Here is a 72,089-nt window from a genome sequence, read left to right as displayed (position 1 = left end):
TCTAGAAGAATGGGTAAAGTACTGAGTATAAAACCTCTACTGCTCGTGCCCACTCTATATCACATGCTGTCTGTTGTTAATGTGCAACATTTTCCTGTCTGTGGTCAGACTTATTGGGTATTGTTCTTCTCGATGCTCCATTTATTTCTCAGGCAGTACACAGTCGAGCAGACTACAAAGCGAAAGCATTATGTTCTGATGTGCTACAAGATATAATACACACAGTGTCAGCCATGCAGGAAGATGGGACTCTCGTACTACTGAACAATTTCTCCCTATTGCTTGAAGGAGATGCTATTAAATCAATTGCTTCTAAATCATCCTCCGAAGCACAATGTAGCCAGAATCCTAAAGGGTTTCATTGGCAAGCCAATCAATGGGATTTTGTAATAGAGAGGCTGGGTAAGTTTTATTACTGGTTTACACAGACTCCAAGTAATGTGAAAAGATAATGGTGTCAAAAGATCCATAACACAAAGGCAGCTGCCATCTGTTGAGATGGCGACTGGAATCCCTGCATTGCAGTTTAGCAGAGGACGAAAGTAGGGCTAATGGCTTGGATGAGCTCTATAGGATAAATATTTATAATTGCTATATACTCTTTATCGTGTAGTTCGTTTACGTTAAACTTTGTTTATTTCTTAACATTTTTTTAAAGAAAAAATTTTGGTCCATTCTGTACATTTACGTCACCAGGCACCCGAGCGGAACGCACAAGAGTAGTAAGCTGACAAACACGTTCCTGCTCGATTCTTTTAGGTTCCGCTAAACCTTTTCTTTAATGGCTTGAATGAGATGGTAAGCATTTGATCTAGTTCTGTAAGAGCAATTAGAGCCTATTACCACGAACACCGCAAGTACACATTTAATCAAGATGTAAGGTTCATAGTTCCGCAGGAAAAAATAAAAAAAAGTACACATCACAGATGGTTAGAGGGAACAGCCGTGTTCTCTCTCCAGGAGCGCAGAGAGGGTGAGGTCAGAGAGGCTCACATCATTTGCTGCTCAGTATGGAGCTTTTATTAAATTAATGCTAAACATCAAATATTCCCCATTGATCTAGTAGCATGGAAATGAATGTAGTTACGTACAGACTCCGAAAACCTTGACAGAATTAAACGTTCCAGGAACTGTTGAGACATCTGAGCGCGAGCCACCTATTATACCGTAAGAACAGCGTGTAGTATTCTCTGAAACGTCAAATGGAAAGAGCGAGGGAGAAGAATAGAAAGATGAGTGAACCGGGTTTGGGTTCGAGTCGATTCGAACGCGAACGTTCGGCATTTGATTAGCGGGGGCTGCTGAACTTGGATAAAGCTCTAAGGTTGTCTGGAAAACATGGATACAGCCAATGACTACATCCATATTTTCCACATAGCCTTAGGGCTTTATCCAACTTCAGCAGCCACCGCTAATCAAATGCCGAAAGTTCGGGTTCGGATCGACTCGAGCATGCTCCAGGTTCGCTCATCTCTAATAATAATAAAAGAGACGAGTGCACCAGTCTCCAATTTGGGAAGAAAGGTGCATTATTCCCATTTTTTTTTACCTCTAGCAACAATAAAGCAGGAAGACCCTTTTCCTATGCAAATGGGATGAAAGCCATAGTCAGAGGGACAAGGGCCACAAGAAAAATATACACAAGCGCCATCAGATCAGTTGAAATCAGTTCATTGAAATGGAGCCTGATATTCAGATCAACAGTTGCACGGGTCGATTATTGGCCAGGAGTTATGTTAGAAATATGTCGGTCCTGATCTTTCCCCTGATTAATCTCAGATTGTCTCTCCTTGTTCTTGAGTTCAGTTCTTTATTTAAAAAAAAAAAAAAAAAGAAAACCTCTTCTCTCCTGAACGTTAATTAGTCCTTTAACATATTTAAAGGTTTCAAACTTTTCTCTTCTTTCCTCCAGACTATACAGATTCAAATCCTTGAGTCTTTCCTGATATGTTTTATGCCTGACACCCTCTCTATCACCTGCTTGCACTGGTGACTCATTTTAAGGCTGTAAGAAATCACTCACCCTAAATCCTTCTCTTCTGAAGTCTTTGCCAACTAAGAACTGCCGATATATTACTCGGGGAGAGGATTCCTCCTCCCCAAGTGCATTATTTTACATTTGGAAACATTGAACTGCATTTTCCATTGCTGGGACCACATATCTAGTAAAGCTAAATCACTTGCCATATTACTGACACCTCCAGGAATATCAAACATATTGCACACTTTTGTGTCATCAGCAAATACACAAACCTTACCTACCAACCCTGTATTGTCTTCAGTATACTACAAACCCTTCTCCTATGTCACTATCCTTACCTACCAAACCTTCTCCTATGTCACTAACCTTACCTACCAACCCTTCTCCTATATCACTATCCTTACCTACCAACCCTTCTCCTATATCACTATCCTTACCTACCAAACCTTCTCCTATGTCACTTTCCTTACCTACCAACCCTTCTCCTATGTCACTATCCTTACCTACCAAACCTTCTCCTATGTCACTATCCTTACCTACCAAACCTTCTCCTATGTCACTATCCTTACCTACCAAACCTTCTCCTATGTCACTAACCTTACCTACTAATCCTTCTCCTTTGTCACTAACCTTACCTACCAACCCTTCTCCTATGTCACTATCCTTATCTACCAAACCTTCTCCTATGTCACTATCCTTACCTACCAATCCTTCTCCTATGTCACTATCCCTACCTACCAAACCTTCTCCTATATCACTATCCTTACCCACCAACCCTTCTCCTATGTCACTATCCTTACCCACCAACCCTTCTCCTATGTCACTAACCTTACCTACCAACCGTTCTCCTATGTCACTATCCTTACCTACCAAACCTTCTCCTATGTCACTATCCTTACCTACCAACCCTTCTCCTATGTCACTATCCTTACCTACCAACCCTTCTCCTATGTCACTATCCTTACCTACCAAACCTTCTCCTATGTCACTATCCTTACCTACCAAACCTTCTCCTATGTCACTATCCTTACCTACTAACCCTTCTCCTATATCACTATCCTTACCTACCAACCCTTCTCCTATGTCACTATCCTTACCTATCAAACCTTCTCCTATATCACTATCCTTACCTACCAATCCTTCTCCTATGTCACTATCCTTACCTACCAACCCTTCTCCTATGTCACTATCCTTACCTACCAAACTTTCTCCTATGTCACTATCCTTACCTACCAAACCTTCGCCTATATCACTATCCAGGGGCGTAACTAGAAATGGCTGGGCCCCACAGCAAACTTTTGATTGGGCCCCCCCCCCTCCTCGACCAACCACTATGCCATCAACACACCCAGCTCTACACAGGTTCTATACACCATATAAATTACACTGCAGTTATATTAAGTGACTCACAGGGGACGCCTTCTCTCATTAGAGTTGTTTCCTTTTCATTTTCTTCTCCATCTGTCCTGGGCCATTATAAGAACTCCGAGCCACGAATCCACAGAATCTGCCAGACAGACAAATTAGGCTCTGTGTAGACAGTTTATAGATTGCCCCTTGTTCAGTCCTCCATATAGATGGCCCCATGTGCATCTACTATAGTAGAGATCCCCCTCTGTGTAATCCATTTATAGTAGATGACACCCTCTGTGCATCACCTATATCAGAGGTAGGGAATCTCTGCTCTCCAGCTTCTGCAAAACTACAACTCCCATCATGTATGGACAGTCAAAAATAAAGCTGTAGTTTTGCAATAGCTGGAGAGCCAAGGTTGCCTATCCCTGCCCTACAGTATATGGTCCCCTCTGTGTAGTCCTCTTAGATGACCCCTCTGTGTCAACCCCCCCAGTGTAGTTCCCCTTATAGATGCCCCCTAGTCCCCTTCATAAATGGCCCCTCTGTGTAGTTCCCCTTTTAGATGGCCCACATTCCCCATAAAAGTAGCCCCCAGTGTTGTCCATCCCCGTCCCGCATATAGGTAGCCCCCAGTGTTGTCCATCCCCGTCCCGCATATAGGTAGCCCCCAGTGTTGTCCATCCCCCATATAGGTAGCCCCCAGTGTTGTGCATTCCCATCCCCCATATAGCCCCCAGTATTGTGCATCCCCCCCATATAGCCCCCAGTATTGTGCATCCCCCATATAGCCCCCAGTATGGTGCATCCCCCATATAGCCCCCAGTATTGTGCATCCCCCATGTAGCCCCCAGTGTTGTCCATCCTTAGCCCCCAGTGTTGTCTATCCTTAGCCCCCAGTATTGTGCATCCCCTTCCCCACATAGCCCCCAGTATTGTGCATCCCCTTCCCCACATAGCCCCCAGTATTGTGCATCCCCTTCCCCACATAGCCCCCAGTATTGTGCATCCCCTCCCCCACATAGCCCCCAGTATTGTGCATCCCCTTCCCCACATAGCCCCCAGTATTGTGCATCCCCTTCCCCACATAGCCCCCAGTATTGTGCATCCCCTTCCCCACATAGCCCCCAGTATTGTGCATCCCCTTCCCCACATAGCCCCCAGTATTGTGCATCCCCTTCCCCACATAGCCCCCAGTATTGTGCATCCCCTTCCCCACATAGCCCCCAGTATTGTGCATCCCCTTCCCCACATAGCCCCCAGTATTGTGCATCCTTAGCCCCCAGTATTGTGCATCCCCTTCCCCACATAGCCCCCAGTATTGTGCATCCCCTTCCCCACATAGCCCGCAGTGTTGTGCATCCCCTTCCCCACATAGCCCCCAGTATTGTGCATCCCCTTCCCCACATAGCCCGCAGTGTTGTGCATCCCCTTCCCCACATAGCCCGCAGTGTTGTGCATCCCCTTCCCCACATAGCCCGCAGTATTGTGCATCCCCTTCCCCACATAGCCCGCAGTGTTGCCCCTCTGATTAAAAAAACAAACAAACACATAACTCACCTAACCCCACGCTCCCTCGTCGGTCGCCGGTCTCCTCTTCTCTCTGCCTCCGCCCGATGAGCAGCCCTCTGGTGAAGTCCTGGTAGCGTCATCGCTGAGCGCTCAGTGTGCGCCGCGGCGGCTGGGACTTCCGGTTTGTGTTCTTAGTACCGGAAGTCCCAGCCGCGGCGGCGCACACTGAGCGCTCAGCGATGACGCTACCAGGACTTCACCAAAGAGCTGCTCATTGGGTGGGACACTCTTGTGATCGCAAGCAGAATGCTTGCTTGCGGTCACAAGAATGATTGACAGGGCGGGAAGCCTATGGCTTCTCGCGCTGTCAGTCAGAACACTGAACACCCGGGAGGCCCGCTCGGCCGCCGGGTGTTGCAAGCGGTCATCTTCGGGGGGCCAAGGCCACGGGCCCCCTGATGTTAGGGGCCCCGTAGCAGCAGTAGTTCCGCCCCTGTCACTATCCTTACCTACCAACCCTTCTCCTATGTCACTATCCTTACCTACCAACCCTTCTCCTATGTCACTATCCTTACCTACCAAACCTTCCCCTATGTCACTATCCTTACCTACCAACCCTTCTCCTATATCACTATCCTTAACCACCAAACCTTCGCCTATATCACTATCCTTACCTACCAAACATACTAAAAAGAATAGGACCCAGAACAAACCCCTGTGGCACACCATTTTTTATAACCAACTAGGCCCAGAATATTTTTAAGGCAAAGAGTGCCCCTTAGTGGTCGTACTAAGAATTATTTATGTAATTCAATGTTTTCTCCAAAGCTGCTTATATTTGGTTTATGGGTACTAAGACCCCCCTCCCCCCCCCTCCCCCCCACGCTGCCATACCAAGCATAGAATGGTAGACACTAATCATTTGAACATTCTGCTCCTCTGCAACCCACTGCCAAGGGTATCCGCTTCCTTGGCAAAAAGGGAAAAAATAACTTGCAAATCAGCAAAAATTTCTTATATATTATTGAGATTTGGAGGCTTAAAAGCACAACCTCAATCTGAAGGACTTGAAGGACTTTCTTTGAGACACGGGCGATATCTTTCCCAGAGGAAATATAAATTCTTCTACGATTTACACTCTTGCATTGACAGAGCTAAAGTGAAGGATTCTAAAAATCCTGGTAAAGTAGCAATTTAGCTGGTTTTATTCTAAATCTATAGCAGACACTAGTGTAGGCAGAAGTGTCCTTGAGGTTTTTCTATTAATACGATACTTGGCAGGAAGGGAAGGCAATGGATATGGTTAAAAATTCATGACGTTGGTGTTGCATATCTGTTATTCATCTCCATCAAACAGTATGGAACGTATAAGCTACATAACGGCAACGTAGTATATAGTATAATCCTTATATAAATGTATACCGTCTCCCAGATAGGGCACAGTGTGAGTAATCCTCAGTACCCAGGATCCGCAGGCGTAATAGGCGCTAAATTGGATTGAGAGTATTATAGTGGATGAAACTAGCCACAGACAATTTGAGCAGTGCAAAATAAGCTGCTTCCACTTGTAAAGCCATTTATGAAAGTACCAATTTTGGCCCAATCCATGAACTGTTCCAACAGATAGGTTTGGGAGCAATTCATATTGCTGTAGTGTGGAACAGTTTTCAGCAGAAATAGTGACAGATTGTTCCCCCCCCCCCCTTTACCCGCTCTGCACCGTAAGAATCTCCGAGCAGATGCAGGGGAACAATTCCATTAAAGAGAATGAATTTATTGTCCACAGAGGACTATGGAGCAGCGATTGCAGTAACAATACGCCAATGCATCTCATTGAGTGCCGGGTCTTGACTTTCTGTTCAGGCAACGATACAATCTAATACAAACAAGTGATACAGCTAGTGCACAGGAGACATCCCCGGTGATCGCTGCTGCGGCTGATGCTGTGTTTGCTTAGCAGAAACCTTTAAATGTAAAGGAATACCTGTAAATACACTCCAGAATCTGGAAACTCTATAGCAGGGGTGAGGAACCTTGGCTCTCCAGCTGTTGCAAAACTACAACTCCCATCATGCCTGGACAGCCAAAGCTTTAGCTTTGGCTGTCTAGGCATGATGGGAGTTGTAGTTTTGCAACAGCTGGAGAGCCAAGGTTCCCTATCTCTACTCTATAGAAAGTCGTGTATAAAGACACTAAATATCATGGAATCCCATAGAAAAATTAACATATAACATTTACATTCAGTGTATGGGATAAGCAAAACTGCACATCTCTTATCCCTTTAAAGGGGTACTCCAACAAAAAAAAATTTCAACTGGTGACAGGGATTTGTAATTTACTTCTATTAAAAAATCTTCAGTCTTCAGCCCTCTTCACACGTCCGTGTCAGTTTTTACCGTCAGGAAATCCTGATCAGGAGGCCTCAAATGTCATCAGGAAAGCATCAGGACTTCCTGACAGTAATCAGTTGTTACCTTCAGGAAATCATCAGGAAATGCTTTTGGGATTTCCTGATCAGGCAAAAAAAAAAAAAAAAGAAGTGTTTTCAATATGGCCACCATACATTCTATATACATCACATGTGACCACATCGCTCCTAGTGTACTGTGCCACCGTATCCCCCTTGTGTACCATGCCACCGTATCCCCCTTGTGTACCATGCCATCGTCTCCCCCATGCATCCTATCACCATATTCCCCTTGTGTACCATGCCACTGTCTCTTCTTCGTGTACCGTGTCCCTGTCTTCCCCTTGTGTACCATGCCACCGTCTCCCCCATGTATCCTGTCACCATATTCCCCTTGTGTACCATACCACCGTCTCTCCTTTGTGTACCGTGCCCCTGTCTTCCCCTTGTGTACCATGCCACTGTCTCCCCATGTATTCTGTCACCATATTCCCCTTGTGTACCATGCCACTGTCTTCCTCTCGTGTACCGTGTCACCGTCTTTCCCTCGTGTATCGCTTCACTGTCTCCTAGTCATGTACTCTGTCACTGTTTCCCCTTTGTGTACAATGAAACCATCTCACCCATGTATCGTGTCACCGTCTCCTTCTCGTGTACCATGTGCCCGTCTCCCCCTCGTGTATCGTGTCACCGCCTCCCCCTTGAGTACGTTCCACCATTTTCCCCTTGTGTACCATGCCCTCATCTCCCCCCATGTATTGTGTCACCGTCTTCCACTTGTGTACCGTGTCACTGTCTCCCCCTCATGTACCGTGCCCCCATCTCTCTCTTGTGTATCGCGTCACCGTCTCTCCCTTGTGTACCGTATCACCGTCTCCCCCTCGTTTATCGTGTCACTGCCTCCTGCTCATATACTGTCACATCTCTCCTTTGTGTACCGTGTTGCCGTCTCCCCCTCGTGTACCCTGTCACCATCTCCCCTCATGTACCATGTCAGCGTCCCCCAGTCATGTACTGTGTCACTGTGTCCACCTTGAGTCCTGTGTCACCCAGGCAGCACCACTGAGGTCCAGGGTTAGGGACGATTATCACCGCTGATGGCAGGGGTGCTCTCAACCAATCCGTAATTCCGGATGATTTCCAGACGTGCATCAGGAAAGCGTCAGGAATTCCGGCAGTCCCATCAAAAGATCAAAAAAATCCTGACCTATATTCAGGAACGGACACCCTTCAGGATAAATACAAATAATCCTATATTAACAGTTTTTTTCTGAACAGTAAAATTTGATTGTAGAAACAATATTCTAATCTGCAATCTATGGCTGATATATAGCTTACATATGGCTGTATGGCTGGAGTGGGCACTTGACACACACGAGAGAAGTTTAAATGGCTCTTTTCTCAGAAAAACCCACCTTGTTCTGTACTTTATATTTTTACTGGATTCACTTTCTACCTTCCTTGACAGTTCTGGGTCAGTATGGTAACTTGGTTATGACTTGTATGCACATTCAGTTCACTGTACACAAATCATTCTGACTTGCACTTTTTGTGTTATATTTAAATCCATGTGGTTTAACCACTTTATGTTTCCTACATTTCCCCCCTCTTTATCTGACATTCATTCATCTAATCTAATTAATTAGAGAACAGATATCTGATTGCTGTATTCATTGGATGTACTGCACAATAATGAATGTGTTGGATTACAGCTAGGTAAATTTAAGGAGAACTCTGTGCTGAGTTTTGGTAGAGTGCTTCGGAGGGAGAGGATGAAAGTAGTAATGTGCTCTCACCTCCCCCACTCCAGCACCGGTGCCGGTATCCTGCAGCTCCAGTCTCCCGGTCCCAGACACTTCTGGGTCTGAGTGGGGACCTGGGATCTGACGTGTTAGGCCCACTCAGCCAGTCAGCGGCCATAGTGGGGTCCCACCCTGGACTAGAGCTGCAGGATACCGGCACCAGTGCTGGAGCGGGGGAGGTGAGAGCACGTTACTACTTTCATCCTCCCCAGCACCCTGCCAAAAATCACCTAGCCCGGAGTTCTCCTTTATAGAGGAACTGTCACAATTTCATAGTTGCCAACATTTAAAAAAAATTTCCAGGGATACTTAAGCATTTACAACAAGGGGTGTGGATTATTACACACGCCAGTATTACGTCCCCAGTAAATGACACAACCCATTATCAGGTTCCCAGTATCTTACACACCCCAGTGTCAGGTCCCCAGTATACTACACACCCCACCTCAGAGCAGCATACAGGCTATGGCCCAGAGATAGTATTCTACTGACTGGTATATACTGGTTGTTTGTGCCCATATGATGCAGCTGCAACCCACATCATCATACTACCCCTTTATCCTCCTGCCCCTCCATCATCATAGTACTACCCTCTTCATCCTCCTGCCCCTCCATCATCATATTACTAGCCCTTTCATCCTCCTGCTCCTCCATCATCATACTACTTCCCCCTATATTATCATACTACTACCCCCTTCATCCTCCTGCCCCTCCATCACCATACTACTACCCCCTTCATCTTCCTGCTCCTTCATCATCACACTACTAAACCCTTTATTCTCCTGCCCCCCCATCATAATACTACCCCTGCATCCTTCTGCTCCTCCATCATCATCATCATACTACTACCCCCTTCATCATCCTCCTGCCCCTTCATCATCATACCACTACCCCCTTCTTCTGTATTTAAAACAAAAAAAGCTATGTGTACTCCTCTCCCTGCTCTGCATGAGTGACATCACTCGCACCAGTTGCTGAGAGGAGAGAGAGAGAGACCCTTGTGGCCGGAGGCAAATACCGCCTGCAGCCACAAGAGATCCTGTTACAAGAGAACCTGTCACACTGTCGAAGCTTATGGTTCTCTGCTGTGTCAGGACACTGTTAGCTATAAATATTCATTATCGCGCTCTCAGCCAATCCGGGATTCCGGATGCTTTCCTGACGTACATCAGGAAAGCATCCGGTTTTCCAGCGCTTCCATACGGTTCTATAGGGGGGTCTATGCCGGAGTTCCGGACAAAAACTAGGACAGGATCTAAAAAATTCTGATCTCTTTTCCGGAACAGACACCCTTCAGTTAAAATCCAAAAGGGTGTCCATCACTAATGTATCCCTACGGGTCCGAAAATCCATCCGTATTTCCTGATAAGAAATCCAGGTGGATTTTCTGGACGTGTGAGGGGGGTCTTATTGTTTTAAATGGTAATTTGCTTTACTGAGGCAGAATTAGATCATGAAGTAACTAATATACAATAAAATAATATGGGCGTGATAATCTGTACCACGTGTGCTGCAATTACTATGGAGCTTTCCTTACTGCCCTTACTTGGCAGGCTGTGGGGGCAGATGACATCACTTCCTGTACAATCTGCAAGACACATGACAATTTAAGGTAAAAAATGCAGTATTCAGTATTTTGCAACAAAAACCATTGAAAACACAGCAAGGCTCTGTTCACACACTGGTGAAATTTAGTGGGTGGCCGCCATATAATGGCAAATAATAGCAGTTTTTTCAAAACAACCACCGTTACTTTAATATAACGGCTGTTATTTGCCATTAAATGGCGGCCACCCACTCAATTTCAACAGTGTGTGAACATAGCCTTTCTGTGTTTTCAATCGGCTCCTGGTTTTTGTTGCAAAATACTGACCAAAAATACTGAGCAAAATACTGTGTGGGAACATGGCCTTAGGGCAAGTTCAAACTGAGCACAAATGGCGGAATTCCGCAGCTGAGCCTGCCATGCTCAGTTCCCTGCAGTGTCTGAATGGGAGGGTGCGCGCCTCCGCTCCCGCCATTCTCCGCTCAAAGAATTGACATGTACTTCCGCCATTTTTGTTCAGTGTTTACTGGCCCTTACGTTCGAAAATGTGGTGTTATTTTTACCTCAAAATGATGGCCATATTTTGATCATTTTTTTTACTGTGTGTGTAAAGATATAATCCATATCATCATAGCCATAATCTACTTTCACACAAAGTAAAATAAAAGCAAAATGCAACAGTAAAAATACAACTTTAGGCTATGTTCACACTACGTAAGTTTCCGTCCGTAGGGCGTTCCGTGAATAAGCGGCCGGAGACTTACGTAGTTTGCGTATAATGGAAAGTATACGAAGTACGGCTGCACAGTTCACACTACGTACGAACTTACGCCCGGATCGCACGCGGCGGCGTAAAAAATGAACCAGACCATTGTTTGCGGACGAAAATGCTGTAACTTACGCCCGTAGCGTTACATGCGGTCCCGTACGGAGTGGTGATTTCTTCATTTTTGCAGCTTTTTGTGCCGATCCAAAAGGTTCTGTGGGGTGTCCGGGGCTAGGCGAAGATTTCCAAGTAAAAGACAGCTGTCAGATCGCTACGTAGGGCGCTCGGGAAGCGTAAGTAGACTTCGGGCGTAAGTTCGCGGTCCGTACGTAGCCGGCCGCAAGTAGAGTAAATCTCCGGCCGGAGTTTACCGCGTATATGTCAGGCCGCGAAAATATGCGGCCGGACATATACGCAGTGTGAACATAGCCTAAAAGGGTATTCCCCCCAAGAGTTAAAAAATGTAATGCCCCCCAACCTAGCTGCTCTTACTCACCAAGTCCCCCTGAGTATTTGGTGCCGTTTCCTGCCCTTCTAGCTGCAGCCATTACTGAGAAAAAGATTTTCTAAAAGCCATCTATATCCAATATGGCGCCGGTCAGGAAACTACATTTCCCAGCATGCAGTGCTTCTTGCTGCTTGCTGTGACCTGTAGTTCAACAGAAGCTCTGCGACCTGATATGTTGTGTAGAACTACAGGTTACAGCAAGCTTCTATCCATCCACATCACAATATATCAGGTCACAGTTGTGAATGGATAGCAGGATACGCTAGGAAGCCGAGAGGAGGATGACATGGGGGTTGGGGATGGTCTTGGTACGGTGTGGTGGGAACTAATGTAAGCATGCGGGCTGCGTGTTCAATCATCACCACCCGCCCGCCGCTTCTACAATCATTTGCACCGATCAGCGATGCAAACCCCCCCCCCCCCTGCCCGCCGTCCACCACCGCTGCTCTCCAGCACTGACGGCACAATCATCCTCCCCGCCCGCTGCCACTGCTTTACCTGCACCAGCCCCCTGGCCCAGCAACGACAGACGGGGGAGGAAGGGTTGATGATCGTCCTGTTGGTGTCGTGCCGGGGGACTGTTGGGGGAGAGCAGCGGCGGGGGGCGGGGAGGATGGGGATGATTGTGCCGCAGAGCAGCAGCAGAGGTGGCCAGCTGGCTGGGGCTTAGGATGATAATGCCGGGGGGGGGACTTATGCGGGAGAGCAGCAGAGGTGGCCGGCGGATGATTGTACAAGCAGCTGGGCCGAGGGGTTTCGGTTACGATGGTGGCGATTGTGCTGGGCCGTGAAGGCCAGTGACGGCGCGGGGGGGGGGGGGGTGTCATGGGGATGATTGTGCCGGGCAGGGGAGACCGGGACGGGTGCGGGAGAGCGTGGGTGGGGGAAGGGAGATGGGTGGTGACGATTGTACTGGGTCGGGTGCGGGAGAGCGTGGGTGGGGGAAGGGAGATGGGGTGATTGTGCTGCTTTGTGCCTCTCTCCAGGGGTAGACTGTCATCCCTCTCTTCAGTGGGCAGGGTTATTATCGTTCACCCTGCCCATTGAAGAGACGTAGGACTCGTGATCCCGACACGGAGGGTGGGGGCCAGGAGCAGGGAGTGGTGTCGGACAGGAATGATATTTGATAATTTTATGCAACCAGAGGGAGTGAGTGCACCCAGAAAACAGCAAAACTGTGCAGAATCCTTAATAAATGTATATTGGAAAGATCAAAAGCTATGGGTGGGCAATGTATTAAAGCAAAAATGATTTTGGGGGGAATACCCCTTTAAGGCTATGGTCACACAACGTATCTTTTCGTAAAAGTATGGACGTACTTTTTACGGATAGATACGTTGCCCAGCCTTCTATGGGATACCGGCCGGAGCGTATACACATAGTATACGCTCCGGCCGGGATCCCTCGCGGCGCCGCAAAGAACTGACATGTTAGTTTTTAGAAAGCCCTGTCAGTGCACACTGTAAAGCGAGCGGCTGCAGCCGCAAGCTTCATAGTGTGTTGTGGAGAGTTCTGATGCAGGTGCACACAGATGCGCCTGCATCAAAACTCTGCGGCGTGAAAGATCATCCGGCTGATACTGCAGTATCGCTGTGAGGCTGTGAGTGCGTGTAATACCTGCACCAGTGATTGGCTGATACAGAACATAGAACAAACAGCAGTTAACTCTTTTACCTTCAGCTTTGCATAGAGGGAGAGGGAGACACCAAGTGGTGATAGTGCAGAATGGCAGCCATCATCCCAGAGTGTGACACCTGACAGAGTTCCCTTCGGACAGGTGACATAAAATTTTGTGGAACACCCAAAACTTCATTCAACCTGACTAACTTTTTTAATTCAGTTGCACAAGAATACTGGCACAGTTATATTGATACATATTCCCGATACATGGGGAATAGTATGGTAGAATAAATCATAGTTCTGCGTTCTTGCTGATTTGCTTTGTATATAATACAGGTATCCCTAAAGTAATGTATTCATATAGATGGCATATACCTCGCCACATTCCTAATCTCCTTTCTTCCTCGTTCACACATCATGTGATGCTTATCCTTAACCTTTTAACTAAAGCCGTCCCCATACACATATGGAGGAATCTGCCAAAGAGCCGAGCTACAAACACTCAGGAGGAAAGTCATTCAGCCCTGTTGAATTCTTGGAGCCAATTCTGTTGTTTTTCCAAGAAGATCAGTAGCGCCAAGTGTCTGGCAGCTTCTCACCTATCCCACCGCTGCAGTAATTAACAGCCATTTTTGGCCAAGCTACATGCATGTTAATGGGGAAATTAAATGCTACTCCCGGCGTACAACAACAGCCTGATAATCAGATTATCAATAATCTCCTTTAGCAGACAATATATGTTATGTGGCTACGATATCGATAGATTTCTGTTGCATTTTGGATTTCAACTGCCTGATCCTCTTGTTCTCTGGGAGATAAGCTGCTACCAGAGGAGTCTGGCAGCTTCTTTCTGCCCTCTCCCATTTATAGACCCCCAAAACATAGACCTTGTTTGTATGGACAGCTTTAAAGGAGAACTCCCCAGCCCTATCACCCTAGCCCGGAGTTCTCCTTTAATTTAAAGAGAGAGATGAGTGATCCAAATGTTCAGAACCGAGATCTGTTCGGAATAGAAATAAGCCAATCTACAGTAGGAATTAAGTAAATCGCTTAATTCTTATCTACATTCTGCCCATCAGGCTGCTGGCTTTAAAGTCTGCTCCGCTCCATGCCGCTCCTCTCCGGATGTTGGGAAAAGCTGGAACCAGTCCTGGGAAACTGGTAGAATTTACCCAGGACTGGATCCATCTTTTCCCAGCACCCGGGGAGGAGCGTGACAGAGCAGAGCAGACGCAAAGCCCGCAGCCTGATGGGCAGAATGTATGTTCACCTGTCTGAGCTTCCCCATGTCTCCAGTGTCTTGCCACTTACAGCCTGCTCAGCCAATCACTGACTGAGATGGGAAAGTGCCTTGGCCTGTGATTGGCTGAGCGGGCTGTCACTTTTGTCTCAAGAGCTGCGCTGTCCTGTCAGTGATTGGCTGAGCAGGATTTTAGTGGCCATGGTGGAAACCGGAGACCGGAGAGCAAAAATAAATGCAGCTGATAATAATAGATAGCCTCTACCCATACCGACATAGATAGCCTCTCATCATACTGACATAGATAGCCTCTCCCCATACTGACATAGATAGCCTCTGCCCATAGCGACATAGATCTCCTCTCCTCATACTGACATAGATCTCCTCTCCTCATACTGACATAGATCTCCTCTCCTCATACTGACATAGATCTCCTCTCCTCATACTGACATAGATCTCCTCTCCTCATACTGACATAGATAGCCTCTCCCCATACTGACATAGATAGCCTCTCCCCATACTGACATAGATAGCCTCTCCTCATACTGACATAGATAGCCTCTCCCCATACTGACATAGATAGCCTCAGGGCCGGCCTTAGGGGTGTGCGAGCAGTGCGGCCGCACAGGGCGCTGTGCACTCCCGGCAGGAAGGGGGCGCCACCTGCATCCCCCTGAGGCCATATATCCGTCCCCTGCCTCAGCACAGCAGCCGAGGAAGCTCTTCTCCCCCGACATGTGACTGCAGCCTGGCCCCCATCCCCCGCCCCCCACAGCGTCTCCCAGCTCACAGAGGCCCATAACCCCGCCCCCTCCCCCGACGGAGACATCATCAGTGTGATCCTCCGCTCTACCTGCTTCTCCTCATGGGCAGAGACATCCTCCACTACTGCAGTGTGAATGTGAGTATATAACGAGGCTGAAGTTGGTTTCTTATTCGGCCAGTTTCTTATTCGGGGCTGAAGTTGGTTTCTTATTCGGCAGTTTCTTATTCAGAGGATTTTTCTTTTTCCTGTTTTAGCTATTATTCTTACAGAAAATGTATAATATTCATACCCTACCGTAAGTGAGGGGCCCTGAGGAGACTGGTGATAAAAATGGCAAAAAAGACCCCACGGTTGGCATAAAAATGGGCATGAAAGTAAAACCACAAAATTATTATTTAAAAATAAAATTGACTTTGGGCCACTGATCTCACACTGATAATACACAGAGAGGGATCCCCCACATCACATCCAAGAGAGTCCAGCCTGGCCCAAAGTGGTTCTGGGTATAAAAACTGGCATCTAAGTGGGCAGATTGGCATTTTTCCCAATTTGAATAAGTAACAGGTATTTTCAAAGGGTTAAATGAGTTTGGGCCACTGATCTCACACTGATAATACACAGAGAGGGATGCCCCGCATCACATCCAAGAGAGTCCAGCCTGGCCCAAAGTGGTTCTGGGTATAAAAACTGGCATCAAAGTGGGCAGATTGGCATTTTTTCCTAATTTGAATAAGTAACAGCTGTTTTCAAAGGGTTAAATGAGTTTGGGCCACTGATCTCACACTGATAATACACAGAGAGGGATGCCCCGCATCACATCCAAGAGGGTCCAGCCTGGCCCAAAGTGGTTCTGGGTATAAAAACTGGCATCAAAGTGGGCACATAGCCATTTTTTTCCAAATTTGAATAAGTAACAGCTATTTTCAAAGGGTTAAATGAGTTCGGGCCACTGATCTCACACTGATAATACACAGAGAGGGATCCCCCGCATCACACTGATAATACACAGAGAGGGATGCCCCGCATCACACTGATAATACACAGAGAGGGATCCCCCGCATCACACTGATAATACACAGAGAGGGATCCCCCGCATCACACTGATAATACACAGAGAGGGATGCCCCGCATCACACTGATAATACACAGAGAGGGATGCCCTGTGGGTCCTTACCAGACTTTGGAGCAAATGCCAAACTTTACTGAAACGGTAATGAGGATTAAGGTAAAACACACCTTTATCCATGGCGTTTTTGGTGCAATAGGGAGCTATCAGCAGTTTAGATTAATCTAACTGGCTGACAGTTCCCCTTTAATAATGGTCATTATTTGCCCTTATTTTTACTTTGTTTAAACATAGCCTAAAGGGTTATCCTGGAAAAATTGAAAAAAAAAAAAAGAACCAAAATTAACCCTTAACTAAAGAACTTATATATTCCTTGTTGGCTTTACTCGGAGATTGCTGGTCCAGTCACATGATGCAACCTTTCTTACAGTGATGTCCTACTTCCTTTCATCTTCTTGGGTATGGTGACGTCAGCACTTGGGGGCAAAGCCATCTCTCGTACCCAGAACGGCCTTCGTACACGTGCGCAGTGCGATCATTAGTATTGCAGCATGCATCTGCTAATCCCACTGGGTACAGGGACATCAATGCTCCCCTAATCAGGTTCTGCTGGCTACAAGGGCGGTCTTACTGGCTACAAAGGGGTCCTATATGGCTACAAGGGGACCCTGACATTGCAGGCAACACATAGGACAAATATATTTCAATGGCCCTGTTCACACATCCGTACAAGTGTTCAGGTCCACGTCCCGCGCTACAAAAAAATAAAGGATAGATTATAGTGCGGACTTGGATTTGCGGCACGAATCATTGTCTTCTACATAGTGCTCCGTAAACTGCGTAGCACTGTTACTGCACATTCATAGTGCGGTCCACCATTACAGGTCCGTATTCACTGGCTGAACTATGGATGTGTGAATGAGGCCTAACATAGCCTAAAGCAGACCTGTCAGCAGAAAACATTGCTGCAGGTATTGTTACTATAGAAATGTACTCAGGGTTAGCCGAGAAATGTTTAATAAGACGAGATGGGACAGCTAATTCTGGGATCCTGTTATGCTGACAAATGCCTCCTGAGTACTTTAGCCCTGTTTGCTTAAAGGGGTAGTGCGGCGCTAAACATTTATTCACAAAATACCCAGAACCACTTTGGGCCAGGCTGGACTCTCTTGGATGTGTTGCGGGGCATCCCTCTCTGTGTATTATCAGTGTGAGATCAGTGGCCCAAACTCATTTAACCCTTTGAAAACAGCTGTTACTTATTCAAATTAGGAAAAAATGCCAATCTGCCCACTTTGATGCCAGTTTTTATACCCAGAACCACTTTGGGCCAGGCTGGACTCTGTTGGATGTGAAGCGGGGCATCCCTCTCTGTGTATTATCAGTGTGAGATCAGTGACCCAAAGTCAATTTTATTTTTAAATAATAATTTTGTGGTTTTACTTTCATGCCCATTTTTATGCCAACCGTGGGGTCTTTTTTGCCATTTGTATCACCAGTCCCCTCATATATGAATATTATACATTTTCTGTAAGAATAATAGCTAAAACAGGAAAAAGAAAAATCCTCTGAATAAGAAACTGCCGAATAAGAAACCAACTTCAGCCCCGAATAAGAAACTGGCCGAATAAGAAACCAACTTCAGCCTTGTGAGTATATATATCTATCTCTGTCTGTGTGTGTTAGTGGAGTTTGTGTGTGCTCTGTGTGTGTTAGTGCTCTGTGTGGTAGGACAACATCTCCCAGCATGTCCCTGTGTGGTAGGACAACAACTCCCAGCATACTCCTATGTGGCTCTGTGTGGTAGGACAACAACTCCCAGTATACTCCTATGTGGCTCTGTGTGGTAGGACAACAACTCCCAGTATACTCCTATGTGGCTCTGTGTGGTAGGACAACAACTCCCAGCATACTCCTATGTGGCTCTGTGTGGTAGGACAATAACTCCCAGCATACTCCTATGTGGCTCTGTGTGGTAGGACAACAACTCCCAGCATACTCCTATGTGGCTCTGTGTGGTGGGACAACAACTCCCAGCATACTCCTATGTGGCTCTGTGTGGTGGGACAACAACTCCCAGCATACTCCTGTGTGGCTCTGTGTGGTAGGACAACAACTCCCAGCATACTCCTATGTGGCTCTGTGTGGTAGGACAACAACTCCCAGTATACTCCTATGTGGCTCTGTGTGGTAGGACAACAACTCCCAGTATACTCCTATGTGGCTCTGTGTGGTAGGACAACAACTCCCAGTATACTCCTATGTGGCTCTGTGTGGTAGGACAACAACTCCCAGCATACTCCTATGTGGCTCTGTGTGGTAGGACAATAACTCCCAGCATACTCCTATGTGGCTCTGTGTGGTAGGACAACAACTCCCAGCATACTCCTATGTGGCTCTGTGTGGTGGGACAATAACTCCCAGCATACTCCTATGTGGCTCTGTGTGGTAGGACAATAACTCCCAGCATACTCCTATGTGGCTCTGTGTGGTAGGACAATAACTCCCAGCATACTCCTATGTGGCTCTGTGTGGTGGGACAACAACTCCCAGCATACTCCTATGTGGCTCTGTGTGGTGGGACAACAACTCCCAGCATACTCCTGTGTGGCTCTGTGTGGTAGGACAACAACTCCCAGCATACTCCTATGTGGCTCTGTGTGGTAGGACAACAACTCCCAGCATACTCCTGTGTGGTAGGACATCTCCCAGCATGCCCCTGTGTGGTAGGACAACAACTCCCAGCATGCTCCTGTGTGGCTCTGTGTCGTAGGACAACAACTCCCAGCATGCTCCTGTGTGGCTCTGTGTGGTAGGACAACAACTCCCAGCATGCTCCTGTGTGGCTGTGTGGTAGGACAACAACTCCCAGCATGATCCTGTGTGGCTCTGTGTGGTAGGACAACAACTCCCAGCATGATCCTGTGTGGCTCTGTGTGGTAGGACAACAACTCCCAGCATGCTCCTGTGCGGCTCTGGTGGGACAACAACAACTCCCAGTGGTGGGTATGTGTAGTGTGTATCTGTATATGTGACTGTATGTGTGTCTGTGTTTGCAGGATATATATACTGTGCGTCTGTGTAAGCAGTATATACACTGTGGGAGAGGTTCATCAAACATGGTGTAAAGTGAAACTGGCTCAGTTGCCCCTAGCAACCAAAGAGTCTGTGAGGAATGAAAGGTTGAATCTGATTGGTTGCTAGGGGAAACTGAGCCAGTTTCACTTTACACCATGTTTGATGAACCTCCCCCTTGTGTCTGTATGTGTATATGTGACTGTATCTATCTGTGTAAGCAGTATATACAGTGTGTGTCTCCAAGAGATAGGCTTGGGATGGGCTACAATCAGCCGGGGGGGGGGGCGCCGAAAGAATATTCTGCACAGGGCGCCATCTACCCTAAGGCCGGCCCTGGATAGCCTCTCCGCATACCGACATAGATAGCCTCTCCCCATACTGACATACATAGCCTCCACCCATACTGACATAGATAGCCTCTCCCCATACTGACATAGATAGCCTCTCCCCATACCGACATAGATAGCCTCCACCCATACTGACATAGATAGCCTCTCCCCATACTGACATAGATAGCCTCTCCCCATACCGACATAGATAGCCTCTCCCCATACCGACATAGATAGCCTCTCCCCATACCGACATAGATAGCCTCTCCCCATACCGACATAGATAGCCTCTCCCCATACCGACATAGATAGCCTCCACCCATACTGACATAGATAGCCTCCACCCATACTGACATAGATAGCCTCTCCCCATACTGACATAGATAGCCTCTCCCCATACCGACATAGATAGCCCCTCCTCATACCGACATAGATAGCCTCTCCGCATACTGACATAGATAGCCTCTCCGCATACCGACATAGATAGCCTCTCCCCATACTGACATAGATAGCCTCTCCCCATACTGACATAGATAGCCTCTCCCCATACTGACATAGATAGCCTCTCCCCATACTGACATAGATTGCCTCTCCCCATACCGACATAGTAGGACAGTGGCACCAGAGGATTTCCATTCCTGCTGTAAATGTGAATGTGCAGAGAGGTATCCCGTTATGTACTCACACAGACCCTAAAAAGAGAGAGAGGATAGATAGATAGATAGATAGATAGATAGATAGATAGATAGATAGATAGATAATAGATAGAGAGAGAGAGAGAGAGAGAGATAGATAGATAGATAGGAGATAGATAGATAGATAGATAGATAGATAGATAGATAGGAGATAGATAGATAGGAGATAGATAGATAGATAGATAGATAGATAGATAGATAGATAGATAGATAGATAGGAGATAGATAGATAGATAGATAGATAGATAGATAGATAGATAGATAGGAGATAGATAGATAGATAGATAGATAGATAGGAGATAGATAGATAGATAGATGATAGATAGGAGATAGATAGATAGATAGATAGATAGATAGATAGATAGATAGATAGATAGATAGATAGATAGATAGATAGGAGATAGATAGATAGATAGATAGATAGATAGATAGATAGATAGGAGATAGATAGATAGATAGATGATAGATAGGAGATAGATAGATAGGAGATAGATAATAGATAGATAGATAGATAGATAGATAGATAGATAGATAGATAGATAGGAGATAGATAGATAGATAGATAGATAGATGATAGATAGAAGATAGATAGATAGGAGATAGATAGATAGATAGGAGATAGATAGATAGATAGATAGATAGATAGATAGATTTTTATAGATGTATATTCATCCAATAATATTTAGAAAGCAATAGCTATTATATAAGATGAAGTAGACACAATTGTGCTAAAATGTTGTACACAAAAAAGGCTCCTGTTATCAGAGATAAAACTTATCCAATATCGCCACCCAGTGTTTTGTTCAGGTATCACAATTCTAAAAAAAAAAAAAAAAGTATAAGAAAGAATAGATAAGATAAATCATAGACTCCTGTATCCTACACCAGTGCACAACCTGACGTTCCCCTTTCATCTACCCAGGACTGTTTCCAATTGTAGATTCTTGTGTTTTTATGGTTCGGTAAAGCTGGATGTATTCGTGAATTACATTGCAGATTGTATCGCGGTTAGTAAAATCTGTGACAAAAGGTTTGTGATTTTGCTTGACGCAGCACAAGCTGACAAATCCACAGCTCGTGAGCACATTGTCCCCTACTTGACCGTGGCGTTATATTCCAGCCACATCTATCACTATAAATATTCATTCCCAATGACACCAAAAGTAGCTAAATAGTCTTAAACCACCTAAAGGCATAAAAATATATGAAACTCATTTTGCTTTAATCTCAAGGTGTCCACTATGTGGTTACATTTTAAAATCAGTATTACATCAGTAATACCCTGCACAGTTCTACTTAATGGGATTGGGAGATACATGCTCACTAATCCCCCATGCGCCTGCATTGTTTTGATAACCTCTTACCCTCGGTTACCATCTGACTCTGGGCGTCCATGCAAAGTTCAGCTGAAATCTCCCCATGTGTCTCATTTGTATTGGCAGTTTGTCTCCACTGCACATGCAGGCAAGAGGGATTGTGGGAAAGTGAGGAAACAAGGATGTGATCAGATCCATGGGGGAGAAGAACAGTACAGGGATGTAAGTTATCTTATTAAATAGCTCTGAAATCCTTGACTGCAATAATGTCGCTGGGCAGTGACAACAAACCGCTGGCCTCTACAGTCACCTCCTGTGACCGCTATGGCCAGCGACTGGCTGCAGCATGCCTGGTTTAGTGAATAGGGCAGAACAAAAAAGGAAAGTTTTTTTTTATTTGTCCTCCTTTTCTTTTTTTCTGTTTGAGGCTATGTTCACACAACGTATATTTGCAATCGGCAACAACGGACGTACTTTTTCCGAAAATATATGTTGCCCTGCCTTCTATGGAATCCCAGCCGGAGTGTATACACACAGTATACGCTCCGGACAGGAGCGCCCGCGGCGCCGTATAAAACTGTCAGTTTTTTGCGGCGGCTATTCATTGAATAATGGCCACAGAAAACCCTGTGAGTGCACACTATGCTCGCTCCATAGTGTGCAGTGGGGAGTTCTGATGCTGGCGCGCACAGATGCGACCGCATCAGAACTCTGCGGCCCTAAAGATCATCCGGCCGCAGATCATGCGATCTTTTCTGAGACCGGCCGGGCTCTTACATTGTGTGAACATAGCCTGAGGCTATATTCACACCTTCCGTAGTTTTGTCCGCAAATACGAACACATTTAGGGCGCACTGATCTCACTTGGGTCTGTTCACACTGTCCGTAGTTTAACGGATCCGTAATCCGCAAAAATTACCGACAAGCCCAAGTATGGATCATCATTGCAGCACAGATTCTCCCATAGAATTTAATGGGAGCATCCGTAATTTTTGCTGATCCGGAATTTGTATGGAAAAATGTCTGTAACATCTGCAAATCCGTGAAAAAATTATACATTTTTTGCGGATTGCGGACGATGGCAGACGTCATATACAATCCTGAAAAGCTACTGAACGTGTGGACGTTGCCTAATTTTGTGAAGAGCCTGATAAACCTCTCTACTCAGACTTTGCATGGTGATGTAAGTTCATAAGAACCTCATGGGCTATTTTACCTGTAATACGGAGCCTAAAATGAGGCCTTATTACTGTACATTAGCCTATACTGAAGCCTTAGCCTACAGTCACAGCAGGAATTTTTTTTCCTGCTATGATAGAGAAGCAGAACAGCAAGAAAGGGACATGCTGGATCCGAGGACCAATGATGCCTAACAGACCCTGTTAACTTTTTAGGGTCTGTTGGGTTTCCATTATGGTGCTCCCCTACTTTTCTGGCAATTTAGTCCAGCATTTTATACCTCCCAACTTTTGCTGAGACATTTGTGCCCCCATAACCATGCCCTCCTTACTATACCAGTATTTTCCCATATACTGAGCTATACAGAGGTAGAGACCAATGGTACCCAGGCTCTGCACACCAAATAAGTGATTACAGTGCAGTTACATCCAGTGACTCACAGTAGACGTCTTTTCTCAACAGAGTCACTCACTTTTCCTTTTGTTCTCCATCTGGCATGGACATCATCTACTGATCCACCATGTTACAGGATGTTCCACCAGTTGGAGACACCATACCCAGAATCACCTGTACCCGGTACCTTGGTATAATATGCACAAAGCTAAAGGGGCAAAAAAGTGAGAACTGAATCTGTTCACCTGCTGTACTACATATACCTTTACAGTATCCTACAGTTGCCTTCTTTTGATTTCCTTTCCTCCAGCACCATCCTCATTTGTATTGCTCCACTATGTAGCAGTGCCCTCTTTGTGCTCCCATGTGGTATTTAGGGATCGCTCCATGACGGCTACTAGCGACAACCCCAGCTACTGATAGCAGCCTAATATACTGAGGCACCATGATGCAACTAGAAGGAATTAAAGAAGTGGGACAGGTGCGGGGCCATCCCAGGAAGGCGGGACATCAACCCAATATCATCCCGCAAAATCTGGGGCCGTTGGGAGATATGTTTTAGCAGAGTTGGCAACAGAGGGTCCTAAAAGAACCTTCAGAACAGATGTGCACATTTAAAGCGACTCTTTACTGGCACTTTGCCACCCCAAACCACTGGCACTCCGTTGTAGAGCTCCACAAGCCATACCCAGGGGTCAGCCTGTCTCCCAGTGTCGGTATGTAGAAGAAAAACGACTTTTATCAATGCAACGCAGCGGGGCGGGCAGTCAAACTCAGCATTAGTGCCCTAGGCCTGCGGCGCCTCTCTCCCTGCCTCCCTTTACTTTCAGAGGAGGAGGCGGGGGGAAGAGGCACTGCAGACCTAGGCCATGCTAGTTTGACTGCCCGCCCCCTGCATTGCATTGATAAAAGTTGTTTTTCTTCTAAATACCAGCACCGGGAGACAAGCCGACCCCCTAACCGGGCACAGCGTATGGAGCTCTACAACTCAGTGCCAGCAATTTGGTGACGGCAAAGTGCCGAAACAGAGTTGCTTTAAGCCTAAGGGTGCGTGCACACTACGGAATATGCGCGTAAAGGCCGCTTCGGATTCCGTCGCTGGCCCCTGCTCGCAGCAGCACGCATCTCCGCCCGTGCAATGAACACCATTTTATGGCCGGTCCGATTCCACCGTCCGCCGAAATAATTGACATAAAGGACAGCGGAATCCGTCTGTGCCTAGAATAGAGTCTATGGCACAGGTGGAGAAGCACGCGCGAGCAAGGGCCAGGGCCGGAATCCGCAGTGGCCTTCATGCGTGTATTCCGTAGTGTGCATGCAACTTTATACAGAAACTTATTGAGTCATTTGAGTTATTCTTTCACCATGTTTGTGTTTTCTCCCTCCCTATCATCACGTTAAATCTTTAATTCATTTTACGATGGTAACATCGCGACAGATTTGTTTAACAATTTAGTCAGAGCAGTCGATAAAGTAAATGTAGTCGTAGAAAAAAAAAAATATATATATACATATGCTTTTCACTTTGCCAAGAAAATTGAAATGGAGCTTGGGGTCGGCTGTTCATTTGTCAGTTCCTGCAGCGCGGGCTGAGGTCTTTGATTATGGAAATGACTGGTTTATTCTCGATTCTAGAGAGTGTCACGCACAGTCATATCTCATATCTGACACCGCTAAATGACAATATGATGGGATCAATTCAATTTAGTCTCCGGCTGCTGATGGTAAAACATTCGTGTTTCCAATGTCTGAGGCAGTGGAACAATTACTGATTCCAATTCATTACACAGAAGTCATTATGGGAGGTTTGGAAACGAGCAGCCATACTCACTTACAAGGATCTCCGTGCACAGAGACTCTGGCATAGTAATCATATTAGGGATATTTTACCGCTCTATTAAGCTTATATCCATATGGTTGCAGAACTGCAAATCAGACCATTAAACCTGAACTAATTTAAACACAATCAGTTAATGGATGTGTTAGGGAACAAAGGCAGATGCATGGGATGTCTGCTTATGGAGATAACACACATGCCCACTAGTTTATACCACTGGGCTTATTCTAGATAAACGGAGCACTCGAGCGTTCCGCGACATGACTGCAATGCAGAGTATGATCCCCACTTATTCATATGTAACAGTACCTGGCACAGTCCCCGCATTTGGCTAAATGTGCTGAGCTTCTAAACATAGACACTCCGTCCGTAATAATATTTATGGGTCTTATGTTTATACATGTAATAGCTGGTTGTTAAAGGGAATCTGTCGGCTGCAATTCACGTTCCAAACTGCTGACACTTTTGGATGATAGACACATGGTACCTTTTATATATCTGTCTGTGCTTCCGTAACATTGAAAAATGCTTTTATTCTCCTGTGCAAAGTATCAGAGATGTTTTCCCCATTGTTATATTGCCTGGGCTGTTTTTAACAGCATTTAGTGAGATGCTTTACAGCAAGACTCATGGACATAGAAGACAATAGACAGAGTTTGTCCCCTTGAGATGAATATGAAACATTACTGTGCGTGCTCTGTCACCTGCGAAGAGGTCATTCCACAGGGAGCTGCTATTGTCTCTTCTATTTACTGGTGTCACATGATGCTGCAATTCTATACAGATCACTTTACAGCAGCCTCCTCTTATCACCGCAGACATAAAAGGAAGTCTCAGCTTAGTTTTGGCCCCAGTGGTGAAAAGGATTATTTTATAATAGATAAAAAAGGCACCAAAAATTCTTTAAAAATATGTTTACATTTTTTACCTAAAAACATAATTTAAATAATCAGTCATTCCCTGGTTCCACATTTCCTTTAAGTGCTTCCCGTAATAGGTGTGGCCTAAATTTTGCTTTTCTTCCTAATACAGAGGCACAGTAAGCTTGGCTGTTACAGCTCTGCTAAAAGACACTGAAGCTTGCCAGTTGCAGATCACTATAGGTGGCCCTATTGCTCTGGGACATCTTTGGAAAGTCTTTAGAATTTAACTGCAATAATAGGGGACAAATATAAGATTGCTGGTGGGGGTCTGACCTCCGCGCCCCCTGGAATCGGTGCCCTGACTCTTTTGTTTTGAATAGTTTTGTGAGTCTGCAGGTAACACAATTTCCAGTGCATACATCCAGAAACTCTCCTTGTCAGATTCAAACTCCTGTTTAGTCAACTAAACCTCAAGATTAAACCAACTAGGCCATAGCAATGACTTGCCTTACATTATACATTACTTACAAGCCCTTTAAAGGAGAAGTCCAGCAAAAAATTTTATTAAAGTATTGTATTGCCCCCCAAAAGTTATACAAATCACCAATATACACTTATTACAGGAAATGCATATAAAGTGCTTTTCCGTGCACTTACTACTGCATCAAGGCTTCACTTCCTGGATAACATGGTGATGTCACTTCCTGGATAACATGGTGATGTCACTTCCTGGATAACACGGTGATGTCACTAACTGGATAACATGGGGATGTCACTACCTGGATAACATGGTGATGTCATTTCCTGCATAACATGGTGATGTCACGACTCGACTCCCAGAGCTGTGTGGGCTGTGGCTGCTGGAGAGGATGATGGCAGGGGGACACTGAGGGACACAGAGCACTGGAGGGACACTGAGCATCCCTCTGCCATCATCCTCTCCAGCAGCCACAGTCCGCACAGCTCTGGGAGTCGGGTTCTGACATCACCATGTTATTCAGGAAGTGACCTCACCATGTTATCCAGGAAGTGACATCACCATGTTATCCAGGAAGTGAAGCCTTGATGCAGTAGTAAGTGCAGCTAAAAAAGCGCTTTATAAGCATTTCCCGTAATACGTGTATATTGGTGATTTGTTTAACTGTTGGGGGACAATACAATACTTTAACAAAAAAAATTTGCCAGACTTCTCCTTTAAGGCTGATGTTTCACACAATCCCACAATTCTCAGCTGTAGCCTCCCCCAGGTTTACGTCTAGCACGACTCATTCTGCCTTGGATCTCTCCTGGTCTGTCGTGTCTAACCAACTTAGTAAATTAAATTCTTTGAGAACTAATTTCACTGCTGCCTGATCAACGGCCCATACACAGCTCTGCAAGCTGCTCCCTTACATGGCTAAGCTTATCTACCATACTGCACTAAGGCAACAACAATCTTCCCAGGTCAGTTCACCATTTATTTGTGATTCTGTAGGCATCACTCTGCAACATCCACCAACACTCCATAAGTAAAGAACCCATTCAGGCCTAAAGTTCACTTTTTTTGGAGGGGAGGCAGAGGCCTGCCCTTAAAGGGGTTATCCAGCATTAGGAAAACATGGCCACTTTCTTCCATGGCACTGCTCTTGTGTCCAGTTTGGGTGCAGGTTTTCGAACTTGATTGCATTGAATTGAATGGAGCTTAATAGTAAATCACACCTGAACTGGAGACAAGAGCGGTGCTGTCCCTGGAAGAAAGTGGCCATGTTTCTCTAACGACCAAGTGCCAAAACATAAATAGAAAACGTAATCCTCTGCCGTCCCTTGAAACAGCACTGTACAATGCATATGTCTGTATGATATACAGTATATGGTGATTCCCGTGAGTAGATAACCAATTGGATGGTAAGCTGCCAAATGAGCTACAGTGCAATTAAAGGAGGAGTCCGGTGAAAAATTTTATTAAAGTATTGTATTGCCCCCCATACAAATCACCAATATACACTTATTACGGGAAATGCATATAAAGTGCTTTTTTCCTGCACCTACTACTGCATCAAGGCTTCACTTCCTGGATAACCTGGTGATGTCACTTCCTGGATAACATGGTGATGTCACTTCCTGGATAACATGGTGATGTCACTTCCTGGATAACATGGTGATGTCACTTCCTGGATAACCTGGTGATGTAACTTCCTGGATAACATGGTGATGTCACTTCCTGGATAACATGGGGATGTCACTTCCTGGATAACGTGGGGATGTCACTTCCTGGATAACGTGGGGATGTCACTTCCTGGATAACATGGTGATGTCACTTCCTGGATAACATGGGGATGTCACTTCCTGGATAACATGGGGATGTCACTTCCTGGATAACGTGGGGATGTCACTTCCTGGATAACATGGTGATGTCACTTCCTGGATAACATGGTGATGTCACTTCCTAGATAAAATGGTGATGTCACAATCCGACTCCCAGAGCTGTGCAGCTGTGGCTGCTGGAGAGGATGATGGCAGAGGGATGCTCAGTGTCCTTCCAGTACCCTGTGTCCCTCAGTGTCCCCCTGCCATCATCCTCTCCAGCAGCCACAGCCCGCACAGCACTGGGAGTCGGGTTGTGACATCACCATGTTATCCAGGAAGTGACATCACCATGTTATCCAGGAAGTGACATCACCATGTTATCCAGGAAGTGACATCACCATGTTATCCAGGAAGTGAAGCCTTGATGCAGAAGTAAGTGCAAGGAAAAAAGCACTTTATAAGCATTTCCTGTAATAAGTGTATATTGGGGATTTGTATAACTTTTGGGGGGCAATACAATACTTTAAAAAAAATAATTGCCTTTAAGATCATTGTTCTATTGTAATGAGGTAGACAGAGATATATGTAGCCGTATATTGGTGGTAAATTGTATCATTTCACTGAAAAGCTGTGAAGAAGATGCTCACAACTTCCAACTAGAGAAAAAAAATATCTTCTATATAGTAGCTGAGATCCTTTACCAAAAATCCTTAATGTTTACTGCAGTGCCACCACATATACTAATAGGTTACGGCTTCTGCTAATCATCCCCCAAAAAGTAGTTATTTCTTTATTTTGCTTTAAAGGGGTCCTCTAGCAAAAATCTTTTTCTCTTAAATCAACTGGTTTCAGAAATTTATATAGATTTGTAATTTACTTCTATTTAAAAATCTTCAGTCTTTCAGCTCTCTGCTGCCACCTCTGTCCATGTTGGGAACTGTCCAGAGCAGCAGCAAATTCCCATTAAAAACCATTCCTGCTCTGGACAGTTCCTGACACAGACAGAGGTGGCAGCAGAGAGCACTGTGTCAGACTGGAAGAAATACACCACTTCCTGCAGGACATGCAGCAGCTGATAAGTACAGGAGAGTGGAGATTTTGAAATAGAAGTAAATTTCAAATCTCTATATACCATTCTAAAACCAGTTGTTTTGAAAGAAAAAGATTTTTGATGGATAACCACTTTAATCTAGTATGTTCGATACCGCCTTATAAATGAATTCATTTGTAGTATGACACAACGCCACAAACTATGAGATAAATTATAGATCTAGGTTAATTCCTTATCTGGGCCAAGTTTTCTGCATAGAGAACATTATAATTCTCCTGGCATCGTACAAACCATCATTCATCCATCAGACTGCCAGATGGTAAATCATGATTTATATCCCTTATAGTCCCACTGCTGCAGCACACTGTGGTGGTGGTGCTGGTGCTGCTGGTGCGCTTTATACCATTATGCATGTTCAGGGGCAGCTGCTCAGTTATAAAAATCCTAAACCTTAAAGCTCTGAGTAGTTAGCTCTATATGTAAATACCATTTATATGAACTATAGACATAAAATTCCCTATAAATTCCCTATAAGTAGAAATATAAATATTATAAATATTATGATGCAAAACAACCATTTAAACCAGGGGTACTCAACAACTTTTAGTGAGGGTCCACTTACCGAGGTCTATTGTCAGGTGAAGGTCCGAGCTGAACATCAGTAGTAATCGTGTTTTGTTACTTTTCACAAATGTTGTTGAACTATTTACATACAGAATTGCTGCTTATTAGTGGGAAAACTGGCATTTTCTCTCTCACCGGCCCTTTGAAATTAGGTACAAAGGGGGTGACTGCCCCCAGTAGTATATAGCCCCCCGTTGCTCCCCCAGTAGTATATAGCCCCCCTGTGCGCTCCCCCAGTAGTATATAGCCCCTGTGCGCTCTCTCCTAGTAGTATATAGCCTCCCTGTGCGCTCTCCCCCAGTAGTATATAGCCCCCCTGTGCGCTCTCCCCAGTAGTATATAGACCCCTGTGCGCTCTGCCCAGTAGTATATAGCCTCCCTGTGCGCTATCCCCCAGTAGTAAATAGTCCCCCTGTTCGCTCTCCCCAGTAGTATATAGCCCACTGTGTGCTCTCCCCCAGTAGTATATAGCCTCCCTGTGCGCTCTCCCCCAGTAGTATATAGCCCCCCTGTGCGCTCTCCCCCAGTAGTATATAGCCCCCCTGTGCGCTCTCCCCAGTAGTATATAGCCTCCCTGTGCGCTCTCCCCCAGTATTATATAGCCCCCCTGTGCGCTCTCCCCCAGTAGTATATAGCCCCCCTGTGCGCTCTCCCCAGTAGTATATAGCCTCCCTGTGCGCTCTCCCCCAGTAGTATATAGCCCCCCTGTGCGCTCTCCCCCAGTAGTATATAGCCCCCCTGTGCGCTCTCCCCAGTAGTATATAGCCTCCCTGTGCGCTCTCCCCCAGTAGTATATAGACCCCTGTGTGCTCTTCCCCAGTAGTATATAGCCCCCCTGTGCGCTCTCCCCCAGTAGTATATAGCCCCCCTGTGCACTCTCCCCCAGTAGTATATAGCCCCCCTGTGCGCTCTCCCCCAGTAGTATATAGCCCCCCTGTGCGTTCTCCCCCTGTAGTATATAGCTCCCTGTGAGCTCTCCCCCTGTAGTATATAGCCTCCCTGTGCACTCTCCCCCTCCCATATAGCCCCCTGTGCGCTCTCCCCCTACCATACAACATATAACATAAAAAAATACTTATACTCACCTGGGTCGGCGTCTCCTCTTTTCTTCCCTCTTGTGGCCACACTGCAGTGGTCACAAGAGGCCGCTCTTCCCTTGTCCTGGCGTCCGCGCTCTAGTGACTTCACTCGATCACCGACACCAGAGGAAGAGTGCAGCCTCTTGTGACCGCTGCGGCCACAAGAGTGACGGACAGGGAGGGAGCCAGTGGCTCGCTCTCTGTAAGTGCTCCTGCACGGTAACCATGAGCGCTCGTTACGAGCGCTCATAGTTACTGTGCAGGGAGCAGCGCAGCTCAGTATACAGGTATACTGAGCTGCAGCAGGGGTCTGGACAGATAGCCTGCGGCCCGTGGTCCGCCAGTTGAGGACCCCTGATCTAAACAAACATTTAAAAGTACTAAAAAATATATAAGCATCAGGTAGAGGTCAAAGATCAAGGTCAAGGTGCCGGAGACCTAGTAGTTGGTCTACAGCAGGGGTACGGAACCTTGTCTCTATAGCTGTTGCAAAACTACAACTCCCATCATGCCTGGACAGCCAAAGCTTTAGCTGTCCGGACATGATGGGAGTTGTAGTTTTGCAACAGCTGGGGAGCCATGGTTCCCTAACCCTGCTCTACAAGAATGTTTAGGAAGGCAGTAACATTCACAAAAAGGCCAAGACCCAAAGTTTCCCAGTAGAACATTTCCCAGAGAATCATACTACCTTTCCCAGCTGACTTTTTCTCCCCCACACTCCAACCTGATGCCATTTCAGATAAGCGACACACAAGCACTTGGTTATTCACATTATGGACAAAGGTGGCAGCAGAGAGCACTGTGTCAGAGTGGAAAGAATACACCACTTCCTGCAGGACATACAGCAGCTGATAAGTACTGGAAATTTTTTTATAAAAGAAATTTACAATACTGTATAACTTTCCTTTTCCTGTTGATTTGAAATAGATATATATACACTTAACGGCCACTTTATTAGGTACACCTGTCCAACTGCACGTTATTACTTAATTTCTAATCAGCCAATCACATGGCGGCAACTCAGTGCATTTAGGCATGTAGACATGGTCAAGACAATCTCCTGCAGTTTAAACCGAGCATCAGTATGGGGAAGAAAGTTGATGTGAGTCCTTTGAACGTGGAATGGTTGTTGGTGCCAGAAGGGCTGGTCTGAGTATTTCAGAAACTGCTGATCTACTGGGATTTTCACGCACAACCATCTCTAGGGTTTACAGAGAATGGTCTGAAAAAGAAAAAACATCCAGTGAGCGGCCGTTCTGTGGGCGGAAATGCCTTGTTGATGCCAGAGGTCAGAGGAGAATGGGCAGACTGGTTGGAGCTGATAGAAAGGCAACAGTGACTCAAATAGCCAACCGTTACAACCAAGGTAGGCAGAAGAGCATCTCTGAACGCACAGTACGGCCAACTTTGAGGCAGATGGGCTACAGCAGCAGAAGACCACACCGGGTGCCACTCCGCTCAGCTAAGAACAGGAAACTGAGGCTACAATTTGCACAAGCTCATCGAAATTGGACAGTAGAAGATTGGAAAAACGTTGCCTGGTCTGATGAGTCTCGATTTCTGCTTGAACATGACAATGAGTTCACTGTACTCAAATGGCCTCCACAGTCACCAGATCTCAATCCAATAAAGCATCTTTGGGATGTGGTGGAACGGGAGATTCGCATCATGGATGTGCAGCCGACAAATCTGCGGCAACTGTGTGATGCCATCATGTCAATATGGACCAAAATCTCTGAGGAATGCTTCCAGCACCTTGTTGTATCTATGCCACGAAGAATTGAGGCAGGTCTGAAGGCAAAAGGGGGTCCAACCCGTTACTAGCATGGTGTACCTAATAAAGTGGCCGGTGAGTGTATATATGAGGCCCAAGGCCGATCACCGCAGGTGGTGGCATAAATCTAAATTCTGCATGTTTTCCGCATGGACAATTGTATGTTCCTGCTCCAGAGTTGTATCAGGTAAAAATCTTTATGTCAATACACCTGGCAATAACACTGCCAATGTTGTATATATCCAGGCTCTATTCAAAGAAAACAGTGTCTAAGCAGCACCAGTAATGGCAACAATTGAATTTGGGTGCAAGCCTCACCAGACCGGACCTGGGACCGTGTAGAAATCCAAAAAAAAGTTGTAGGAGACAGCACATCCACATCCTTTCTCAAGCTGCTTCTATAGCCGAAATGTTGCACTGGTGTGAATAAAGTGAGGACTTTCTTTGGATGTGCTGTCTCTAACCAGGCTCTATATAACACTGCCAATGTTGTATATAACCAGACTGTATGTAACAGTGCTGACCTTGCATATAACCAGGCTGAAATGTTCTTTTTCTTTGATATAACCAGTTTGTATATAACACTGCCAATGCTGTATATAACCAGGCTGTATATAACACTGTCAATGTTGTATATAACCAGGCTCTGTATTTAACACTGCCAATGTTGTATACAACCAGGCTGTATGTAACACTGCCAATGCTGTATATAACCAGGCTGTATATAACACTGCCAATGTTGTATATAACCAGGCTGTATATAACACTGCCAATGTTGTATATAACCAGGCTCTGTATAACACTGCCAATGTTGTATATAACCAAGCTCTGTATAACACTGTCAATATCGTATATAACCAGGCTGTATATAATGCTGCCAATGTTGTATATAACCAGGCTGTATATAACACTGCTAATGTTGAATATAACCAGGTTCTGTATATAATACTGCCAATGCTGTATATAACTAGGCTGTATATAACTCTGTCAATGTTGTGTATAACCAGGCTCTGTATATAACACTGCCAATGTTGTATATAATCAGGCTCTGTATATAATACTGCCAATGCTGTATATAACTAGGCTGTATATAACACTGTCAATGTTGTGTATAACCAGGCTCTGTATATAACACTGCCAATGTTGTATATAACCAGGCTCTGTATAACACTGCCAATGTTGTATATAACCAGGCTGTATATAACACTGCCAATGTTGTATATAACCAGGCTCTGTATACGGTCTGATCACATGATATCTCAGTTTGGCTTTTAGGTATTTAGGATGTTGAAAGTTTTTAATTTATTTATAATGTGCATAAGCTACAATTTACATAAACAATGCAGAACTGTCAGGTATATAGGGGTATATAGGGCTCCTGGTGATTTCCCCAGGGAGCATAGATTGGCCTCCTGGGCGACCTTGGAACAAAACTAATTAACACACTGGCACTATATACCCGGGCAGCACCGGGTACATTTTCTAGTATATAGATATATAGATATATATATATATATATATATATATATATATATATATATATATATATTTATCCCCCCTCCCCAATCAGAGTGCCTCTTTAAGTGCTGCCTTTTGAACCCTGCCACCCTAGGCACATGCCCATGAAAATTCTAATAAAACATCCATAGAAGCTATATATTGTACGTACTGTATAATAATCCGCACATACAATGCATGTCACAGATCTGTGCACTGACTTTCATGCATTAGCTTCCTGTGTACTTGTACATTGTGAACAGACCCCATAGGCAGCATTGATGCAATGATAATGTTAAGGAGCAGAGAAGTGGCAGATCCAGAAAAATAGGTGAATCTCAAGGTCATTTATTTGTCACTGCCTGTTAGCGTCTATTATTCACGCTTGTTTAAATCCTGAAAGCACTGCTTCTATTACAGGCAGATAATGCAGCGTCTGAGATTCTCCTTCCAGAGACCTACCTCCTATCCCAGCCATGATAACTCTGCTCGTCCTTCACCAAAAAACTAATGCTCTGTGTCCCATAGGACGGTGTTAATAGAGCATTTCAGGACATTATTTGCATCACACAAGGACAGCAATGTGACGTTTACTTCTTAACACATAAATGCCATTACCAGTTCTCGCTCCCAGGGCCTTAAGCTCCTAATAAATTCTGGCAGGACATTGGTTACAGAATAAAATTCCTTTTTTCTTTTGCTGCTTGCGGTAAATTAGGAAATCAGCAATGAGTAAAAAAAATATATATATATATATTTAAGAAAATATATTTTATTACTGCCTTTTTTTTTCTTTAAACATAAAAGGACACAAAAAGACAAATAAAACTGAGTGGTAATAAAAGAAGCAATAAAAAAGGGAAAAAAATAGAAAAATAGGATAATAAAAAAAACATATTAAAGCACTTAGGAAGATCCCGTAACCACTGTAAAATGCTAGAGAGGTAAAACAAGTGTTTGTCATTGAAATGTCTTATTGTATGTTTCTAAACAAATTAGCATCATCCAAGTAAATAGGCTGCGTTTCCGTTCTAGTCAGTGACCCCCTAAATCAATGCAGCAAATAGCAGGTTTTGACAAATATCATCAGATTTTGCAGGTCAGATGCACAAGGAGTAATAGTAATCATGATTTTCATATGTAGGTTGAAACCTGAAACAGAAACAACTATATAAACGGATGAACAGTGAGGATGATTGTAGCCACAGCACAGTAATAAATCCCATTTCTTATAATGAATCGGTTAGACTCAATGGTAATATAAAGTGTATGGTTACTAATGCCAGAAGTCTAGCCAGCAAGATGGGGGAGCTAGAGGCCTTGGTTCTGGAGGAGTCTATTGATGTGGTTGGTGTGACTGAGACATGGCTGGACTCCTCACATGACTGGGCTGTCAATATTCAGGGATTTACGTTGTTCAGAAGGGACCGGGTGGGCAGAAGGGGAGGAGGAGTATGTCTGTATGTCAGAAATGATATTAAAGTGAGTGTAAAAGATGCAATAGTGGGAGATGACTGTGATGATGTGGAAGCATTATGGGTAGAACTACAGAAGGAGGTAAAGAGTGAAAAAATTATTCTTGGTGTAATCTATAGACCCCCCAACATTACTGAGGAGGTAGATGGCCAGTTGAATAGACAAATAGAGCGAGCTGCCCGGGAGGGGACAGTAGTGGTAATGGGGGACCTCAACTACCCAGATATAGATTGGGGTCACGGTTCAGCTAAAACCACAAAGGGGAGGGAATTTCTTAACCTCCTGCAGGATAATTTTCTGGGCCAGTTTGTGGAGGAGCCAACTAGAAGTGATGCCTTGTTGGATCTGGTTATTTCTAACAACGCTGAGCTGGTTGGGGATGTCACTGTCCATGAACACCTGGGGAATAGTGACCACAATATAGTGACTTTTAGCTTAAAGTGTAGAAAAGAAAAACATGTTGGGAGGGCAAAAACTCTTAATTTTAAAAGGGCCAATTTTCCTGGGTTAAGGGCAGAACTTCAGGGCATAGACTGGGAGCGGCTGCTGTCGCATACTGATACAGCTAATAAATGGGAAATCTTCAAATCCACATTAAATAACTGTACTGCCAAATATATTCCTATGGGTAACAAATATTAACGGTTAAAATCCAATCCCACATGGCTTACAACCGAGGTTAGAAGGGCTATAAATGAGAAAAAAGGGGCATTCAAAAAATATAAATCAGAGGGGTCAGCTGTAGCATTTAAACATTACAAAGAAGTCAACAAAACCTGTAAAAATGTAATAAAAGCAGCAAAAATTCACAACGAAAGGCAGGTAGCTATAGAAAGCAAAAGAAACCCCAAAAAATTCTTCAAATATATTAATGCAAAAAAACCAAGGTCAGAGCATGTAGGACCCCTAAATAATGGCGACGGGGAATTAATAACTGGGGATCAGGAGAAAGCTGAGTTACTTAATAAGTTCTTCAGTTCTGTATATACAAAAGAGGATGGAGCTGTGGTGGGTGGGGCCAGTACTGAGGTGGGTGGGGCCAGTGCTGCTAACACATGTAATGTACTGAACTGGTTTACTATAGATATGGTCCAAGATAAATTAAACAAACTCAATGTAACCAAAGCTCCAGGGCCTGATGGATTGCACCCCAGAGTTCTTAGGGAACTCAGTTCTGTAATTTCACTACCCTTGTATGAAATATTCCGTGATTCTTTGCTTACTGGTATTGTGCCGAGGGACTGGCGTAAGGCAAATGTAATGCCGATCTTCAAAAAGGGCTCTCGAACTTCCCCAGGTAACTATAGACCCGTAAGCTTAACGTCCATTGTGGGGAAACTATTTGAGGGGCTTATAATGGACTACATCCAGGAATATGTAGTGGCTAATAGTATTATAAGTGATGACCAGCATGGTTTTACTAAGGACAGAAGCTGTCAAACCAACCTGATATGTTTCTATGAAGAGGTAAGTAGAAGCCTGGATGGCGGTGCGGCTGTGGATATCGTGTACCGGGATTTTGCAAAAGCGTTTGACACAGTTCCTCATGGACGTCTGATGGGTAAGTTAAAGTCTATCGGTTTGGAAAATTTAATGTGTAACTGGATTGAAAACTGGCTTAATAATCGTACCCAGAGAGTGGTGGTCAATGATTCCTACTCCGAATGGTCCCCGGTAATAAGTGGTGTACCCCAAGGGTCAGTACTGGGCCCTCTTCTGTTTAACTTGTTTATTAATGATATTGAGAATGGAATTAACAGCAATGTTTCTATCTTTGCAGATGACACCAAGCTTTGTAGTACAGTACAGTCTATGGAGGATGTGCAGATGTTACAGGATGACTTAGACACACTGAGTGTTTGGGCGTCCACTTGGCAAATGAGGTTCAATGTGGATAAATGTAAAGTTATGCACCTGGGTACTAATAACCCACATGCATCATATGTCCTGGGGGGAGTTACACTGGGAGAGTCGCTGATGGAGAAGTATCTGGGTGTACTTGTAGATATTAGACTACAGAACAGCACACAATGTCAGTCAGTGGCTTCTAAGGCCAGCAGGATATTGTCATGCATTAAAACAGGCATGGACTCACGGGACAGGGATATAATATTACCGCTTTATAGGGCTTTGGTGCGGCCTCATCTGGAGTATGCCGTCCAGTTTTGGAATCCGATTCATAAAAAAGATGTTCTAGAGCTGGAGAGGGTACAAAGACGGGCAACTAAACTAATAAGGGGAATGGAGCATCTTAGTTATGAGGAGAGATTAAAAGAATTACATTTGTTTAGTCTGGAGAAGAGACGTTTAAGGGGAGATATGATTAATTTATTTAAATATATAAATGGCCCCTACAAGACATATGGGGAAAAGATCTTCCAGGTAAAACCCCCTCAAAGGACAAGAGGGCATTGCCTCCGCCTGGAGAAAAAAAGGTTCAACCTCCGGAGGCGACAAGTCTTCTTTACCATGAGAACTGTGAATCTGTGGAACAGTCACCACAGGATCTGGTCACAGCAACAACAGTAGAGGGCTTCAAAACAGGGCTAGACAAGTTCTTAGACCAAAATAATATAAATGCATATGTATAGAACCTATCACCCCTCCCCCTTCCCTGTATCCATCCCCTCCTTGGTTGAACTTGATGGACATGTGTCTTTTTTCAACCGTATTAACTATGTAACTATGTAACTATATAAGAGGCTTAAAGGGAACCCGTCATCATAAAAACGATTCCCAAGCTATCAGCATCATGTTATAGAGCAGAAGAAGCTGAGCAGATTGATATATATTTTTATGGGAAAAGATTCAGTAGAACTTGTAATTTATTTATTGAAATCTCTCATGTTTCCATGTGCTAAAGAGTCCAGTCCATTAAGTGACACCGCCCACTGGACTCCTTATCACAGAATGAGCTGGTATTTCAATCAATATGTTACAAGTTATACTGAATCTTTTTCCACAAAAATGTATATCAATCTGCTCAGTTCTTCCTGCTCTATAACATGATGGTGATAGATAGTTTAGATAGCATCATCTTTGTGCCAGGTTCCATTTAAGCAGGGACGGACTGGTGTGGTGTCCCACCACAGGTGTCTCTACCTTCAACACCCCTCGCAAAAGCCTGGGACTTCTAAAGTGAAGTGGTGATGAAGTATGTCAGTAGTATGTATATTCATGTATATGTGTTGCACAGCTGTAGTCATGTAAGGGTTACGGTACTGTATGATTCTGTACACCAGTGACAGAGAGTCTTTACTTCTGCCTATCTCTATCCTCCTTTCTTCTCAAACTCTTTTCTCCACCACTCACAGAAGATGTTGCAAACACCCTGTAGGAAGTTGTCACATGGGGAGAAGAAGTGTAGACCCACACTTAGTCAGTTCTTTTTTGTTTCTCAGAGGAGCAAGACACACAGATCAGGCATCCCTGCTGAGTTAGCTAGGAGCCTGGCTCTGCCAGGTTCCCTGTAGTGTACAGACACTTATAGAGAACACAGAGACTTTTTTCCTAAAGCAACACTTATCCTCACAATGCAGTGCTAAACACCTACAGAGAAGACAAGTCAGGGATCACCCCAACCCATGCCGTGAACATCTCTAAAAGTGCAGGACAGTATCCTAAAGCAGAGGAACTGATCTGGATAGAGCAAAGCAGCCAAGAGCCTACGTACTATATCTCACAGCGCAGGTGATACCGGATAACTTCGGACACTTTGCTCAACTCAGGTAATTAGGATTGGGGATTATGTCACCGTGATAGGACGAGTAACTCGACACTGCAGGGCAAAAGGTGGTATAGCGACAAAGGTTGAAACACAGGCACAAGTATTCTTCTTTTAAGTATTCTCTTCAAGTATTCTCCTTCTTCTAAAGTTCCAACAGAGAACAGTACTACATTGGGTCATGACCTACTCCTCTCCATTCCTCTGTAACTTCACTCCGGACCACCATGATAAGCGCCCAAGGGACCCATCAAAACCCAGCAGGTCACCGACCATTGGGGAAAAGTTAGCAAGCCACAAAAAACTAAAAGCAGATGTGTCTCTATAGCTGTGTGCAGAGTTAGCACTGGTGTCACGACAACCTACCACCTGCCTGAGCTATACTGCACCGACCAACAACCACAGTAGTGGAGTCACACAGCACCATCTAGCAAGTGACCGGTCGCAGCGCAGCAGCACCCTGCACCACACTGGGACCCATGGAATGTAATACCCGTTTGCTGGGACAGTGCCCAGAATGGTAATTTTCTGGTAAATATGCAGTGTCCCAGAGCAGGTGCCCACTGCTTTTATCTATGCAAGTATAGGTCGGTACTATGGATAAATATGCTCTGGGACTGAGGTCTGTCGTGTGCTGCTCCAACCACCAGGTGTAAGGACTCTATTACACTGCCCGATATTAAGGACCAAGCAAGCGCTGACCTGTCAGGTAGGCTTGCTTGCTCCTCGTTTCCTGCTCGCTGTCGGTGCTGTTACACGCACCAACAGCGAGCGGGATGGAGCTGGGGGGCCACAGGATGATGCCGGAGGGGCTGCCCAGACAATCTTTAAATCATCTGGGTGGCCCATAGAAGATAGCGGTGGTCTGCTGCCGCCGATCCTACTGTACAGCTTGACTGCAGACAGACAGCAGACCGTCACTATCGGCGTTCTTTTTGAACATACTCAAAGATAACATCATGCATGTCGGCTGTTGGCTGCCTTTGAACATGAGCTATTGCAGCAAATGATTATCGGCCGGAACGGTCAGAAATCGGACAATTATGGCCGTTAATTGCTTTGTGTAATAGGGCCTAAACTTGTAGCTTCGTGTTGCATGGCTAAAGGAAAACTGCTTAAGGATTAACTGTTACTGTATTGATTGTATGTCTTTCTTATATGATTCGTGACACTGTTTCTACTGTGACCAATCCCTGAGCTAGGTACCTCAGTGGGTCCCCAACCTATCCTAGGGGGTTATCTTAGTTTTTCTGCCCAATTAGATTCCCCCTAGAAGAAGAACACAATATTGGAGCTAGTTGGGGCAGGTTGTAGTAGGTGGTTGGAGAGTTGGAGTGAGTGTTTTCCTGAGGAGTTTCCTCCAGGGCCTGGCCTGGAGGGCAGGACCCATCTGTGGCTCTTTCTGAGAGAATATTCTTGATTTCCATCACCTGGCACTATCCTAGCTTTGTCCGGCTAGAACACCTTGTTGTGAGGCTGCAGTAGACGGCACAGGACACAGTGTGTATGTGTCCCACAGAACCGAGCAGGGTCCGCATTAGGGGGCTGGGGCAGGCATGGGCTGGGAAGGGTGTCGGGAGGGTCCACTATAGGAGGCTGGTGCGCATCTGGGAAGGGCACAGGAATGTCTGCGTTAGTTGGGTTGGGCAGGACTGGGCTGGAAAGGGCTCCTGGAAGGTCCCCGCTAGGGGGCTGGGGCGGACCTGTGCTGGGAAGGGTTCTGGGAGGGTCCAATTTAGAGGTCTGGGGTAGTCCTAGGTTGGGAATGGCACTAGGAGGGTCCGTGTTAGCGGGCTGGAAAGGGCCTGGGCTGAGAAGGGCATTGGGAGGGTCTGCATTGGGGCCTGGGGCAGACCTTGACTAGGAAGTTCGCCATGAGAGTGGCTTGGGTGGGCCTAGGCTGGGAAGGTCGAAGGGAGGGTCCATGTCAGGGGGCTGGTGTGGGCTAATGGAGCTGGTAGGGTCTGGGGCTCAAAGTATTATGGAATTCTACATAAGTTTTAGGGAAGGAAAGGTGAATTAAGGGATGGGATTGGAAGTCGGGTGAGTTGTACTTAGTAATACAAGACGTAGAGTAGCAGAGAGGAGGATGCCGTGAGGGTCTCAACCCATGTAGTACTGTGCACTGCCAGGATGTTGGAGGATAAGCTAGAATACTTAGAAGAAGAATACGAAGAATAAGAACACCAGTACCCGTGTATTGACCTTTACTTTAGTCTTCACACCACCTTATGCCCACTAGACTCGGCTGAACCTTCCTAATGGGTGACACTGGCCCTAGACCTTGTTACCTGGGATGGGCAGAATGCTAAGGGTTCCCTGCTGACACCCGCGCTGCGAGACAGAGTTCATAGGCTTACTGCAACTTTGCTCTGTCCGGATCAGTTCCTAGCTCTTTGGTTCTTTTGTGGATACTGTCCTGCTCTGTCACTCTCCTAGTCCTCGGCGTGGGTTGAGGTTGTCTCTGGCTTGTCCTCTCTTAAGAGGAGTTTAACAATGCATAGTGCTTTGGAGTCTTACTAGTGAAGAAGTTGTAAGAAGCGTGCTGTCCAGAGGGCGAGGGCCCAGATAGGACCACTGTGGAGAGCTATCTATCGTGTGTCCTTCCTCCACAACGTCCAGAGTGAAAGACTCATGCTCCTCCTCCACCCATGTGACTTACTTCCTCTCTAGTATGGAGAATGGGTGTGAATGGGTGAAAGAGTGCAATAGAAAAAGAGAGGAAGGAGATGATAGGACAAAAGAAAACAGAACTCCTACTGGTCTACAGATTCAGGTGACACGTAGAAAACAATAACCCCTTGCAATCCTTCAGCTGTGCAGCTTCCATATACATATACATAATATGGCGACATCCAGTGGTGAACTTTGGTACTACTTTCATCGCCATAATAATACAATAAGTACAGACTTTTGCGAAGGTGTATATAACTGCAACACCCCTAGTGGGACACCACAATTACACGTGCCGACAGCGAGTGGGTAAGTGCGAGGGAGAGCGCAGGGAGCCGCAGGTGGGGTTCCCCAGACAATATTTAGATCGTCCGGGGTGCCCATAGGAGATAATGGTGGTCTGCTGCTGTTGGTCCTGTTACATAGAGTGACGGCAGCAGATCCTTGCTCTCCACGTCGTTTGTCTTTCAACATGATAAAAGACAACGATCAGCCATTGTCGTTCATGTCGGCTAATAGTGTCTTTTTATTACATGAATCGATTATTGGCTGTAATGGCCGATAATCAGCCAAATACGGCCAATAATTGCTTTGTGTAATAGGGCCTTAAGTCTTTCCTTTATGACCTGTTCTCTGTTTATAGTCTGTTCCTGACTTTGGTTTCAAAAATCTGTCAGATAAACCTTTCTGTGTAAATGCACCATTGGGATCGTCCGGGCAGCCCCTCCCACTGATCCCCGTGGCCCCTCCGGCTGATCCTCCGTGTGTGTAATAGCACAGACAGCAAGTGGGGAACGAGGGGACAGTGAGCGCCGACCTTCCCTCCTCATTATCGTGCCGTGTAATACGGCCTTAAGAACGAGACCCGGAAGGGCTGGTATCCTAGAAACATTTAACAGGACTCATCCTATAACAATACATTTATCACTACACTTATCAGCAGGGGCGCAGCTAATGTCTCCTGGGCCCTGGTGCAAGAAGTCAACTTGGGGCCCCCCCTTTCTCGACCAATCGATGCTATTGCTGTGTATATATATTTACCAAGACTGATATTACCAATAATACCAGTAAATAGGAAGGAAATATTATCACCATACATTATACCGCCATACTGTTACAGACCAAATCCAGTATACTAAAACCACCGCTGCTACTGAATAACCCATTGTACGCAGATCACTATCACCTTATCCAGTCATATAGAGGTGGACGCAGCTCTACACAGGTTCTGTGTAGTCCCCCCTTATAGAAGCCTCCTGTGTAGTCTCCCCTTATAGAAGCCCCCTGTGTAGTCTCCCCTTATAGAAGCCCCCTGTGTAGTCTCCCCTCAAAGAAGCCCCCTGTGTAGTCTCCCCTTATAGAAGCCCCCTGTGTAGTCTCCCCTTATAGAAGCCCCCTGTGTAGTGTCCCTTTATAGAAGCCCCTTGTGTGGTCACCCCTTATAGATGCCCCCTGTGTAGTCACCCCTCTCAGAAACCCCCTGTGTAGTCACCCCTCTCAGAAACCCCCTGTGTAGTCACCCCTTATAGAAGCCCCCTGTGTAGTCTCCCCTTATAGAAGCCCCCTGTTTAGTCACCCCTCTCAGAAACCCCCTGTGTAGTCTCCCCTTATAGAAGCCCCCTGTGTTGTCTCCCCTTATAGAAGCCCCGTGTAGTCACCCCTTATAGATGCCCACTATGTGGTCACTCCTTATAGATGCCCCCAGTGTAGTCACTCTTTATAGTGTAGTCACCCCTTATAGATGCCCCCAGTGTAGTCACTCTTTATAGATGCCCCCAGTGTAGTCACCCCTTATAGATGCCACCAGTGTAGTCACTCCTTATAGATGCCCCCTGTGTAGTCAGCCCTTATAAAAGCCCCCTGTGTAGTCAGCCCTTATAGAAGCCCCCTGTGTATTCCTCCTTATAGCAGCCCCTGTGTAGTCACCCCTTATAGATGCCCCCAGTGTAGTAACTCTTTATAGATGCCCCCCAGTGTAGTCACCCCTTATAGATGCCCCCAGTGTAGTCACCCCTTATAGATGCCCCCAGTGTAGTCACTCTTTATAGATGCCCCCAGTGTAGTTACCCCTTATAAATGCCCCCAGTTTAGTCACCCCTTATAGAAGCCCTGTGTATTCCCCTTTATAGAAGCCCCCTGTGTATTCCCCCTTATAGAAGGCCCCTGTGTAGTCTCCTCTTATAGAAGCCCCCTGTGTATTCCCCCTTATAGAAGCCCCCTGTGTATTCCCCCCTATAGAAGCCCCCTGCGTATTCTCCCTTTATAGAAGCCCCCTATGTATTTCCCCTTATAGAAGCCCCCTGTGTAGTCTCCCCTCATAGATGCCCCCAGTGCAAAGCAGATAAGAAAAAAAAAAAAAAACTCACCTAACAACACGCTCCCCCATCAGCTGTCTTCTCCTCTTCTTCCCCGGCGGCTCCCTGGGGGTGTCCCCGGGACAGTTCCGGCACAGGGTGCATCTCCTGACCCGGCAGTGCTAACGCGCCCCCCCCCCCCCCACACACACACACACACACACACACACACAGGGCTCCCTGGCACGTGAACCGACCGGGAATCCCGGGACACCCCCAGGAAGCTGCTCACCAGCCTGGGGGCAGTCGGAAACTGCATCTTGTGACCGCAAGCAAAACCCTGCTGGCAGGCCGGGTAGCTACGCCACTGCTTATCAGTCAGCAGGACACACCACACACATCACTGTTCTCATCTGACTTGATAAATGTCGTCCCTTTCAATGTCTCATCTGATTTGTGTTCAGCGTTTTATGGTTAATAAAATGTGGGTCTAGTATTTTTGCAAATCATTGCACTGTGCATTTACTTACAATTTACACTGCAGCCTAACTCCTTTGGAAGTGTATTGTGTCTTTGTAAAACAAACTTGTAGAAAAAAAGCACTGAAATTACTACACGTACCAGCAGAGGGCAGTGTTGCACCATTGACCTTGTGAGTTCTACAATGTAAGTTATAGCTATTGAGGCAACTAACTTGTTCTTATTATCATTGCATAAACTATATATTTTATGTATGTGCAGTAAATCATAGTAGGAGAATATCCTTCAAGTACCAGTCTTCTCTCACAATCCAAACGGAATAGGAAATCCCTGACGGCATCATATCCATTTATTGTACTGCAGCCAGGAAACTAAATTGCAACAAGCCCACTGGCGGTCAGTAAGCGTGTGACAGGCACTAGGATGGATAAGTATTGATTCTTTATAACGTTCTAGAATTAACATATCAACTCTTTGGGTGGGTGGCGGAATCTGCCGGCAAATATCATTGAGTCTATGGAATAGGCGGAACTACAAGTGGAGGCCGAGCAGCGGCATCCGCTTAAATTCTTTGCGGTAATTCCGCAGTGTGCACATACCCTTAATCTTATCAAACACATTTGGCTTTGATCTTAAAGGGGAACTCCAGGTAGAGGTTAAAAAAAATGAAACTTCTGCAGAAGCATATAGCATTACTTACCTATCTATCCCAGTTTTGAAACTAACAAAAATCCATTTGTTTGGGGGGTTTTGTTCTGTATTGTGTTTCTGTCCTTCCTGATTGAGCAGTTCCCAGAATGCAATGCTTTCCCTCAGCTGATCATCACAGTCTCCCACCCATCACAATCAGTAAAATTAGTGCAGCAGCTGCTTCTGGCTGGTCAGAGATGGTGGATCACTCAGAGGATTGGGTGATCCTGCCCCGCCTCCTGTGACATCACGCCCTGCCCCCTGTCTGCATCATCAGCCTGTGCTCAGCAAACACACACAATGTGAGACAGAGGCATGGAAGATTTGTCTCCTAAGGTGGGAGAGCAGTGGGAGCAGGAGACAATGTCAATGGGCACAGAGGCCATTTTTCTTCACTTCCTGGATTTCTATCAGCTACCAGTGTGGCAGAACCGCACAGATACAGTAATACATTGTATAGACACATCTATATAACTTTTAATGTACTTTTAATAGAAAACAAGTTTTTCTCATCCAGAGTTCCCCTTTAAAAGCAATGAGGAATTGTTATGAAACAAATGTGGGAAAACTTGTCAGTCATTAGGCCAAAAATTATATTTATTTGCTAAAAGCAAAGTATACATTGAAGTAGTAATTTCGGCAGCCGTTTTGTCCTTGCTGTGATCATCCCAGCAGCCTCAGAAGATGAAACCGATGCTGGAGATGTTGTAGGTTGTTTATACTGTATCGGCCGGACTGAATTAGAGAACACATAGTAGTAATTGCGCACATGGCCGTCGCTATTTTAACTTTGCTCTCATGTTTCTTTCCAGTTTTTTGTTCTATAATGTTTAACAGCACAGAGATCACATACAATAAATGCCAGACTTATGGTTTGAATCAAGGACCAAAAAATGTCACTATGGCTTTGTTCACACACAACATAAAATTCCTGAAATCCTGCACAAAAGTCACCAAAAAAAAATGCAAATGTAAAACATATGTAAGGTATAATATGTTTTTTTAAACAGTACCTGTCATGAGAAATAACTATTGATATGTCATGACACGAGGCATGTGAAAAGTTATTGATCGCAGTCTGTCGCACTCCTGAGACCCACTGTGATCAGGAGATATAGCCAGGGATAGAGTGTGGCAGCTATCCACTGCCCAGCCGTTCCTAAGTAAAAGCCAATTCTGAGACTACATTGTCGGAATTAGTGGCCAGCCGGGGAGTGGATGTTGCTGCTGCCGTGCTCTCTCCCCGGCTATATCTCTTGATGACAACAGGTCTCAGCAGTGAGTCCCACTGCGATCAAAAAGTTTTAACATGTCTGATGACATACCAAAAGTTATGGTCTGTTTATGCTACGTTTACACGAAACGATAATTGGCCCGATCATACGATTAACGATGTGGGAGTAACGTTTTTTTTTTTCATAACGATCAGCATTTAGACGGTACGATATATCGTACGGAAAAATCGCTTTGCGATCGTTTTAAGATCACGCGCCCGCAGCCCGGCCCGCCCGCAGCCCGGCCCCCCGCTTGCAGCCCGGCCCCCCGCTCATCCGCAGCCCGGCCTCCCGCTCATCCGCAGCCCCCTGCGCCGGCTCGATTGCCACCCCCGCCGGCTCGATCGCCACCCCCGCCGCTCCGATCGCCACCCCCGCCGGCCCAGATCGCCGCCGCTGCTCCGATGGCCCCCCTTGACCCCCCCCCCCCCCCGCCGCGAGCATACCTTACCTGCTCCGCGTAGCAGGTGTTCGAAATCCCAGGCTCCCCTCTTCAGTGCATTGATTGGCTGAAGAGGGGAGTCGGGGATTTTGTACACCTGCTACGCGGAGCAGGTAAGGTATGCTCGTGGCCAGGGCGGCGGGGGCGATCGGAGCGGCGGCGGCGGGGGGGTTGATCGGAGCGATGGCTGCGGGGGTGGCGATCGGAGCGGCGGGGATGGCGATCGGAGCGGCGACAGGGGTGGCGATCAGAGCGGCGGCGGCGAACGGGGCAGCGGGGGTGGCGATCAGAGCGGCGGGGGTGGCGATCGAGCCGGCGCAGGGGGCTGCGGATGAGCGGGGGGCTGGGCTGCGGATGAGCGGAGGTCCGGGCTGCGGCCGGCCAGCGACCGGACTTTCACGCGACAACTGTTTACACAGAACGATTGGCGAATTTTTTGCGAACGACGATTTAAGAACAAGTTAAAAGATCAAAATGAACGATTTCTCGCTCGTCGTTCGATTGTTCGCTGCATTTACACGTACGATTATTGTTAGAATTCGATCGTTATTGTGCAAATTCGCACTATAATCGTTTCGTGTAAACGCAGCATTAGAAGGAACAATTATCATTCAAATCTGCACGATTATCTGCTCATGTCAATACAGCTAATGATTATTATTGTTCATCCTGACCTTTCAACACGTTCTCTGGTCGCTCGCTGATAATTCGCAGATCGCTTTGTCTAAACAGCCTTTCAAAGATTCATCCTAGTGTGAGATGGCCTTAAGCGATCTCAAAGGGATTGTGAAAACGATTTTTTCAAACAATTTATCGACTAAAGGCTGATCAGCATAAAAACCAAATCGTGTCTTCAAAATCGTTAAACGATCAATTTATCGTAAAAGGGCCAATATTTTTCATGGAAGTGACTCTTCTGGTTAGAGCCAGATACTAAAACATGTTTGTATTTTCTGATCATGATCATTATTTGTGGCCGGTATTATCTTTAAAGATGGTCCCAAACCGACCTTGTGTGAACATAGCCTAAGAATGCAGCTACTTTTGGCCTTAACGCTCGATCCCATTATTCATATCTAACCTGTTACCTTCCCCCAGTTCTGAGCTGCTGCTTTCTGCTGAAAACCACAAACATCTGTGAGTGAGCTTTTCTCTCTGCCCCCCCCCTCCCTTCTGAGACAGCTGATGTAAACAAGTCGCTGGTAGGCTTTATTCTTTGCTTCTTCTTTGGGAGTGTTAACCACAGTGAGTTCATCAACCACTTGACCTCACAAAGAAGCTACAATGTTGCAGATACAGCCAGTTGGGGAATTGTTTACATCAGCTGTCTCAGAAGGGAGGGGGGAGGAGTGGCAGATTTTTGTGTCTTCAGCAGAAAGCAGCAGCTGAGAACTGGGGGAAGGAGACTGCATACATAATAACACGTATGGAAGGAAATGTTAGTCTCACCATGAGCAGCAACATATGAAAAGTTATGTTTGAGCGGAATACCCCTTTAAACTTCATAAACACGTTTTTCTTTCTCACCCATGTAACTACGCTTATCGAAACTGAAGTCATTTAACCCCCAAAACTGAATTACTCTGCAAATGTTCCATACTCGTATAGAATACAGTGAACCTCTGTTAGCGTCCGAGCTCTGGTCACATGACACTCACTGTGCCCGTTATTTAATGAAGGACATAATTCATGAGCAACATGCAAATTGTCGGCACAAGCCAGCCAAGGGAAATAGTCAGAGAAGCCCTCCGCCCTGGAATCAGCACGTGGTAATAAGACTAATAAGGCTCAGCAGTGACCTTGTGTCACCCTGGGATATGTGTGAGGCGGCCTTATGTGTTCCCATTCATTAGTGGTAATGTGGATATTTACTGCCTAACAATTTGTGTTCTGTCTTCACAGAATATAATGCCCGAGGATTCGAATGTTATTTTTCAATAATTGTATTATTTTCACATGCATACTCTGCTATATACATATTACCATATACATAAGACGATATAATCATAATCAGTGCATCAGATATCAGTGCATCAGATAGCTGCGATTTCTACTCCAGCCACTAGGTGTCTCACTTTTCTCCCCCTGTGCACAGCTGCAGCGGGTAAAGGTTTAGCTTAACTGTTGTATCAGGGCCGGGGCAAAGGGTAGGCGATGGTCTAGGGCGAAATCTCCTGCTGAATTACAGGGGGCGCAATATATGCTCAAGTAAAAATCCCCCCACCCGACCTCACCCACGGCAGCATCCCTTTCCCACTCTGCCCCGTAGCTGCTCAAGGCTCCAGCCCCGCAGCGGCAGGACCAGCGCTTCTCCTCTCTTCTGCTTGACTCCTGAGCTGAAGAAAAGCTTCTGACCAGTGTTACATGACGACAGGAGCCAATCAGGAGAGGGGAGACAACCAATGCCCCCCCCCCCCCCCTCCTCAAAGACAGATGGGGAGTCTGATCCTCTGCTGAGAGACAGTGTCATACTCCACTGCTAATGCTTTGTGGGTGAGTATATGTTTGTGTGCGCTAATGGAGTGTGTGTGTGTGTTAGTGGAATGTGTGTGCTAATGGACTGTGTGTATTAGTGCTCATGTGTGGCTGAGGTAGAACTGCAACTCCCAGCATGACCTGTGTGGCGGTGGTAAAACTACAGCTCCCCTCTCATCATTCTCCTGTGTGGCTGTAGTAATACTACAGCTCCCAGCATGCTCCTGTGTGGCTGTGGTAGAACTACAACTCCCAGCATGATCCTGTGTGGCTATGGTAGAACAACAACTCCCAGCATGCTCCTGTGGGGCAGAGGTAGAACTACAGCTTCCAGCATGCTCCTGTGTGGCAGAGGTAGAACTACAGCTTCCAGCATGCTCCTGTGTGGCTGTGGTAGAACTTCAACTCCCAGCATGCTCCTCTGTGGCTGTGGTAGAACTTCAACTCCCAGCATGCTCCTCTCTGGCTGTGGTAGAACTTTAACTCCCAGCATGCTCCTCTGTGGGTGGCTTTGGTAGAACAACAACTCCCAACATGCACCTGTGTGTCTGAGGAAGAACTACAACTCTCAGCATGCTCCTGTGTGGCTGTGGTAGAACTACAACTCCCAGCATGCACCTTTGTGGCTGTGGTAGAACTACAACTTTCAGCAAGCACCTGTGTGGCTTTGGTAGAACTACAACTCCCAGCATGATGCTGTGTGGCTGTGGTAGAACTACAACTCCCAGCATGCACCTTTGTGGCTGTGGTAGAACTACAACTCTCAGCATGATCCAGTGTGGCTGTGGTAGAACTACAACTCCATCATCCTAAGCCACCCCCAATGCTCCTCCCCTGGACCAGAGACAGATGAGCAGTATGATCCTCCACCTCCTCCTCATGGGCAGAGACAGTGTCATCCTCCAGCTGCAACAGCTCCCCGCGGACCAGACATAGCAGCAGTATATAATCCGGCCCTCCACCGCTTTGAGGGACAGTGAACTGGCCCCCTGTGTAAAAAGTTTGGGGACCCCTGCTATACACTATGTGGGGCAGCCAGGAAGCTACACTGTATGTGCGGACTACACTATGTGGGGATGTGTGGAGACTATACACTGTGTGGGGGCAGCTAGGAGGGCATATTGTGTGTGGGGGCTATACACCGGGGGGGCGCCATTTGTCTTCTCTGCCTAGAGCACCAAAACTCCTTGTATTGACCAATCACAGGTGCAGACACTCTGTGCTACACTTTCCCTCTACTCTCTTCATTACACATTTTAACGCTCTCTAGTTATCAGTGATGGGGTCTTCCTGTGTTTGGTCTCTATTTTTAAACAGAGAAAAGACCAAATATCAGCACGGAGGGAGCATGGAGCAGGTTGGCAGGAAGGGAGACACCTAGTGGCCATATGTATAAGGTTCATTTAAACATAGAAAATGTTTGGTATGTATGAAGTAAAGCTAGCTGGTGAACATCTTTCAAATTGATTCCCTAATTTTGTAAAAGTGTAAAAAAAAAAGTGAGGATATGGAAAATTGCTTGTGATCACAACCTGTTGATTTCTTTAAAAAAAAAAAATAAAAAAAAAAATATATATATATATATATATATATATATATATATATATATATATATCACGGCAGATACGCTTTAATAATAAAACCTAAAATAAACCCATAACTTCTCCAATAAACAGGATTATAAACCGTTTTCTGATCATACACTCGGGGGAGGGGGGGTGTAGTCTCTCTTAGTTACACTGGAATAGATTATACTTCAAGGACTCCAGCTGTTCCTTGATTCCTGGTTTTCTGTTACGTCTGCTATACGCTATATATGTATCACTATAATCATTTTCACTTGTTATTTTGTTTCTTACCTGGAGGGACACCCCGCCTTCACATACAGCAAGAACTTGGAACCAGATGGCTAGTTGTACATTAACTATTTTAAACCATACATGAAAGCTTTACATATATATATATATAGACACTTCAAAGGAACGTAAAGGACGTGTTCACACATGTGTGCATGTGTCCGGGATTCTGAATGGCTATAAAATCTAAATTTCTCACGAAACACTTTACATGCGGATTTTATTTGTGTATTTGCATCTTTAACATTTCTTGATATGGCCCCCTTACCTCTGCGCCGACTGAGGGCCCCCTTTCCTCTTCTGGGGTGACTGGCGGCTCCCTTTTCTCCTCTGGGGTGATTGAGGGCCCCCTTTCCTCTTATGGAGTGACTGAGGGCCCCCTTTCCTCCTCAGTGGTGACTGAGAGCTCCCTTTTCTCTTCTGGGGTGACTGACGGCCCCCTTTCTTCCTCTGGGTTGACTGATAGCCCCCTTTCCTCCTCTGGGGTGATTGAGGGCCCCTTTTCTCCTCTGGGGTAACTGACGGCCCCCTTTCCTCCTCTGGGGTGATTGAGGGCCCCCTTTCCTCCTCTGGGGTAACTGACGGCCCCCTTTCCTCCTTTGGGGTGATTGAGGGCCCCCTTTCCTCCTCTGGGGTAACTGACGGCCCCCTTTCCTCCTTTGGGGTGATTGAGGGCCCCCTTTCTTCCTCTGGGGTGATTAAGGGCCCCCTTTCCTCTTATGGAGTGACTGAGGGCCCCTTTTCCTTTTCTGGGGTGATTGAGGGCCCCCTTTCTTCCTCAGTGGTGACTGAGGGCCCCTTTCCTCCTCTGGGGTGACTGAGAGTCCCCTTTCCTCCTCTGGGGTAACTGACAGCCCCCTTTCCTCCTCTGGGGTGGCTGAGAGTCCCCTTTCCTCCTCTGGGGTAACTGACAGCCCCCTTTCCTCCTCAGGGGTGACTGAGGGCCCCCGTTACTCCTCTGGGGTGACTGAGGGCCCCCTTTCCTCCTCTGGGGTGGCTGAGAGTCCCCTTTCCTCCTCTGGGGTGACTGAGGGCCCCCTTTCCTCCTCTGGGGTGGCTGAGAATCCCCTTTCCTCCTCTGGGGTGGCTGAGAGTCCCCTTTCCTCCTCTGGGGTGATTGAGGGCCCCCTTTCCTCCTCTGGGGTGACTGAGGGCCCCTTTCCTCCTCTGGGGTGACTGAGGGCCCCCTTTCCTCCTCTGGGGTGACTGAGGGCCCCCTTTCCTCCTCTGGGGTGACTGAGGGCCCCCTTTCCTCCTCTGGGGTGACTGAGAGACCCCTTTCCCGCTGTGACCTGATCTTGTCAGGCAGAGGTGGTCGGAAAACAAAGAACCAAAAATACATTTTTTAATGGTTTAGATGACTTCTATAGACTTTAATGGGAGTTGTGTACACAGCATAGCACTGTTGTCTGGCTGCTCAGGGCCAGTGACGCTTGTTCTTTTATTCTAATCTGTTTCTATTTTCTGACTGCAATTTTTTTATTTCACTTTTTTATACATTGTTATGGGGGAGGCCATCTTGCCTGAACTGTTTTTAACAGCATTTAGTGACATGCTTTACAGCCAAGCTCATGGACATAGACGACAATAGACAGACCCTGTCCCCTTGAGATGAATGTAAAACATTACTGAGCACGCTCTGTGACTTGTGAAGAGGTCATTCCACAGGGAGCTGCTATTGTCTCCTCTATCTACCGGTGTCACAAGTCGCTGGAACGCTATGTTCCTGTTGTTTAATTGAAAAGTTCATTAAATTTAATAGTAAAAACTGTAAAAGGACGGTGAAAAAAGAAAAATTGTGTGTGAACAATCAAAAAAATAACGGGTGGTGTTTGAAAAAGACATCCGAATATAATTGTCATGATTATTATTTTGACGTCCGCCCAGACAACATCCGTCATTTAATACACTGTGTGCATCGGACGTCCGTCATTCCATTGACTTCAATGTAATGAGGTCAATTAAAATGCGGCAACAACGGACATCTTTTCACTTTATTAAACTTAGTCTAATGCTGTACAGGTCACTTTACTGCAGCCTCCTCTTATCACCACAGACAGGGCAGGAAGTCTCAGCTTAGTTTTAGCCCCAGTGGTGAGAATGAGAACTGCAAGATCTCAGAATTATTTTATAATATAGAGAGAAAAATGGTAAAATTAGAAAAAAACATTGGAACTACATAGTAACTGTCAGACCGTCTACTACAATGTGAGTATAATTAAGGTTTCACAATGAAAATACATCTAACAGATTTCAACAGAGTTTCTTGTAAATAGCTTCAGGGGGTGACGCTCGCTGACTACACATAATGACACGTCTGGCTACATCTGCAATACCTTGTTCTAATTAAAGGGGTTGTTCACCAATAATTTTTCTTCTTTCAAATTAACTGGTGCCAGAAAGTGCCAGAGATTTGTAATTTACTTCTATTAAAAAAAAAATTCAAGCCTTCCAGTACTTTTCAGCTGCTGTATGTCCTGCAGGAAGCGGTGTATTCTTTCTAGTCTGACACTGTGCTCTCAGCTGCCACCTCTGTCCATGTCAGGAACTGTCCAGAGCCGCAGCAAATCCTCATAGAAAACCTCTCCTGCTCTGTAGACTGGAAATAATACACCACTTCCTGCAGCTGATAAGTACTGGAAGACTGGAGATTTTTTTTTTTTTTTTTTTTTTTTTTAAAGAAGTAAATTACAAATCTCCGGCACTTTCTAAAATCATTTGATTTGAGAGAAAAAAAAATTGAGTGAACAACCTCTTTAAGGGCACGAAGAAGAAGCAGCAATGATAAAAGTCATGGTTTGGCTGTCCAGGCATGATGGGAATTGTAGTTTTGCAACAGCTGGAGGGCCGAAGCTTCCCCATCCCTGGCTTAGAACTTGGCAGGGGACAGTCAGCATGGAGTCTGTATCTTCTTCACTGTGTCCGTGGTTTTACTTTGGTTTCCTTCAACAATCTCAAACAATTGTTAATTGGCTTCTAATAAAACTGGCTCTGGTGTGTAATGGGAAAATAAGATTAGGAGTTCCTGTGGGGACAGGCACTGCTGTGGATGACTGCAACTTGTCTACATATCTCCCCATTGTTGGGGCTACTAAGTAAACACAGTCTATATCAGACTTTTAGTGAGGGTCCACTTACCGGGGTCTATTGTCAGGTGAAGGTCCGAGCTGAACATCAGTAGGAAACGTGTTTTGTTACTTTTCACAAACGTTGTTGAACTATTTACATTCAGAATAGATGCTTAGTAGTGGGGAAACTGGCATTTTCTCTCTCTCACTGGCTTTTTGAAATTAGGTACAAAGGGGGTGACTGCCCCCAGTAGTATATAGACCCCTGTGCGCTCCCCCAGTAGTATATAGCCCCCCTGTTGCTCCCCCAGTAGTATATAGACCCCCTGTGCCCTCCCCCAGTAGTATATAGACCCCTGTGCGCTCCCCCAGTAGTATATAGACCCCTGTGCGCTCCCCCAGTAGTATATAGACCCCCTGTGTGCTCCCCCTGTAGTATATAGCCCCCCTGTGTGCTCCTTCAGTTCTATATAGTCCCCCTGTTGCTCCCCTAGTGGTATATAGCCCCTTGTGCGCTCACCCAGTAGTATATACCACTGGGGAGTGCACAGGGGGGCTATATACTACTGGGAGAGGACAGGGGGACTATATACTACTGGTATATAGTCCCCTTGTGCTCTCTCCCAGTAGTATTTAGTCCCCCTGTGCTCTCTCCTAGTAGTATACAGCCCCACTGTGCACTCCCCAGGAGTATATAGCCCCCCTGTGCGCCCCCCCCAGTAGTATATAGCCCCCCTTTGCGCTCCCCCCTGTAGTGGTTCTATATAGCCCCCCTGTTGCTCCCCCAGTGGTATATAGAAACCCAGTGCTCTCCCCCAGTAGTATAAAGCCCCCCCAGGGAGGCTATATACTACTGGGGAGTGCACAGGTATATAGTCCCCCTGTGCTCTCTCCCAGTAGTATATAGCCCCCCTGTGGGTCCCCCCCAGTGGTATATAGCACCCTGTGCGCTCCCCCAGTAGTATATAGAAACCCAGTGCTCTCCCCCAGTAGTATAAAGTCCCCCCAGGGAGGCTATATACTACTGAGGAGTGCCCTGTGCTCTCTCCCAGTAGTATATAGCCCCCCTGTGGGTCCCCCCCAGTAGTATATAGCCCCCCTGTGCGCTTCCCCAGTAGTATATAGACCCCTGCTGTATGCTCCCCCCCCCCTCCCATCTAGCATATAACATAAAAAAAAATACTTATACTAACCTGGGTCCGGGCATCTCCGCTTCTCTTTGCTCTTGTGGCTGCACTGTAGCGGTCACAAGAGGCCGTTCTCCCCTTGTCCTGGCGCTGGCGCAGTGATGTCACTCAGGTGCCGACGCCATAAGGAGAGTGCAGCCTCTTGTGACCACTGCGGCCAGTGAGGGGTGACTGACAGTGCTGCTGCTGCACGGTAACTATGAGCACTTGTTATGAGCACTCATAGTTATTGTGCAGAGCGCAGCTCAGTATACATGTATACTAAGCTGCAGCAGGGCTCCGGACAGCTTGCCTCCATGGTCCGCCAGTTGAGGACATCTGGTCTATAGCACTAAACTCTGACTTGTTTTTTTATATGAGTAGAAAATAATTTCTCTTTGACTTCAGTTTATTCTTGGAATATTTTGTCCAATTTGTTGTTGACGGCTTTTAATCTAACTGGAAGCTCTTTACAATGTCCTTCAAAGCGATGTTGTCCGGTAAGCTGAACACTGGAGCAAAGACCCAGCAAGTCATTTGATTGTCTTGTGACAGCCAGCAATTGTCCAGGAATTCCACCCAGCGGCCAAAACCATTAAGAAAACTGAAGAAATGTTCCCAATTAGTTTTGGTTGAATAGCAGATTTAGGCCGTGTTCACACATGCAGTAATGCAATAAAAATGCAATTTGAATGCATCACTTGATTCCAGTAATGAATCATTTCAGGGCCGGCCAGACGCTCTTCAACTCCAACCGGTGTGAACGTACCCTAAATAGTGAACGGACCCATTTATCAATAGGTATGGCAAGGGTGCACATTCACATTCAAATCGCTGTACGGTCCATAATATCTTGAAGGGGTATTCCACTCAAACATAACTTCTCATATGTTGCTGCCCATGGGGAGAGCAAGAATTCCTTCCAATATGTAAAAATACTCCAGAGACACCATCACGTGTTTCTTAACGTCAGTGAGCTAGCCAGACCTTCCCCCAGTAGAAGACTAGCTCCCAGTATTTTTGCCTATTTAATTTCCCTGGGGGCAATGTTCCTAGATTCACTGAGATTGAGAAATGTGTTGGTGTCTCCATGGGGTTTGTGTTGATCTCCCATCAACCATCATTCCTTTGAATGCAATTACTAGGCATTGCTCCCACTAGCCAGAATCCTGCTCCACACTGATGAGGGGCAAATACCCCGAAACAGCTGTCCATGGGTACCTGGCTTGGGTGGTTTCCTTGACTGAAGACCTTCCAGGTGGAAGGTCTGGCTAGCTCACTGAGGTTGAGAAACACATAATGTTGTCTCCTTCCATATTTGTTATCTATTCAGTCTCCTTCCCCCAGTTTTGAGCTGCTGCTTTCTGCTGAAGACACAAAAATCTGTGTGTGAGCCTTTCTCTCAGTCTCCCCCTTCTCCCCCTCCTCTTTCTCAGACGGCTGATGTAACCAAGTCCCTGACTGGCTGTATCTGCAACAATGTAGCTTTATTTAATGCTGGGAGGGTTAATCTGAGGTCAGGTTGCTGATGAACTCACTGTGATTATAAGGTATTAAAAGTTATACAAATTTGAAGATAGGGACTTGTTTACATCAGCCGTCTCAGAAGGGAGAGGGGAGAAGGGGGAGACAGGGAGAAAAGCTCACACACAGATTTTTTTTGTCTTCAGCAGAAAGCAGCAGCTCAGAACTGAGGAAAGGAGACTGAATAAATAATAACAAGTATGGAAGGAATTGTTAGTCTCCCCATGGCCAGCAAAGTATGAAAAGTTATGTTTGAGCGGAATACCTCTTTAAGCATATTATAGTCGTTGAGTAGCGCCTAATACAAACAGCAAAGCCATGCAGCACTACTAATATAATGCTTTACTGCACCCAAGCGCTGAAAAAGCAACTGCTTAATCGGATGGAAGAGGCATATCACCTTTCAGCAATTGCTTTGCCATGTCAGAGTAAAAATAAGCTGGAAAAGAGATTTTAACCCTTCTAGTGCTGCTCCTTCCTGTGGACCTGGGGTGCACATAGGCCCATGGCTAAGTAGGGCTTCACACCAGGGTTCCGGGCATTTTTTTTTTTACGTCTTTAGGGTCTAGAGTAAAAGGATATAATGTACACATTTGGAGGTGGTATATTGGAGCAGGTTGGAGTCTTTGGGACTTCATGACAGTCTCCGGTTTTGAAGGTGTTTTTAATGTTTTTTTTGTGCTTAGTATGTTTTCATTATTTTTTGTGTGCGCTCATGACATATGCCGATTCTTTTTCATAGTGACTACTCGATTTGATACTTGTATGTTGGTGCTGAGCACCTAGATCATCTTTCCTTTAGCAGTTTTCTATTGAATCTATTGTATCTGAGTGCCATATTTTGGCTGCCCCTGTCCGTTTTGGTGTCCCGCCTGCCCCTGTCCGTTCTGGTGTCCCGCCTGCCCCGGTCCGTTCTGGTGTCCCGCCTGCCCCTGTCCGTTCTGGTGTCCCGCCTGCCCCTGTCCGTTCTGGTGTCCCATCTGCCCCTGTCCATTCTGATGTCCCGCCTGCCCCTGTCCGTTCTGGTGTCCCGCCTGCCTCTGTCCGTTCTGGTGTCCCGCCTGCCCCTGTCCGTTCTGGTGTCCCGCCTGCCCCTGTCCGTTCTGGTGTCCCATCTGCCCCTGTCCATTCTGATGTCCCGCCTGCCCCTGTCCGTTCTGGTGTCCCGCCTGCCTCTGTCCGTTCTGGTGTCCCACCCGCCCCTGTCCGTTCTGGTGTCCCGCCTGCCCCTGTCCGTTCTGGTGTCCCGCCTGCCCCTGTCCGTTCTGGTGTCCCGCCTGCCCCTGTCCGTTCTGGTGTCCCGCCTGCCCCTGTCCGTTCTGGTGTCCCGCCTGCCGATGTCCGTTCTGGTGTCCTGCCTGCCCCTGTCCGTTCTGGTGTCCCGCCTGCCCCGGTCCGTTCTGGTGTCCCGCCTGCCCCGGTCCGTTCTGGTGTCCCGCCTGCCCCGGTCCGTTCTGGTGTCCCGCCTGCCCCTGTCCATTCTAGTGTCCCGCCTGCCCCTTATGCTTTGGGCAGCTTCTCTCTCTGCTGCCAGGCACTGCTTGGTTCGGTAGCAGCAGTTCCCTCTCAGCCACACGCCGAGTAAACCTGAGATATGAGAAGTCATCAGTTCATGGTAAACCACCGTATAAAGGACCGTGTTCACAGACTAAACAGGTGGCAAACTGGGCGGCAAAGGTTCAGGGGAGGAGGCAGATAACTGTGAGGGTATAAAATGGGAACAGGGAGGACAGAGCTGCTGACACCTGCCTAGTTGGCTCCTGATTCAGGCCTCATTCACACACCCATAGTGCAGTCCGCGACCATGGACCCGCGGCCCGCACTACGAATATGCATCTGTAGTGCTCTGTGAAGCACTCCATTACCCTAGCGATTCGTGCCCTAAGAAAACGGTCCGCATTACAACATGTCCGTTTTTTTGCGGCACAAATCGCGGCCCCGTACACACGTGTGGATGTGTGAACGGGGCCATTGGATAACATTGGTTTCATATTCTGTCCGCAATTACGTGCCTGCAATTGCGAACAGAACAACGGATGTGTGAATTAGGCCTCAGTTGGGATTACATTTTTAATGAAGATTGTCTGAAGTGTTAACATGCCACATGAATGATTCCTACCCCAATAATCAATACAACTATGACGTGTCAAAGGTTTCCTATGATGACAGGGACCTTTGAGGCCTTACCTTAGAAACCACTCTGCCATCTCACCATCTTCAGAACAAGTCTGGCGGGTCCGGTACCAGCCTCATTGTAACAGATATATTAGCGGATTATACGGACAATGGCAGACGGCACATATGGAAAGTTTAAAAACACTTTAATAGAATTTCCAACATATATAAAATTAACCTAAAACAATTTCATAAAATACTGCTGATAAAGTGTCCGTTTTCCAATAATCATTTCCATTTATTAAATGTGTAAGAAACAATATAACACCGGGAACCTTACATGTAATCACCGGCCATCACCATCATTCATCCCCTCCCTCTGTAATGGCAGCACATGGCCATAACCACTCATCTGTCATCACACATACACCCCAACCCTTCATCCAATACCGTCCAACGTCCGTGTGACCAACCAGACGAATCCAATAACACACACTGGCCCAGATACACTAAACTGCCTTAAACTCCACTTCTTAGTGCAAACTTATACTAGACAGTCTAAGGCTTTGTCCCCTCCTAAAGATCAAAAAGAACATGAATTCCGGCCGTTGCTTTGCAACAATGGCCGTTGTTAGCACTTCTCAGAACGTAGTGGGAAGAGTGTGCTGTTTTTATGCTATTTAATCAATCTGGCACATCTATAGACTGTTTAGTCTAAGTTTAGACCAACTGGTAGACTAAGGCCTTATTCCGCGTTCCGTGCACAGTCAGTATAGACAAGCGGTGTGCAATGGAACGGATTATTGGAACTCCCAGCATCATGGATCATTATGATGCCAGGAGCTTAGAAACAGTTTAAAGGAGAAATCACATAAAATAAAAAAAATAAAAAAGCAGGAGGGCGGGACGTGTGGGAAAATAATAAAGCCAACTCAGGCTGGGTTCACACTAAGTTTTTGCAATCCTATTTTTTCATCTTTTTTTGCGAAAAACGGATGCATTCGTGTGCATCCGTTTTGATCCGTTTTTTTCGTTGACTTCAATTATAAAAAAAAAAAATGGATCCATTTTTTTCAACGGACACAAAATTTTTATAATGGAAGTCAATGGAAAAACGGATCAAAACGGATGCAAACAAATGCATCCGTTTTTATCACCCGTTTTTTTGCAAAAAACGGATTGCAAAAACGCAGTGTGAACCCAGCCTCACCCGTCCTCGTACCCCTGTAGGGTCAAGCTGACGGCCACTGGATGCCATTTTTGGCTAGAATCCGGGTACATCATGTACCCGACTCTTCCAGCTGAGTCAGTCAGTCACTGGGGCGATGTCCGGCCCCAGTCACTTATTGGCTGAGTGGGAAATGGATCACCAGGGTATGATGGTCCTGTGACGTTGCAGCTAAAAGAGCTGCAGGTGTCCGCCATCTGTCAAGGGGACTCGGGAGCAGCGCCATGGGGCACAGGGACGGGTAAGAATACTTAGTCTGGCTTTTTCCCACACCCCCTGACTTTCTCCCCTTTTTTAAATTTCATTAAATCTTCACAGCACTGTACTGACACAGCCACGCGGGAGTTCCAATAATCCGTTCCATTGAACCCCGGACTGTGCACAGAACGTGGGATTAAGGCCTTAATCCTCACCCTTTCTACTAAACTGCACCACATTGCTGAGCCAGACACAAAAGTGACTAAAAAGTGTCTGTAAGTCATAATAAGCCACAACTCATGTCAGTCAGTTTTTCGGCACAAATGATGTCGGGATAATAAATCTGCAATAATCTTTACAACATCTCAAAATATGTTCCACCAATGCCGCAATGTTTTACCCTTAATAGGTACCCTGACAAATCCTTCTAATAGACAATGATAGGAACATTTTCCTAACCTCTCTCTCACCTTGGCTTAAAGGAGAAATGCAGCGAAAATTTTTATTAAAGTATTGTATTGCCCCTCAAAAGTTATACAAATCTCCAATATACACTTATTATGGGAAGTGCTTTTTTCCCTGCACTTACTACTGCATCAAGGCTTCACTTCCTGGATAACATGGTGATGTCACTTCCTGAATAACATGGTGATGTCACGTCCTGGCTAACATGGTGATGTCACTTCCTGGATAACATGGTGGTGTCACTTCCTGGATAACATGGTGATGTCACTTCCTGGATAACATGGTGATGTCACTTCCTGGATAACATGGTGATGTCACTTCCTGGATAACATAGTGATGTCATTTCCTGGATAACATAGTGATGTCATTTCCTGGATAACATGGTAATGTCACTTCCTGGATAACATGGTGATGTCACTTCCTGGATAAAATGGTGATGTCACTTCCTGGATAAAATGGTGATGTCACTTCCTGGATAACATGGTGATGTCACGCCCCGACTCCCAGAGCTGTGCGGCTGTGGCTGCTGGATAGGATGATGGCAGGGGGATGCTCAGTGTCCCTCTAGTGCCCTGTGTCCCTCAGTGTCCCCCTGCCATCATCCTCTCCAGCAGCCACAGCCGCACAGCTCTGGGAGTCGGGTCGTGACGTCACCATTTTATCCAGGAAGTGACATCACCATTTTATCCAGGAAGTGACATCACCATGTTATCCAGGAATTGAAGCCTTGATGCAGTAGTAAGTGCAGGGAAAAAAAGCACTTTATAAGCATTTCCTGTAATAGGTGTATATTGGGGATTTGTTTATGGGACAATACAATACTTTAATAAAAATTTTCGCCGGACTTCTCCTTTAAAGCCTTACTCCAATATAAGTCACTGAGAAACCTTTGGCCTACTGCCATAGAAGTGTATGGTTTAGTTGCTTCAGCTTATGCAAGAACCATGCACCATGATGCTACGTCTTGCCCTATATCAGGAGGGTCCACATGGCTGCATGGTAGTTGGTGACCACTCTGAGACAGCGCCACTCTTCTCTCCAGTTTGGTGTCGCAACTCAGTTTCATTAAAGTGAATGGAGCTTAATTGCAAACCGCACCTGAACTGGAGAGAAGAGTGGGGCTGTCTCTGGAAGAAAGTGGCCATGTTTTTGTAGCGCTGGAGAACCCCTTTAATGTAGAAATTAAGTCAAGAAACCTCCAGCTCAACCCAGGACAGTCCTCCCACATCTTCATAGCTCAGGGGTAGGAAACCTTGGCTCTCCAGCTGTTGCAAAACTACAATTACCATTATGCCTGGCATCCAAAGCTAAAACTTTACCTATCCAAGCATGATGAGAGTTGTAGTTTTACAACAGCTGGAGAGCCAAGGTTCCCTACCCCTGCCCAAGGTTCCATTTTAACAGGTTACAAAGGCCGATGGCAGCGTAGATTTCCGTAGAGATGAACTGGACCCCAGTGCTGCACAGTGGCTTCTGCGTGGCACAAATAAGAGACAGTAGTCATTCTATAGCCCAGGAGCAGCGTTCACTTGAGTCTACAATTCATCACCTTTAGTTCATCTATGTAGATGCTTTATATAATGGCTACTCAGATTCAGTGATTTAAGCAGCTTTACATTAAAGGGGTATTCCGCTCAAAGATGACATTTGATATGTTGTTGTCCACAGAGAGACTAAGAATTCCATCCATACTTGTTATTATCTATTCAGACTTCCTTCTCCCAGTTCTGAGTTGCTGCTTTCTGCTGAAGACACCAAAATCTGTGTGTGAGCTTTTCTTTCTGTCTCCCCCTCCTCCCCCCTCCCTTTTGAGTCCCTGGCAGGCTTTACCTGCAACATTGTAGCTTCTTTGTAATGCTGGGAGGGATGACCACAGTGAGTTAATCAGCAACTTGGCCTTAGAATAACCCTCCCAGTATTAGGCTGGGTTCACAATACGTTTTTGCAATCTGTTTTTTTTTTTTTTTTGCAAAAAACGGATGCATTTGTTTGCATTCGTTTTGATCTGTTTTTCCATTGACTTCAATTGTAAAAAAAAAAAACGGATGAAAATGGATCCGTTTTTTTAACGGACACAAAAGTAGGGTCAGCTACATTTTTGTGTATGTAAAAAAAAAAAAAATCTGTTTTGATCCGTTTTTTTTTTTTTTTTTATAATCGAAGTCAATGGAAAAACGGATCAAAACTGATGCACACAAATGCATCCGTTTTTTTTTTTCATCCGTTTTGTGCAAAAAACGGATAAAAAAAACATAGTGTGAACCCAGCCTTACAAAGAAGCTACAATGTTACAGATAAAGCCAGTAAGGGACTTGTTTACATCATCTGTTTTAGAAGGGAGGAGGGGAGACGGAGAGAAAAGCTCACACACAGATTTTTGTGTCTTCAGCAGAAAGCAGCAGCTCAGAACTGAGGGAAGGAGACTGAATAGATAATAAGAAGGAATTGTTAGTCTCATCATGGACAGCAACATATGAAAAGTTATATTTCAGCGGAATACCCCTTTAACACGTGAGGTTTAGGCTGCTTAGCACATCAGGGCTTTGTTTAATGCGAGCCGAGTTATGGATATTAAAAAAATAAAAATGCACATGAAACACACATTGGAAGCTACATACGCGAATACTGTAGTGACATGTACAAATAAGAGATACACCAGCACTTTAAATACAGTAAAAAAAACAAAAAACAAATCTGACTTCCTGCCTGTTCCCTTGCGGCAGTATTTAATGTTAATGTGGAATGTTCTTTTAACCTCGGGGGAGATTCAGGAATGAAACGTAAAGCACCAATGTTCCCACACTGTGGGGGAACGAGAAGAAAAACAGATGTTTTCAAAGCAAGAGGCCACAAAGTCCTGTAATAAATGGCAGACGTCTTAACCCTTGAGCAACCACAGGCCCGCAGCAGACTGCCGGGCAGGGAACGGACAGCCACGTATCCGGCATCTATAGTTTCTATCCAGCCAGTCTGCGGTTAATCCCAATGCAACGCTCAACAACCTCACCCACACTCCCCATAAATTACACCGCAATGTCTGTCCCCATTACTAAGCCATGGGCAGATTTCAGTCTTCTCCTTCCATACATGGCTCAATGGCGGAATCCCCCCCCCCCAATAGAATTGACTTTATAGTACGGGCGGCGTACCTGCAAGTTTATCGCTATATATTGCACCTAGTTTGGAGCAGAAACACTGCAATACTATTGATCACATCCTCTATAGACTGTACTATCAAAAGTACATTGGGAAGTAACAAGTTAAAGGGGAGCTCCAGTGAAATTTTTCTTTTATTAGTTACTTCTATTTAGTCTTCCAGTACTTATCAGCTGCTGTATGCCCTGCAGTAAGTGTTCTCTGCAGTCAGTGCTCTCTGCTGCCACCCCTGTCCATGTCAGGAATTGTCCAGAGCACCACAGAAAACCTATGCTGCTCTGGACAGAGGTGGCAGCAGAGAGCACTGTGTCAGATACAACACTTCCTGCAAGACATACAGCAGCTGGTAAGTACTGGAAGACTGGAAATTTTTAAATAGAAGTAAATGACAAATCTATATAACTCTCTGACATTTGAAAGAAAACATTTTTAAAGAGTTCCCCTTTAAATTGACTGTAGGCTTTTGAAACATTTCTTGAATATTCACAAATTTGATTTTTTTTTTCTCAAAAATTCCTAAAATAAGTTGTCATTAAGTCTAGTTCATTGGGTTAGAAACTGCCCAGGTAATACAAACACGGACTGGTACGGACATTGGCACTATCGATCAGCGGGTCTCCAGCTGTCGCCTCTATGACCATTGAAGTTAGTTGTTCCACCTCAGATGAATTGTTCTGGAGTAATAAATCCTCATTCAATATAGGTTTGGTCCCCAGACTGAATTACTAGCAGGACTTCAGTCATTGGCATCACTGCCCGGATTCGGGCTGGTACGTTCATCTCTCCCTGGCTGGTACGTTCAGCTCTCCCGCCATACTATAAGACTAACACACTATGATATAGTTATATGATCTCTAGGATATCAGATCAATCTGTGTCCTTTAAATCCTGGGAGGTTCGTTGCCATTTACTTTGAGGAACAGCACCGGATTGGAATCTAGGAAGTTTTTCATCTCACTACTAATAGTAATGTACACGACCTATGGTGCCAGTCCCCGTACCCAGAATATCGGGCTGCCCGTTTCTCCATATCTCTCGAATTATCCTCTCCCGTTCTTCTAATCTTTGGGCTCTCTCCAGCTCTTCGGCCGATGTGAACACATTGACGGTCATTGTACCGTCCATAGGCGGCTGACTTCCCAGCGGTGTGTCCGTCACTGGGGTCAGAATGAAGGTGTCCTCATTGTCATCGCTGTCTGGATCCTCCTCGTCTCTTGTGACAGACAGGGGCTCTTTAACACAGTCCTTCGGAGGAGTCTTCTTAGGTTTGGAAGGAAGACTGGGAGTCCGTGGTTTGCAGGATATGCGGATGACCAACATACAGAGGGTTAGGATCAGGCCGAAACAAACCCCGAGAACAAAGTAAAGTCCAAAGGATTCCGGGTTTTCTAGGGAGGGAAAAATAAATAATCAACCATTTGTATCAGTATATGAGGAACGACCTAAAGAAACAATCAGCCGATGGTTGTTGCCTCTATTACATGGATCAATAATTGGGCCGATTCGGCCGTGTAATAGGGCCCCTGCACGTGACAACCACTACACAATGATCAAACACAAATTCCTTTAACTGGGTAGCGTGGGGCCGACCACTGATCGGCATGGCTGCTGGGTGTTGCCCAGGAAACCCCTTTAAGCTTCCGCTACTTTCATGTTTTATAATATTGCAGTACCTGAGGGGGAAGCCAAACTCGAGCACCATGCTGCCAATGAGGTAGAAGAATGGTGTCATGGTAAACCGTGCCCCCCACCACCTTAAAGTGTCATTGTCGTTTAATTTTTGTAATTTTATTTTATTTATTTTTTTGCAGAAATCAATATTACAGGCGATTTTAAGAAAAGTTGTAATTGGGTTTATTAGCTGAAAAATGCATTTTGAAGCTCTCCCCCCTGTCTTCATGGTTCTCTTATGGAAAGGGGAGGGGTGGAGGCAGATGAGGCACCAAAACAAGACAAAAAAAGAGTTAATTTACAGCTACATTACCGGGTTATCTCCTCTGAAGTCAGCTCTGACCTCTGAATACCGGCTTTCACTCAGGTCTTGCTGTGTAATCCTTTGTTCTCTGCTCTCTGACGGTGACTAATCTCCCTTCTCCCCCCTCCCCTTTCCATAGGTTACACAGGGCTCGACTGTATAAAAGAGTCGAGATTTCCTGATAATGAGCAGTGGATAAGAGAGAGGAGAAAGGGGGGGGACCTGGGGAAAGTCTTTTTGAATGCAGATAATGGCATATTTGCCTAATAAACCCAATTACAAAGTTTCTTAAAATCGCCTGGACTATTGTTTTCTGGGGGGGGGGGGGGGGGGGAACACGACAGTGACACTACACAGGGGGCACATCTCTGGTAGTTATACTGTCTGCAGTAATTATAAAGTCATCTGTATTGTTTGTCCTTCTCCTCCCTTATTGTTCTTTTCCGCACTGTTCGGCTGTGTTGGATGTGAGTGCTATACCTCTGATATGAGCATAGGCTGCTATGCTGTTACTTAGGAACTCCATCTCCTTCTTATGAGTATCCATCGGCTCAAGTTCAAGGTCTATGAAGACAACTTCTTTTCACCTGAAATATTTAAATAGAAACAATTTTTACAGCAATTGCCAATTACATCTTACAGGTTCCCCATTCCTATTCTATAATAATAACCTAGATAGATAGATAGATAGATTTATTAAAGAGGTATTCCGCTCAAACATAACTTTTCATATGTTGCTTCCCATGGTGAGACTAACAATTCCTTCCATACTTATTATCTATTCAGTCTCCTTCCCCCAGTTCTCAGCTTCTGCTTTCTGCTGAAGACACAAAAATCTGTGTGTGAGCTATTTTCTCTGTCTCTCCCTCCTCCCCCCTCCCTTCTGAGACAGATGATGTAAACAAGTCCCTGGCCTCACTATAACCCCCACCCGGCACTACAAAGAAGCTACAATGTTGCAGATACAGCCAGCCAAGGACTTGTTTACATCATCTGTTTTAGAACGGAGGGGGGAGACAGAGAAAAAAGCTCACACACAGATTTTTGTGTCTTCAGCTGAAAGGAGCAGCTCAGAACTGGGAGAAGGAGACCGAATAGATAATAACAAGTATGGAAGGAATTGTTAGTCTCACGACGGGCAGTAACGTGAAAAGTTATGTTTGAGTGGAATACCCCTTTAATAAAAATAAATAAATAAAAGTCAGGAAGTAAAAGCGGGATCATCTGCTGAAGGGTTTTATTGAATCATATCCCCCAACAAGTAGTGACCTGGTTTCCTGCATCTCCTAAAATACATCCCAGCCACTTCCTTCCAGGTCTCAAATATTTTCTGTAACTCCCATAAACAAACGTCCCTGTCCCTGCAGCCTACACATCTGCTTTCATGGCTGCATGTATATACAGTATGTGTGCATCATCCCCTTCCAGACACGTTATAGCCGTTATTATCATTTACCGCCATGTTTTCTGCCAACAGATAGACTATGTTCCCACTACAGGATCACAGCGGGTGTCCGTCTGTTAATAGCGACAATCATGACCTTTTCCCCCGATCTAGGGCGGCATGTTCCCACAATAACTTTTTATTTGAAATTATTAATGGCCGCCATTATTGAAAAAACGGCTGTTTTTTTTTTTTTTTAGACAGTAAATTAGGAGCACCTGAATTTATAAGAAGGCATTAAATAGAATAATAAGTAAAGTATGGAAAATAGTCTACAGATGTAAACTACTCTACACGTACACATTGGACTTTGCTTATTTACTTGTTTGTTTTGTCGTTTGGGATTTAGGCGGCAGAATTGGCGATGGGTGGTTTACATCACGTCTTCTACTATTTTTAGAATGTACGCCAATTGACGTACATGCTAAGGCTCTGTTCACATGCCATTTGTAGGCCATTTTTATTGGCTGGCTGTCATTTACTGGCAAATAACGAGCGTTATTTTGTAGCTACGGCCGTATTATGAGTAAATCACGGCCATCCAATTGTAACGGACATCATTTTAAAGGTGTGCGAATATAGCTGTTATTCCATAATGCCATTTGTACAGTAACGGCCGTTGTGGATACATAACCTAAGGGCGGGTTCACGCATAGCGGAATCGTAGCGGATTTCATGCTGCGAGTTTGCTGCAAAATCCGCTGCGATTCCAGGTACTGTATTACGTAATAGGATTTAGTATTGCGCTGCGAGTAAGTAAACCCCATCCCCCTTAACCTGCAGCGGCCCGGTGAATGCTTTACTAGTCCGCGTTCTAGCCTGCTTTCGTGTTCTCAGCTCCCTGAGGTCCCGTTCAGCCAATCAGTGGGTCAGTGGGTGCGGCGGGACAGGGCCCAAAGCAGATAAGGCTTTATGCTGCGAGACTGTGCGTGTGAACAGACCCTCAGGGGGAGATTTATCAAACATGGTGTAAAGTGAATCCGGCCCAGTTGCCCCTAGTAACCAATCAGATTCCACCTCTTATTTTCCAAAGAGCCTGTGAGGAGTGAGAGGTGGAATCTGATTGGTTGCTAGGGGCGACTAAGCCAGGTCTACTTTACACCAGTTTGATAAATCTCCCCCTTAGAATCTGCTTGAAGAACATTAAATGGGGGAGATTTATCAAACATGGTGTAAAGTGAGACTGTCTCAGTTGCCCCTAGCAACCAATCAGATTCCACCTTTCATTTTCCAAAGAGTCTGTGAGAAATGAAAGGTGGAATCTGATTGGTTGCCGGGGGCAACTGAGACAGTTTCACTTTACACCATGTTTGATAAATCTCCCCCATTGTCCGTGAAATACGCCATTTCAGTGGTACAATATGATGACTTCCCTCCCTATCCCATCACATTCCCAGTACATGCAGAAAGGAAACTTACTAAACGCCGCATCTCCATCCTGTGGTATCCATTAACCAGTCACCTGACTGTGAGGTCGGACTTGCATGTGACGATTGTGTTTTCGCTCCATGCAGCTGTCTGGAAATCCTGTGTTCACATATGTCATGGCTGACTGACTCCCTGACAGATGGGAGTGGCCGTTTTTTCCTTTTCCTGGCACATTACAGCTGCTTGCTGCCAAAAACCAGGTGCTGGAAAACGTGTCCGGTGCCAACAGTGGGACGTTATATCCCGATATACAGAGACAAACGTCTATCCTGCCTAGTACTGGATGGTATACATTATCTAATCAATAACCTGCTGCTATTGTAAAGGGCTATACACTCCGATACCTGCATTGGACGGGTTATATAGTTCATATGAGTATGGCCCAATGGATGGGTTATATAGTTCATATGAATGTTGCCCAATGGACAGGTTATATAGTTCATGTGAGTATGGCCCAATGGACAGGTTATATATGTTCATCTGAATATGGCCCAATGGACGGGTTTAATATGTTCATCTGAATATGGCCCAATGGACGGGTTATATATGCTCATATGAATATAGCCCAATGGACAGGTTATATAGTTCATGTGAGTATGGCCCAATGGACAGGTTATATACAGTATGTTCATCTGAATATGGCCCAATGGACGGATTTAATATGTTCATCTGTTATATAGTTTATGTGAGTATGGCCCAATGGACGGGTTATATACTGTATTTTCATATGACTATGGCCCAATGGACGGGTTATATACTATATGTTCATATAAATATGGCCTAATGGACGGGTTCTATATGTTCATCTGAATATAGCCAGATGGATGGGTTATATATATGTTCATATGACTATGGCCCCATGGACGGGTTATATACATAGATGACCAATAGACAGATCAAATTGATCCCCACAATCCGCAATCAGACTCCGGATAAGAATACAAGGAGTTTTCAGTTCCTTTGCACATATTTACACACAAATTAATTTTTGCACAGACCCCGATCTGCCATAGGAGTCTTTACACCCTTCCATACTCCCCATGCGATCTATCGGTCTGTCCGTCTCTGCGATCTATCGGTCTGTCCGTCTCAGTTGTGTATCTGCCTGCAGCTCGGCGGAGCATGACCTCTCCATAGACTAAACTTCTCACATTCTTTTTGGGATCTGGGCTCCCTGATAAGTGAAGTCTGATGTTTATCAACCGGCTCAGCCTCCCACACCAGATTTACACAAATCCACCGACTGCCTCTAATACAGGAAACTATACGTAATCTGATTGATATTGTGAAAAGTCAGATTAGTTTGACGAGAGTCTATATTATTTAGATAAGTCCCCCCCCCCCCCCTTCATTCCTATACACTTACCATCCAAATGTCCAGTCCTGGTTTGAGTCCTGCAGCATAGAGGTTCCTCCCTGGATGCTTGTCTAGTCTCTTTACAATAGCTCCATACTATGCAGGGTGAGGCTGGACGGGATTTTGTCAGGAATCGCTGCTGGGAAAACTTTCTCCTGGGTTGAGTGTTCTGCTCATTCAGGCTGAGCGCAGCATAGTGATGGATGGCTGCTGGAGCTGTGCAGAGGGCAGGCTGGCTATTACAGGGAAGCCCTCCTCCTCTCCAGCTTCCCTCCCTCTGTCCAGATGTCATTTGCTCAGCCGCAGACTATTGCTCTACTCTCAGGAACTAAACTAACAGAAGTCCGACTTCTGGTCAACTAAGTACAGGAACCCTGTCCACTCTCACCGCCAGCAACTGAACTGAAGAATTATTCATAATTCACTTTTTTTTTTTTATTACTGTTACCACCATAAAAAATGTGTTGCTCATATGAGTCGTATTCTACAATTGTGCTTCCAATCTGCATTTAAAGAGATTATCTGGTGAAAATCCTTTTCTTTCAAATCAACTGGTTTCAGGAAGTTATACAGATTTGTAATTTACTTCTATTTAAAAAATCTCTAGTCTTCCCATACTTATCAGCTGCTGTATGTCCTGCAGGAAGTGGTGTATTCTCTCCAGTATGACACAGTGCTCTCTGCTGCCACCTCTGTCCATGTCAGGAACTGTCCAGAGCAGCAGCAAATCCCCATAGAAAACCTCTACTGCTCTGGACAGTTCCTGACATGGACAGAGGTGGCAGCAGAGAGCACTGTGTCAGATTGGAGAGAATACACCACTTCCTGCAGGACATACAGCAGCTGATAAGTATGGGAGGACTTGAGATTTTTGCTGGAGTTGCCCTTTAAGCTGATTATATATTATCACATGTGAAGCTCTAATGTTGTGTTTTAAAAAAAAAATTTTATTTTCTGGATTTATCCAATAACTTCTACAAAGCTTTATATCCAAGCTATTGCAGGCATTGTGT

General features: G+C 45.6%; 1 protein-coding gene across 3 annotated transcripts; it reads right to left on the bottom strand.

Annotated features, from left to right (window-relative positions):
* Nucleotides 1–64,411: 64,411 nt before the first annotated feature.
* Nucleotides 64,412–71,297, bottom strand: EVA1B (eva-1 homolog B). Of its 3 annotated transcripts, none has more exons than XM_069972658.1 (3): nt 71,086–71,297; nt 67,328–67,434; nt 64,412–66,260 (listed from the first exon to the last, which is right to left on the bottom strand). In XM_069972658.1, the coding sequence occupies exons 2-3, from the start codon at nt 67,392–67,394 to the stop codon at nt 65,833–65,835; spliced, it is 495 nt and encodes a 164-aa protein (XP_069828759.1). In that variant the 5' UTR covers nt 67,395–67,434; nt 71,086–71,297; the 3' UTR covers nt 64,412–65,832. The 3 variants fall into 3 exon arrangements, with proteins under 3 accessions (XP_069828759.1, XP_069828762.1, XP_069828760.1); XM_069972661.1 differs by lacking the exon at nt 71,086–71,297 and adding an exon at nt 69,711–69,838; XM_069972659.1 differs by lacking the exon at nt 71,086–71,297 and adding an exon at nt 69,069–69,239.
* Between the last annotated feature and the right edge of the window lie 792 nt (nt 71,298–72,089).

Source organism: Dendropsophus ebraccatus, chromosome 5 (genome assembly GCF_027789765.1).
Source record: "Dendropsophus ebraccatus isolate aDenEbr1 chromosome 5, aDenEbr1.pat, whole genome shotgun sequence".
NCBI classification, from domain to species: domain Eukaryota; kingdom Metazoa; phylum Chordata; class Amphibia; order Anura; family Hylidae; genus Dendropsophus; species Dendropsophus ebraccatus.
The sequence above is the reverse complement of the archived record's forward strand: the minus strand, read 5'-3'. Positions and strand labels throughout refer to the sequence as shown.

Excerpts from the sequence above, each read along its gene's own strand:
- EVA1B (XM_069972658.1), bottom strand. The coding sequence starts at position 67,394 with ATGGATACTCATAAGAAGGAGATGGAGTTCCTAAGTAACAGCATAGCA. Across the intron at positions 66,261-67,327 it reads AGCCTATGCTCATATCAGAG|AAAACCCGGAATCCTTTGGA; the intron begins GTATAGCACTCA and ends TTCCCTCCCTAG.